The sequence below is a fragment of the Macrotis lagotis genome, chromosome 3 (genome assembly GCF_037893015.1).
Source record: "Macrotis lagotis isolate mMagLag1 chromosome 3, bilby.v1.9.chrom.fasta, whole genome shotgun sequence".
NCBI lineage: Eukaryota > Metazoa > Chordata > Mammalia > Peramelemorphia > Peramelidae > Macrotis > Macrotis lagotis.
Window position 1 is genome coordinate 302424622 of NC_133660.1, and position 72089 is coordinate 302496710.

The 72089-nt window shown below is 32.9% G+C and overlaps 4 protein-coding genes and 1 pseudogene across 4 annotated transcripts; all 5 read right to left on the bottom strand.

Annotated features, from left to right (window-relative positions):
• Positions 1-9909: 9909 nt before the first annotated feature.
• Positions 9910-10833, bottom strand: LOC141517026 (olfactory receptor 4C11-like). The gene has a single exon (XM_074227964.1). The coding sequence runs from the start codon at positions 10831-10833 to the stop codon at positions 9910-9912; it is 924 nt and encodes a 307-aa protein (XP_074084065.1).
• Positions 10834-26661: 15828 nt separating this feature from the next.
• Positions 26662-32114, bottom strand: LOC141519662 (olfactory receptor 4C15-like). The gene is made up of 3 exons (XM_074231838.1): positions 32103-32114; positions 29974-30899; positions 26662-26698 (listed from the first exon to the last, which is right to left on the bottom strand). The coding sequence occupies exons 1-3, from the start codon at positions 32112-32114 to the stop codon at positions 26662-26664; spliced, it is 975 nt and encodes a 324-aa protein (XP_074087939.1).
• Positions 32115-42776: 10662 nt separating this feature from the next.
• Positions 42777-48748, bottom strand: LOC141519663 (olfactory receptor 4C15-like; annotated as a pseudogene).
• A 6242-nt stretch (positions 48749-54990) lies between these two features.
• On the bottom strand, positions 54991-55935 carry LOC141517027 (olfactory receptor 4C15-like). Its single transcript, XM_074227965.1, has one exon. The coding sequence runs from the start codon at positions 55921-55923 to the stop codon at positions 54991-54993; it is 933 nt and encodes a 310-aa protein (XP_074084066.1). The 5' UTR covers positions 55924-55935.
• A 13274-nt stretch (positions 55936-69209) lies between these two features.
• LOC141517028 (olfactory receptor 4C11-like) lies at positions 69210-70133 on the bottom strand. Its single transcript, XM_074227966.1, has one exon. It carries the CDS (start codon positions 70131-70133, stop codon positions 69210-69212), a length of 924 nt encoding a protein of 307 aa, XP_074084067.1.
• Positions 70134-72089: the final 1956 nt, after the last annotated feature.

Below are 72089 nucleotides of genomic sequence, written 5' to 3' on the forward strand. Positions count from 1 at the left end.
TTAGTGTGTATAATGTTCTTCTGGTTCGGTTCAACTATGGATTCGTGCAAGCCTTTCCAGACTTTTCTGAAATCCTGAACGTCATGATTTCTTATAGAACAATAGTGTTCCATCACATCCATATACCACAATTTATTCAATCATTCCTTAATTGATGACATCGCCTCAATTTCCAATTTTTTCCACTACAAAAAGAGCTGCTATGAATATGTTTGCACATGTGGGATTTTATCTTTTTTTCATGGTCTCAGGGATACAGATCCATTAGTGATATTGCTGTGTCCCAAGGGAATGCACATTTTTATTGCCCTTTGAGTATAATTCCAAATATTTCTCCAGAAAGTTCAGAACTGCACCAACAATGCATTAGTGTTCCTCATTTCGCACATATTCACCAATGTTGATCATTATACATTCTAGTCATATTGACTTATCTGAGAGATGTGAAGCATTACCTCAGAGATGCTTTATTTTGCATTTCTCTAATCAGTAATGATTTAGAGCAATTTTTCATATACTATGGATTTCTTTGATTTCTTTGTCTGAGAATTACCTTTTTATATCCCTTGATCATTTATCATTTGGGGAAGGACTTGTTTTTTTTATAAAATTGTATCAATTCTCTCTATATTTTAAAAATGAGTCCTTTTTCAGAAACACTAATTGCAAAAAAATTTGTATCTCAATTTAATACATTCCTTTTAATCTCGGTTGCCAGTTATTTTGTTTGTACCCAAACTTTTAAATTTAATGTAATTCAAATGATGCTGTTTGTTTTGTGAAATGTTCTCCATCTCATCTTTGGTCGTAAAACTGTCCCTCTTTCCAAATATCTGACAAGTAGATCAATTGTTGTTCTCCTCATTGGCTTGTAATGTTAGCATTCATGTCTCAATTCTGTACACATTTTGAACTTGGTATAGCTTGTGAGTTGTTGGTCTGTTCCTAGTTTCTACCATACTATCATCCAGTTTTCCCAGCAGTTTTTATTGAAGAGAAAGTTCTTATCCCCAAAGCTGAAAATCCTATAGTTATTTACTGCTGTTTCTTTTGAACCTTATCTGTTCCCCTTGCCCACCACTCTATTTCTTAGGCAGTACCAAAAAGTTTTGGATGACGGATGCTTTATAATCTAATTTTAGATGTGATATTGATAGGACACTTTTCATTGAGTTTTTTCATTTATTCCCTTTATATACTTGACTTTTTGTTCCTGCATATGAATTTACTTATTTTTTCCTGGCTCACTAAAATAATTTTTAGAAGTTTTATTGTTATGTCAATGAATAAGTTAGTTAATTTAGGTGGGAATGTCATTTTTTATTATATTAACTCTTGTATCCCAAGAGCAATTAAGATTTGCCTAATCATTTACATCTGATTTTATTATTAAGAAAAGTGTTTTATAATTGTTTCATATAGTTCTTGAGTCTGCCTTAATAGATAGATCTACCCATAATTTATGTTGTCTACAGCTACTTGAAGTAGAAGTTCTTTTTGTTTCTTGCTGCTGTGTCTTGTGAATAATATATGGCAAACTTTTTTTATTCAATCGTGTTAAATTTGCTAAATGGTTCAGGTAGTTTTTTCAGTGATTTTCTAGGATTCTCTAGGTATACAGTCTTATCACCTACAGTGACTGCGAGATTTGCTTCTTCATTCCTGATTCTAATTACTTCAATTTCTTCTTATTCTCTATTTCCTAAAGTTAACATTTCAAGTACAATATTGAATAATAGTGATGATAAGAGACATCCTTGTTTCACCCCTGATCTTATTAGGAATGCTTCTAGCTTATCCCCATTATTTATTATAACTTGTTGATGGTTTCAGATAGATAGTGCTTATTAATTTAAAGAACAATTCATTTATGCTTATGTTCTTCAGTGTTTTTAGTAAGATTGGGTGCTCTTTTTTCTCAAAAACATTTTCAAGATCTAAAATGATATGATTTCTGTTAGGTTTTATTTTATGGATACAGTCAATTATGCTGATAGTTTTCTTAATATTGAACCAAATCTTCATTCCTAGTATAAATCCTGTTTGATCACAGTGTATCCTGCTAGATTGTTTTATTAATATTTTATTTAAAATTTTAAAATTTAAATTAATTAGAGAAATTGGTATATACTATTCTCTCTCTGTTTTGACTCTTCTTGGGTTAGGTATCAACACTATATTTGAGTCATAAAAGGAATTTGACAGTTTTTCACTAAAATTTTTCAAATTGTTTATATAGAATTGGAACCAATTGTTTTTTGAATTTTTGATAGAACTCATTTGTGAATCAGTCTGGTCTTGAACATTTGTTCCTAGGAAGTTCATTGAATTTTTTTTCAGAGATTGGGTTATTTAATTTCCTCTTCTTTTATCCTGGGAAATTTATAATTTTTAAATATTCATTCATTTTAAATAGATTCTCAAATTTATTTGCATACATGACAAAATACTTCCAAATTATTACTTTAATTTCATCTTCATTGCTGGTGAATTCATCCCTTTCATTATTGATAGTAGCAATTTGCTTTCCTTCTTTTTTTAATGAAATTAATAGTTTATTCTATTTTTTCATAAAACATTATTGATTTCATTTATTAGTTCAATAGTTTTCTTTTTTTGATTGTAGTTTTTTCACTTTTAATTTTCATAATTTCTAATTTGGTATTTAATTGGAAATTTTTGATTTGTCCTTTCACTTTTTTAGTTACATGCTCAGTTCATTAATCTCCTATTTCTTTATTTTCTCTATGTAAGCATTTGGAGATATAATATGTCCACCAATAACTGCTTTGACTATATCCAATAAATTTTGGTATGTTGTTTTGTTATTGTCATTGTCTTGAAATCATTACTTTGTTCTATGAATTGTTTGATTCAATCACTCTTTAAAATAAGGTAAATCAATTTCCAATTAGGTTAAACCTATCTTTTCATGGCCCATTATTGCATGTGATTTTTATTGACCTGAAAAGGTTGCATTCAATATTTCTGCCTTTCAGCATTTGATTGTTAGGTTTTTATGCACTACTGCATTATCAATTTTTGTGTAGGTTCCATGTGCCACAGAAAAGAAAGGTGTCTTCCTTTTTATCCTCATTCAGTTTTCTCCAGAGATCCATTATATCAGTTTTTTTAATATTTTATTCATCTCCTTATTTTCCAACTTTTTTATTTTATGGTTAGATTTATCTAATTCTGAGAGAAGGAGGCTGAGGTCCCCTGCCTGTAAAGTTTTCCTATCTGTGTCTCCCTATATCTCATTCTGCTTCTACTCTAAGAATTTGGATGCTCTATCACTTGGTGCGAAGTGAATTGAAACTACATCATTGTCTATGGTACCTTTTAGGGGGATATAGTATCCTTCCATATCTCTTTTAATGAGATTTTTTTCAGCTGCTTTGTCTGAGAAAATAATTACTACCCATGCTTTATTTCACTTCAGCTGAAGAGTAATATATTCTTCTCCAATCTTTTACCTTTAGACTGTCTGTATTTCTTTGCTTCAAATGTGTTTCTTAGAAGCAACATATTAACGAATTCTGTTTTTAAATGCACTCTGCTTCCTGCTTCTGTTTTATGAGAGATTTAATCTCATTCCCATTCAGTGTCATAATTAGTAACTCCATACAATCTCCCCTCCATTTGTACTTTTCCTCTTCTTTTACCTTATCCTTCTTCCCTAGAGTTTTCCTTCAGATTACCACTTCCCTCAATGTGTCTGTTCCCTTCTATACATCCCCCTCCCTTCCCCTTCTTCCTTACCTCCCTTCTATCAGTCCCTCCTTCCCTCTTTCCCCTACAATACTTAAAGGAAAAATAAATTTCTTTTTTTTGAGTGATAATTTTGTTCATTTATTTTATATTATTATTATTATAATCTTCTTGTGAGAGTAAAAATAACCCCTCCCCCCAAAAGATAGAGAAACCTCCAGAATACTGAGAGATAAAAAAGGGTTTTTCATTCTGTTTTCAGAATCCAAAGGCCCTGTCTCTGGGATAAGTTGCCTTCTTTATGATATGTCCAGCAGAGAAGTTGCTTCAATATTTTTCCTGCAGTTGCTATTACTAGTTTATTTTCCTCCACTCTCTTCCTCCCCCACTCTCTTTATTGTATTCTATCTCTCTCCTTTCACCCTGTCCCTGCTCAGAAGTGTGGTGTATCTGAAAAATAAATTCCTTAAATCAACTAAGTGTGTGTGTGTTAATCCCTTTTTGAGCCAAATCTAATGAGAGTAAAATTCAGATGGGTCTCACCTCCTCCCTTCTTCTCCTCAACTCCAATAGGTGCTTTGAACCTCTTCTGCCCATTTCTTTAATGTACCCTTCTTTTAGTGAAATATATAAATTTATTTTCATCATTCCATCAATGTCATTGCCATATCATGAATGCCCATACCTTCAGCCTAAATATATTCCATATAACAGAGTTAGCCTTGCTCCCAGTTTGGGATGTAATCAGTTTAATTTTATTAGATAATATTTTCCCTTCTCCCATATTTATCTGTTCATGTATCTCTTGAGTCTCCAAATTCCAGAACTATCAGATAAAAAAAGGTAATACTGCAAACAGCCAAAAAGAAACAATTTGGATACCAAGAAACTACAATAAGGATTACTCAGACCCTGGCTACATCAACATTAAGGGATTGATGGACCTGGAATATGATATTATGAAGAGCAAGGAATCATGGAATGCTGTCAAGAATTCACTATCCAGCAAAAGTGAACCTTCTCATCCAGGGGAATAGATGGATATTTAATGGAATAGAAGACTTCCAACTTTTACTGATGAAAGGACCAAAACTAAATATAAAATTTGGACTTCAAACAGAAGACTCAAGAAAGATACATAGACTAGGGGGAAAAGGAAAAAAAATGCTATCCAATAAGATGAAACTGCCTATATCCCCACCTGGGAGAAAGATTCTCATAATTCTTGTGATTTGCAACTCTATTAGAGAGAAAATATAGTTAGCCAGAAGTAATGAATACTGATGACTTGTCTGTGACTCTGATAGAATGACTTAAAAACAGTATCTCCTCAAAAAGGGAGGTCAATAAAGAGACGAGTGGGTGGAGAAAATTGAATGGGGCTAAATCACATTACAAGAAGAGGTACAAAGTATTTACTGGAATAGGGGGAGGAAGGGAGAAGATGAGAGCCCCCCTGAATCTTACTTTCATCAGATATGACTCAAAGAAGGATTAACATACACATACACATATACAGTTAAGTTAAGAAACTTATTTTACTTCTCAAGTATTAAAAGGGAAATGGTGGAAGGGGGAGGGAAAGAAATCAACAGAAGAAAGGAAAGGAAGAAGGAGGCAAAGAGAAAGGTGAAAGAAAGGGTAGGGGTTTGGATATAAAGGGGCAAACATACTGAAAGAGATGGTATTTAGAAACAAAATACTTGGGAATAGGAATAAAGTGAAGAAAAGGGAAAATACAGAGGAAAGATTGGATGGAGGGCAATAAAGAATTAATAATTATAACATTAAATGTGAATTTACTGGACCCTCCCTTAAAACATAAATGAATAGCAGACTGGATTCTATTTGTTTCTCTGTTATGTAGCATATGGACTGTCATCTATTTTATTTTAAATGAATTTGTAATTTTTTTCATCTACAATATGCTGTTTACAAGAAACTCAGTTTAAACAGGGAGACACATACAGAGAAAAGGAAAAAGGTTGGAATAGAATATATTTTGCTTCAGCTGAAGTGAAAAAAGGAAGGGTCTCATCAAAAGAGAGAAGGAAGGAAACTATATACTCCTACAAGGTTCCATAGACAATGAAAGAATTTCAATACTAAAAAGGTATGCACCAAGTGCATCCAAATTCTTAAAGGATATGCTGAGTGATTTACAGGAAGACATAGACAGCAAAATTCTACTGGTGGGAGACTTCAACCACCCTCTCTCAAATTTAGATAAATCTAACCATAAAATTAAAAAGAAGGATGGTAAAGAGGTAAATAGAATGTTAGAAAACCTAAACATATTAGACCTTTGGAGAAAATTGAATGGTGATGGAAAGGAACATATTTTTTTTTTCTGCAGTACATGGCACTTACACAAAAATTGATCATGTACTAGGGCATAAAACCTTATAATCAAAGGGAGAAAGGCAGAAATAATGAATACTTCATTCTCAAATCATAATGCAATAAAGTCTTGTGCAATAATATGCTTTGGAGAGGTAGACCTAAAGCTAATTGAAAACTAAATAGCCTTATTTTATAGAATGAGTGGATCAAAAAACAAATAATAGGGAGAATTAATGATTTCATCTTAGACAATGACAGGAAAATAACATACCAAAACTTATGGGATACAGTCACGGCAGTAATTAGGGTATATATTATATTTTCAAATGCTTACATGAATGAAATAAAGAGGAAATCAATGAACTAAGCATGCAATTAAAAATTACAGAAAACAAATTAAAAACCAAATTAGAAATTCTAAAAATTAAAGGAGTAATTTAAACTCCTTTCTACTCCCTTCTAAGAAATTTTCTATGCTCAGAGATCAATTCATATTTTCCTCTGAAGCTTCACATAGAGCACTCCTTCTATCCTCCTTTTCTGAGTGGATATCCTTGTCTCAAAGTTAGCATTCAGTAGTCTTTTGTTGTATTTGTACATGGCAATGGGGTTGTTTGACTTGCCCAAGATCACAACACTAAGTATTAAATGTCTGAGTTTAGATTTGAACTCAAGTCCTCCTGAATCCAGGGCCAATGCTTAACCCATTGAAGCACTAGCGGCAGCTAGACTCTCTTTTGTGCCGTCCTTTCTGCCTTTAGTGCCCTTTTCCTAGGGTCTTGCATTGTGGAAGGGTTTGGTTCAAAGATCTTTAGCATTGAGATTCGCAGAGACCTTGCTCCCCAGAGTTCGGAACTCCCAGGTGATCCTCAGTGGATCCCCCAAATAAGGAATTAGAAGTTTTCTCTGTATTATTTGTTATGAAGGTGTCAGTGGCCCACTCCCCAGGCTTGGGGCTGGATTTGGTTTGTGCTCACACAGTCTGCACTAGACTGTCAGGGCTAGAAAATCAGAAGCTCTCTTTGGATAGTCAGTGATGGGGAGTTCTGCCTCCTACACTTGGTCCTTGACACAAGGTCATTTCTGTGTTTGTACTAAAGAAAGTCAGACCCTCCCAGAAGAACAATACGAGTTGACCTAGAAACAGCAGGCTTATGGCTCGGGCCTTCCAGACCAAAGGTGCTGGCTTAATGGTCATCTGAGCAGCCACTCTAGAGCTTTCCCCATCTGCCCTTTTCACACACCACACAAAGTGGTTTCCAAACCAGTTCTCAGGTTAGGCTCCTCATCCTACTGTTTCTTTGCTAGGTCTCTGTTCTCTTCCTTGGCCACCCCATGTCAGACATTTCTGGGAGATGTTCCCCCTCTCTTCTTCTACGTGTTCTGTGGATCTTAAAATCTGTTAAGAGGCTTGTTTCATGTCAGTTCTGAGGCAAAGCCAGGAAAAGCATCAAACAGTACTTGGTTTCTCTCCACCGTTTTGGCCAGAAGTGGTCCTTCCAATCCTAGAAGACCCACTCAAAATTCCATCATGCGACAGTCATGTACCTCCTTTCCTTCCATAATCATTTCTGTGGTGATTTTCTCCATGAGAATGGCAGAAGGCATTTTGAGGGCAGAGAGACTTTTACATTCTTCTATTTGTTTCTCTGGTATGTAGCATATTGATTGTCATCCATTTTATTTTAAATGAATTGGTAATTTCTTTCATCTACATTGCATGATAGTTTTCAACATTTTTTTTTATGTTTTTGTATTTTACATTTTCTTCCTCCCACCTGTCCCTTCCAGTCTCCCCTTGATAACAAGTAATTTTATTATACATTTTACAGGTATATTATGTTAAACATATTTTCATATTATTCATGTTGTGAATGAAGAATCATAATAAGGGGAACAAAAACATGAGATAAAAAACATGAAATAAAAACAAATTGAAAAAATGTAGTGTTTTCCATCATAAGTCCTTTAGAATTGTGTTTAATCATTATACTGCTGAGGACACCAAGTTCATCATAGGTCATCATCACATTACGTTGCTGTAATGTATACTGCATTCTCCTGGTTCTGCTTCATTCTTCTAGTTGCTCAGCAAGCAAGTCTTTCCTGAACTTTCTGAAGTCAAGGCTACTCATAATTTCTAATATTACAATAGTGTTCCACCACATTTATATACTATGGTACTAATTGATGGACCTCCATTCTATTTCAAATTCTTTGCAACTACAAAAAAAGCTGCTATGAACATTTTTGAACATGTAGGTCTGTTACTCAGACCTAGTTGGGGTATTGTTGCATCAAAGGGTAGGCACAATTTTATTATCCTTTGGGCACAGTTCTAATAGCTCCCCAGAATGGTTGGATCAGTTCAGAACCATACCAATAATATATTTCTGTTCCAGTTTTCCCCAATCTCTTTCAACATTGATCACTTTCCTTCTTTCAGCGTGGGTGCCTTAGAGTAGATTTGATTTGAATATCTCTTATCAAAAATGATTTTGAATTGATTTCATATTACTAAATGTAACTTTAATTTCTTCATCTGAAAACTGTACTGTCATATTCTTTTTTTTTTTTTTTTACTTTTTTGCAAGGCAATGGCTTAAGTTGCTTGCCACACAGCTAGGTAATTATTAAATGTCTGAGGTCAGATTTCAGCTCAGGTACTTCTCACTCCAGGGCCGGTGCTCTATCCACTGTGCAACCTAGCTGACCTATGGCATACATTCTTTCTTTTAGGTTGTTGCAAGGCAAACGGGGTTAAGTGGCTTGCCCAAGTCCATACAGCTAGGTAATTATTAAGTGTCTGAGACAATATTTGAACTCAGGTACTCCTGACTCCAGGGCAGGTGCTTTATCCACTATGCCACCTAGCCACCCCTTCATACATTCTTATAATGTTCTTTCTTTCTATCTGTGTGTCTGGTTGTCTCTATTTATTAATTCATCTATATGTTTCTCATGTCACTTTTGAGTTGAACACCACTCCTGCTATGAAATACAATTGGTCTAAACTGTTTTGGATCTTTAGATTGGATTACAGAAAATACATTCAACTAAATCATGTCTCTGGCAGCTAGACAAATGATTCTGGAATTTCTTCAAACATCACATAGACAATTATCATTGCCACAGACAAGAAGCTTGGTGAATTTGCCCTCAGTCTCACAGTTAGGTACATGAAGTTTTCTCATTTAATATATAAAAATATGTATATATATATATATATATATATATATATATATATGTATGTATAAACTATATATTATGTTCTAAAATAAGATTCAAGGGTCCCAGCCATAATTAAAATGTTAACAATTCATAGTGTTGTCATTATTATTCTTTTGGGGGTTGAACACATTAGAATGCTTTATCATGCTATATTTAACTGAGTATTTCTATTCTCCTAAAGTCAGAGATCAGAGACAATTCCAAGAAGATAAAAAACCCTTCTTCACATTGGTCCCTGTCACGTTTTTTTTAGGTTTTTGCAAGGCAAATGGGGTTAAGTGGCTTGCCCAAGGCCACACAGCTAGGCAATTATTAAGTGTCTCTGAGACCAGATTTGAACCCAGGTACTCCTTACTCCATGGCCAGTGTTTATCCACTACGCCACCTAGCCATGCCCCTGTCACTTTTAAAGGTGAAAAAGGTATTATTTTGTAAAACACCTGTCATGTTTCAAGAACTGTGCTAAGTACTTGACATATATTATCTGAATTGATCCTTTCAATAAACCTGTGAATGGTATTTTTATTTTTCTCATTTTACAGTTAAGGAAACTGAGGCAGACAAATCTAAAGTGACATGCTAGTTACTTGTGTATGTATGATATGGGCTGGGGTACTATGTAAGCTATTTGCCATGTGAACTTACTCTGTAACTCCATAGCTTCCCCATAGCAGTTTTTACTTCTGCATTCCTCAATGTATAGATCAAGGGGTTGAGCAAAGGAGTTCCAATAGTATAAAACACAGACACCATCTTATCCACAGGGAATGTGATTGGAGGTCGAGTATATATAAAGATACAAGGGACATAAAATATAATGACCACAATTATGTGGGAGGTACAAGTGGATAAGGCTTTACGCCTCCCTTCTGCACTATGATTTCTTAAAGAATAAAGGATTATAGTATAGGAGGTCATTAGAATTGCAAAGGTCACCATGCATACAGCCCCACTACTAAAAATAACCAATATGCTTATGACATATGTATCAGTGCAGGCCAATTTCAACAAAGGCTCCAAGTCACAACAATAGTGATCAATCACATTTGGACCACAGAATGGTAACCTCAATACAAGGAAGACCTGGGTGTTTGCATGTAGAAAAGACACCACACAGGCCGATATTACTAAAATTTCACACACCTTTGGGTTCATGATGACTGTGTAGTGCAAAGGTTTACAGATGGCCACATAACGATCACAAGCCATGAGGATAAGGATCAAGACTTCCATGCATCCAAAGAAATGTATTGCAAAGACTTGCATCATGCACTCATCAAAAGAAACAGTCTGTTTGTTAGACAGGTTGTCAACAATCAATTTGGGTGCTGTGGCACTAGAGAAACAGAAGTCTGCAAAAGATAAATAGGTCAGAAAGAAATACATGGGGGAACCAAGTGTGGGACTGATTTTGATGGTTAAAATGATGAGCAGGTTTCCAAACATAGTTGCTGTATAGAAAAGCAAGAAAATCACAAATACTATCTTCTTTTTCACTGGATCTTGTGTCAGTCCAAGAAGAATGAATTCAGTCACGTTGTTTTTCATTTCTTTGACTTCAATGAAAATGAGAATGTTATAAATGAGAAGTAATCATTGCATAAATGGAAGAAAGTAGCAGAAGGAAAGCAGACAAAAGGACTCTATGTTGCACATTGTCTATTCTCAAGTATTTCAATGTACCTATTGTATTTGTATCCTAAAAAATATTTCTGGGAATAATACTAAGAATACACACACTTCTCAGAATCTTTTACAATTCACCCTTCACTTCTCTTATTCTTGTTTATGAAACAATAAGTTTTATTTTATAAAAAGACAGATAATGACCCACTCATTGTTGAAGATAATGCTTGATGAAAATTGAAATTCTCCTTGATTATTTCCTATTTCCCTTCTAGAGCCAATCTTATATTTGTGTTATTTGCAGTATTTCACAGGTTTAATTATGAAGGTTGCCCTTTCACCAAATTTATATTCATCTCTCTCTCTCTCTCTCTCTCTCTCTCTCTCTCTCTCTCTCTCTCTCTCGATCTAACATCTACATATCTGCATATTTATGTAGGGGAGCTAGGTGGTAGAGTCCATAGTTCTCAGACCTTGGATTAAGGAAGACAAGATTTAGAATTCATCCTCTGACCCTTGACACTTACTGGCTGTGTGACCTTGTGCAAGTCACTTAACCCTGATTGCCTCACGTCCAGGGCCACCTCTAGTTATCCTAATTCATATCTGGCCACTGGACCCAGTGGGCTCTGAAGGAGAAATTAGGACTGGTGACTTAGCACAGCTCTCCTCATTCAAATCCAATTCATGTGATTTTCATGACACTATCTCCCCTGATGTCATGGTCTTATTTGGGAATGAAGGACAAATATAGATAGATAGATAGATGATAGATAGATGGATAGATAGTTATCTCTTCATATTTTGTAGTCATCATTTATTCTTCTGATCTATGGAATAAATTGGGAAAGTCCCTCTTTCTATATAACAGTTCACTGCTTCAATATGTTGTTATGTCCACCTCAACTCTTTAAATTTTAATGAAAGTAATTCCTCATCATTTAAATCATAAAATAGAACATGGAATGCAGTATGCACACATCTTTCATTATCAGTCTATGGACATCTTATAGCTTTTTAATATTCTTTCTATAATAAAGTCTAATTTGATTGAATAGACTCCAGATATGGTTCAACATGGTGAACACAGTGTGATTATTAAAATCCCTATAATTCAGCAAATGTTTCAGTGTGCCTATGGACATACATGTATGTGTAGCAAATTCTGTAAAAGTATACATCCATGAATTTGTGTATAGGGCTATATTCGCAGTTTAACTCATTTGTAATATGTGACCATAGTCATTTAATTATCTTTCACTGTAATGACCATACCAAAATAGGAAATAAGAATAGTTTCATGAGAATTGATTTTACTAAAATTCATTGTTTCTTGTTTATTAATACTTGTTCTGAGAATGATCCTAAATCATCCTTCTACAAAAAAATTTGTAAATATACTCCATGAAATCAAGTCAATTTCATTGGTTTAATTTCAATAGACTATTTCTTTACCTTTTAAAAGAAATTATGCTTTATTTCATCTTAAAGGCAAGAAAATAATGTTTTCTCTTTATTAAGAAGGAAAATTAATCAGTTTCATAAATCTGTATATGGAACTGACTGTTCAGAATATCTCATTCAATTTCTTTAGTTTATAGGTGAATATATTAAATATCAAGAAAATTTAGATGACTTTTTCACTGTTTTTAGGTAGTAAGTGAAAGAATCGAGATTCATTCTTTAGTTTCTCACTCTAAATTTGACTATTTTAGCAATTTGCTATTCTGTTTTGCAAATAAATCACCAATTTCAGTTCATAAGTGGCAAATTAACAGACAGCTTTTCAGTGAAGAATTCAGAGCAATTTATTGTCTTATGAGAAAATGCTCTAAATAATTGTTGATTAGAAGAATGCAAATTAAAACGAATGAGATGTAATTTTTTACATACCAGTTTGCCTAAAATGAATGAAAGAGAAAGTAACAAATATTAGATGGAAAGTGGAAAAATTAAAATATTAGTTCATCTTTTGTGGATTTGTGAACTGATTCAAATATTTTGAAGAAAAAATATGAAATAATGCCCAAATAATTATTAAAATATTTTACTGATTGATCCTTCAATACTTACATGATATATTTCCAAAGATGATTAAGGTAAAGAAAATGGATTTTTTTCTAAAATGTTTGCAGCAGCTCTCTTAATTGGTGGAAAAAATTTAGAAATTGCAGTATGCTCGATTGTTAAATGGCTGAAAAATTTGAGTTATTTAATTGAGATGGACTGTTACATTGCTATAAGAAATGATGAACTTCATTGGTCTTAAAAACAAAACATAGATAAGAGTGCATGAAATAAGGAATAGGAAAAGGAGCAGAATAACGAGAATAATGTGTAAAATAAGATCAATATTCTTTTATGAATGACTTTAGGAGAATCAGTCGTTTTATTCTATTATAAATGCACAAATTAACCATGAAGAACATATAGAAGTGATATCTGCCTATAGATAAGGATTAAAAAATTAAAATAATATTGTAAAGTTATTTATATATGCATGTATACAGATAGACACATATGTGTGTGTGTGCGTGTGCTTTTATCTGTGTATGTATGGCAGTTGGGGAGGGGAGGGAAGAAAGAAAAATAGATGAGAATTTAAAAGGACTAGCAAGTTTTACATAATAGAATTGTTTCAAGAGCAATTATTTTTTATTATACTGTGATATGATGTGCCTATCTTACTTCAATCATTTAAAAAGTACATTTAAATAATATTATGCCATTTAATGAATTGAGAATGATTACATCATTTACCGTTTCTAAAAAAATGATAATACTCACACTGATCAGATGTATTGGCTATCACTGATATTGAAGATGTTGGGTAAACACTGTTATTAAGGAGACGATATCAATATTTTATGACATCAAATTACAGGAAGAACTCGGTGGTGCTAGATAGAACGGTGATTGAATACCAGGCTTGATGTCAGTTAGAGTCATCTTCTTGAGTTCAAATCTTATCTCAGACACTGAATTTCTGTGTTACCCTAGTCATGTCCTTTAATTCTGTTTCCATCAGTTTTTCATCTGTAAAAATAACCTGGAAAAGGAATGACAAACCACTCCATTTTCTCTGCCAAGAAAATTTTTCATATTGTCACTGAGTCAAACATAAATAAATCAAAAAATGAAAACAACAAATACAAATCAGAAATTCCACATTTTTCCTCCATTTCCAAATGAGTTTGTGATACTTAATGGCAAATAAGACCAAAAATTGAAATTACAAAGTTTCACTCTTTTTCTATCCTTACTCGTTTAGATGATGTATGTGTTTTTGAGTATAAATATTATAAAATTACAGACAAAATATACATACTATGAGAAGAAAAAGGTAAGGAATGTTATTAGGAAAGGAAAAATTGTGGTGCCCATCATTAAAATACTTTCTGAAAGTAAAGTAAAAGTGACCTAGTCAGGAGAAATGTAGATACATGCTAAATATCTTGTATAACATAAACATGATATGACTCCCTAAAGTTTTTGTGCTTTTTTCCCCCAAGTGAAACCAACAATTTAGCCCAAACAACCTTGAATTTTTATCCAGAGAAACAATCTCATGATTACTATGATGACATATCTGCAGAAAGTAGCATCAGGCTCTGATTTTTCCTTACATAAATGATTGAGATAAGGTTCAATTTAAAGTGATTGTTCCTGTGCCTAAATTCTATTGAACCAAAACTTTGCAGTTCAAGATAGTCACACTTCTAAATTAGCACCCCAACACTAGGCTTCAAACACGTTCCATCTGCTGCATTGCATAGGATCAGTGATTTTCACACACTTAAATCATAAATGACTTAAATTCCTTGCAATACCTTTCTGACAGGAGAAAACTGGACTATTTTCATTGCTTTACTGATTCCCATGCTTCCCAAGGTTTTGTCATATAATGCAAATCTTACTTCATTCAAGCTAATGTATGATGTGCTGTCATGGAACTTTTTTAATACTATGTTGTATTGGGTATGAATTATACACTTCAAACTTGGTAAATAAAAAAACCACAATAATTAATATAATAATAATAATAATGATAATAATATAAATAATTTTTAAAATGAGAGCAAAAAAGGTATAAGAGAAGAAAAAGAACAAGAACGTGAAGAAGGAGGAAGGGGGAGGAGGAGGAAAATCAGAGTGTTTGTGAATGGGGTAATTTGTTACATTGGCAAACTGTCTTTCTGTCCATTTCTTTCTCCATTTTCTCTTTCTCCATGTTGTACTTCAATTATCAAACTATGAAGATCTTTTTAAAAAAGAAAATAAAAATCAGACCATTTAAATAATTTGTGTCTATTTTCAGAATCATGATTTTAACTGCATTGTAATAAAATGCTGAAAACTGCAAAGAATGTTAATGATATTGAATAATAGCTAATAAAACACTGAAAAATATTTATAAATGAGTGGTTAATAAAAAAGGAATCAGAGGAAAATCTTATCCAAGTAATAGGATACAAAAAGTTGGGGAGAGTCATAAAATGTCAGATCATATTGAAAAATTCATAATATATTTTAAACAGAGAACCATTCCTTCATATAATTCATTTGGTTATATTCAGGGTATCCTTCTTCCTGAAAGAAGGGAAACCTAAGTGTCACTTGATGCCTAATTTGAATTAAGTTTAGTTTCCTCCTTTCAGTAAATCAAAAATTATCTGTCTCATTAGGAAAAATAGTTTTGTTTTTTTTTTTTCTAGAATAAACAAATGGGAAAGTTTAAGAGGTTCATTGCTTTATCAGTAAAATAATCAGAAACATTTTACCTTCTAGTTCTCAAAATTTTACCGGGATAAAGGGGGCAGCATGAGTTGAAGTATCTACTTATTCATGAGTTCCATTACTCCGTCAAATGTTCTGCTCTCTGGCCAAAAGGCGAATATTACTCTATAACATTCAGATTTTTATAACAATATAATGAAAGTTTATGAACCCAGAAGACTATATCTGAGTCTCCAGGGTATTAATGTAACTTATCAGAAGTTCACCTCATGCTTGTCAAATCAATAGCAATATCTGTGGTCTATTAGTGTGAGTTGGCCCCAGAACCTGGCCATGACTCATTTGGGAATAAGAGAATGGAACCTTTCATTTATTTTTCTTTCTTTTCTTAAGAGTGGAAAATCATTTGACATCATTGTTACATAGAGAAAAGGAAAATAAATAGAATGGTGGAAAGCTGCCAATGCCAGAGTCTTTTCTCCAAGTAACATTATAGGAGTTCCAAGATAAGTTTAATTATTCTTCACTGAAACAATCTATTAATTTTTTTAAAAAAATAGAGAATAATGAAGAATACTTCAAATTAGTCTTTAAAAATTTCCATCAGCCAGAGTGTTAACTTTCAGAGCAATTACTTCTATTCTCTAGATATGAAATAGGAATACACAAATTCATGCTGTGAAAATAAAGAAAGGGATGAATTTTTATGTGCTGTGATTTTATCTATCTGTTCCTAAGTATGCTTATGTAATGATTATTAGAGGAAAAAATAATATTTTTAAGTCACAGAGTTGATAGCATTCATATCTAATTCCATGAACTGAAAGAATAGCCTCTTGGTCTCAAAGTCTTACCAAATAAGAAAATTGACTACACAGGCAAATCACATTTATTTATTTATTTATTTGCACATTACTAAATATTCTTGTTGTAAGAATAAACATAATCCCCCCTCTCCTCGCAAAAATTGAAAAAAACTTCACGAGAAATAAAAGAAAGATAGAGAAAAAAATGTACTTCTCTCTGTGTTCAGATACCATCAGCTCTGTCTCTGGGGTGGATCCTACTCTTCATCTTAAGTCCATCAGAGAAGTTACTTACATATTTTTCTACAGTTGCTGTTGCTGATTGTAATTCCCTCCATCCATTCCTCTCCCTACCATTCATTAAATTTTCTCTCTCCTTTCACTCTGTCCCTCTTCACAAATGTGCAGTTGGGCAGCTGAGTGATGTGGTGGACAGAGCACCTGCCAAGAGGCCTCACATCTATATCCAACCCCGGGGCCCCAGCAACCACCCACTCCCTTGGTCTCAGACAGGTCACCTAATCCCACCACATAACAAAACGAAAAAATAAAATGTGTTATATCTGAACATCCTCTCGCATGATCTATCTTCTTATCTGTCACCTACATTCTGCCTACCCTACCACTGTGCCCTTTCTCTCCTTTTTCTTCTACATTTCTATACCCTATTAAGTATGTATATTGTTACCTCTCAGTGTCATTTCTTTTGTTATTAATTGTTTTTAATTTTTGATTAATGTATTTACACATTACTAAGATATTCTTAAGAATAAAAACCTCACGAGATATAAAGTAACAGAAAAAGAAAAAAATTTGTTTCAGTCTGTGTTCTGACACCATCAGCTCTGTATTGGGTGGATCACTTTCATTATCATAAGTCCATCATAGAAGTTACTTACATATTTTTCCACAGTTGCTGTTCCTGACTGCAATTCCCTCCATCCATTCCTCCCCACTGCCATCTATTATTTTTCCTCTCTCCTTTCACTCTGTCCCTCTTCAAAAATATGCCATAGGGCAGCAAAATGGAGCAGTGGACTGAGTACTGACCCTGGGATCAGGAGGCCCCAAGCCTATATCCTACCCCAGAGACAGGAAACATCCAGCCCTGTGGCCCGGACAGAAGACCCAATCCCAGCATCTTGCAGGTTTATCTGACTCTCCTCTTCTGTGATCAACCCTCTCCTCTATCACCCATATCTCCCCCCTCACCTTGCCCTGTCCCTCTTTTCTCCTTTTCCTTCTACACATCTAAACTTTATTGAATGTGTATGCTGTTTCCTCTCTGAGCCATTTCTGATGAGAATTTCCCCTCACCTCCGCCCTTCCATACTATTTCAAAAGCTACATGAAATATAATTTGTATGAAATATCGTAGCCTATTCCTCCTATTCCTTTCTCTTACTCCCGTTACATTTCCCTTTTACCCATTGACTCCGTTTTTACAATATATATTCAAAATCAGTTCTCTGCTATGCCTCATTTATAAAACCTCCTTCTACCTGCTCTATTAAATGAGGAGGTTCATATGAGTATTATCAGTATCTTTCCATGCAGGAATATATGCAGTTTATCAACATTAAGTCCCTTATAATTTACCCTTTTCCACTCTTTCTATGCTTCACCTGAGTCCTGGACTTGAAGGTCAAACTTTCTGTTCAGCAATTGTCATTTCAACAGGAACATTTGAAAATCCCCTGTTTCAAGCCAATTGCCAATTGTCAAATGGTAAAAGGATATGCAAAGGCAAGTTACAGTTGAGGAAATCAAAGTGATCCATAGTCATATGAAAAAATGCTTTAAATCACTATTTATTATAGAAATGCAAATTAAAGCATCTCTGGGACACTTATGCATTGCTGGTGGAGCTGTGAACTCATCCAACATTTTATGCAAAGCAATTTGAAATTATGCCCAAAAGGCAACAAAAATATACCCTTTTATCTAGCAATACCACTACTGGATCTATACCCTGAAGAGATTATGAAAAAGGGTTAAAACATCACTTGTACAAAGATTATTCATAGCAGTCCTGTTTGTTACAGCAGACAATTGGAAATTAAGTGAATGCCTTTCAATTGGGGAATGGCTTAACAAACTGTGGCATATGTATGTCATAGAATGCTATGGTTCTATTAGAAACCAGTAGGGATGGGAATTCCAGGAAGCCTGGAAGTATTTGCATGAACTTATGTGTAGCAAGATGAACGGAACCAGAAAAACATTGTCCACCTTAACAGCAACATGGGGGTGGTGATCAACCATGATATATTTGATCATTCCATCAGTGTAACAATTAGGGACAATTTGGGGCTATCTGTGATAGAGAATACCATCTGTATCAAGAGAAAGAATTGTGTAGTTTGAACAAAGACCAAAAATTATTACCTTCAATTTAGGAAATAAAAAAATGTTATCTTAATATTATTTAATTTTGATATCTCTCATACTTTATTTTTCTTCATTAAGAACATGATTTCTCTCTTATCACAGTCAACTCAGAACAATGTAGACAATAGAAACAATGTAAAGATTAACAGACTGCCTTCTGTGGGGGGGAAGGAGGGAAGCAAAAATAGGGAAAAATACAAAACTCAAAATAAGTGAAATCTTTTTTTAATTAAAAAGAAAAGGGAGTTCTGGCCAAGTTGGCAGAGAGAAGACAAGCACTGTGTTCCCCTCAAAAATTGCAGAAATTCAATTGACTAAACCCAGAAAGAGAAGCTAGGAGAAGAATATCTACCAACAAGATCTGTTTCAGGGGACCATGGGTGAACTGGGGGATGAGAACAGAGGGCCAGGTCTGGGACAGCAACCAGGGGAAAGCCAGAGGTCTGACCTGAGTCACAGAGACTTTTGTGAGTGGTGGGTGTGGAAAAACAACTTTAGCTGCTGAATCTTTGGTCAAGGGGAGAGGAGCCATGGGAGGGTGAGTTCCAGCACACTGAGTTCCAGAGCATGCTTGGAGAACATCAGCTGCGCAAGGGACCTGAGCTCCATATTTTCAGTGGAGCCCTCTTGGGTGAACAAATGGAAATGCCCCACCCCCAGCCCCTCAGGCTTAGGTGTGGGTAACAGAGTACACTCATCTGAAAGGGAGATTAACTCCCTTCCTTAGGGCTCAGTCAAGGTTAACACAGACCCTGCTGGTGAAGAACACAAAAAACTCCAAAGAAAGCAGCCAGCACATCCTACTGGGAAGCATTTGGATTTACTAAGCCAAGTGAACACAGTCTCTTGGATCTTGAAAAACCAACCTCCCCACCCCCCAAAAAAAAGATCTTAGGAAGATGAAGAAAGGCCAGCAAAAGGGGGCACATGGAGAAATATTTAGAAGGAATAGATTCAAACCCAAAGAGAGCTAATTCTCCTGAGTAGAATATAAATTGGACTCCAGCCCAGAATAACTTCCTTGAAGAAATCAGGAAGGAGTTTAAAAAGCAATAGCAAAATTTGGAAAAGAAACTCAAGAGAAAAGTAACACACTGTAAGAGAAAATTAACACCTTGCAACAAGAAAACAAATCCTAGGAAAATACAATATGAGAAATACAAAATGAAAATAATTCTCACATATTCACAATTCGGCAAATGCAAAAAATAATTCACTCAAATCCTCAATTGGGAAAATGCAAAAACAAAATGATTCTCTCAAAACTATACTTGGGTAAATGGGAAACTACTTCAAAAATAGATTCAATGAAGTAGAAAAGGAGTTTCAAAAGATAAAAGAAGAAGACTCTTCTCTAAATGAAATCAGTAGAAACTAATGACTTCATGAGACAACAAGATTCTGTTAAATGAAACCAAAAGATCAAAAAAAACCAGAAGAAAATGTAAAAAACCTCATAAGCAGAAAATAGATCAAGAAAGAACAACCTGAGAATTATAGGCTGTCCTGTAAATAATGAACGGGATAAAAGCTTGGACTGATTATTAGGATGCAGTGATGCAAAATTGCCCTGATATCATGGAACCAGAGGGCAAAATAGTTATTGAAAGAATACATCAATCCCCTCCAGAAAGAAATCCTAAAATGAAAACACCAAGGAATGTTGTAGCCAAATTCCAGAACTATCAGATATAAGAGAAAATTCAGCAAGCAGCCAAAAAGAAACAATTTAAATATCAAGGGTCCATAGTACGAATTAGGTAGGACCTCGCTTCATCAACACTGAGGGGCCAAAGGGCCTGGAATGAGATATTCTGAAGTGCAAGGGAGGTTGTAATGCAGCTAAGAATCCACTATCTGGCAAAGGTGAACCTTCCCTTCCAGCAGAAAAGATGGACATTTAAAGAAATGGGAGACTTACTATATTTCCTGATGGAAAGACCAAAGCTAACTAGAAAATGTGGACATCAAACAGGAGGTTCAAGAGACACATGAAAAGGTAAAAAAAAAAAGTAAAGCAAAAAAACCGTATTATATACTAAGATGAAACTGGCTATATCCCCACCTGGGTGAAAGAAAATAATAGCTCTCAAGTATTGTAACTCTATTAGAGAGAATATACTTAGACAGAAGTGATAGACACAAACATAATTATTTAAAAAAAACAATACCTGCTTCAAAGGGGAGCACAATAAGAAGACAGGAGGAAGGTAGAGATTGAATGGAGGTAAATTTCATTATATTAAGAGGTACACTTTGGGCGGAGCCAAGATGGTGACATGAAGGGATCAAGTCTTAGGAGCTCTCTGATAAAAACTCATAAACTACGGACTCTAAATAAACTTTCGAGAGACAGAACCCACAAAGGGACCCAGGAAGGCAGTTTTCCTACTCAAGGTAACCTGGAAAAGAGAAGAAAGGCTCTGCTCCCCGGGGTTGGAGGGGCAGCCCGGAAGAGGGGTAGCCCGCCAGAGCCAAAGAACTTCAGCCTCCCGGAGGAAGCCCCAGGGCACTGGGAGCCTCAGCTCACAGGAGCGGGGGAGTCTCCTGAGCTGCACCCCAGGGATCACCGGGCACAAAGTGGGGGAATATCAGGGGACCTCTGCCAGAGCGAGCACATGGAGCCCAGCCCTCAGGGTACACAGCCAGCAGCCTGGTCTTTCTGCAGCCTAGACCTGGACACAGAAGCAGGTGGAGCCAGTAAGCAGGAGCCCCCAGGGCATGAGCCCATTGAGCTGAGGGAGGGGAGTGAAGAGAGAGAGAGAGAGACTGCAGAGCTCTGTCCTCTGCCACTGGAACAAGACTCTGGAGCTCTGACCACATTCAGATCCTGATCCTAGTCTAGGCCCCCCTATAGAACAGCAGGGCCCCCCCCCACCTCAGCCCCGTGGCAGAGGGGGGGCGCTTATGGTCATTCACAGACCAGGAGGGAGGACAGAGCCTCACACACTGAGAACCTTGTGGGAGTGTCCCAAAAGCTCAGGAAGCACCCCCAAAAAACAGGTTTAGGCTGGGAAAATGAACAAACAAGGAAACAAGAGGAAGACCATTGAGAAACATTTTGCAAATGAGCCCAAGAAGGATCAAAATACTCAGTCTGAAGATGAGGAAGCACAAGCTCCTGCATCTAAAGACTCCAAGAAAAACAGAAATTGGGCTCAGGCTATGATAGAGCTCAAAAAAGACTTGGAAAATCAAACGAGTGAGTAAGAAGAAAAGCTGGGAAAAGAAAGAAGAGAGTTGCAGGAAAAACATGAAAATGAAGTCAGCTGCTTAGTCAAGGACATCCAAAAAAATGCTGAAGAAAATAGCATGCTAAAAACCAGCTTAGGTCAAATGGATAAAACAGTTCAAAGAGTTATGGAGGAGAAGAATGTTTTAAAAAGGAAAATTGGCCAGATGGAAAAAGAGATAAGAAAACTCTCTGAGGAGAATAAATCCTTCAGACAAAGAATAGAATTCAGGGAGATGGATGAATTTACCAGAAATCAGGAATCAATACTTCAAAACCAAAAAAATGAAAAATTAGAAGAACATGTGAAATATCTCATTGAAAAAACAACTGATATGGAAAACAGACTTAGGAAAGATAATTTGAAAATTATTGGAATATCTGAAATCATGATCAGGAAAAGAGCCTTGACATCATTTTCAAAGAATTAGTAAAGGAAAATTGCCCTGATGTTCTAGAAGCAGAGGGCAAAATAGAAATGTAGAGAATCCCCTGATCCCCCGGAGAAAGAGATCACAAAAAATCAACCCCCAGGAATATTATAGCCAAGTTCCAGAACTCCCAAGTTAAAGAGAAAATATTACAAGCAGCCAGAAGGACACAGTTCAAATATCGTGGAGCTGCAGTCAGGATCATACAGGACTTAGCAGCAGCTACATTGGAAGCTCATAGGGCTTGGAATACAATATACCGGAAGGCAAAAGAGCTTAGAATGCAGCCAGGAGTGAACTACCCAGCAAGGCTGAATGTCCTCTTCCAGGGAAAAAGATGGACTTTCAATGAACCAGGGGAATTTCAAAGGTTCCTTTTGGAATGGCCAGAGCTGAACAGAAGCTTTGATCTTCAGATACAGGACTCAGGTGAAGCATGGAGATTGGAGGAGAGGGGGGAAATATGAGGGACTGCATGTATAGAAAAATGATACTGATAATATTCATGTGAACCATCTCAGTTAATAGAGCAGGTAGAGGGAGTTTTTATAGTTGAAGCACAGGAGAAAGCTGAATTCAAAGATAAAGTATGGTATAAAAATGTAGTCAATAAGAAAAAAGGGGAAATGGAATGGGAGAAAGAAAAAGGAGAGGGGGAATAGTCCAAGCTATTTCACATAATAAGATTTTTTTTTATTACATTGAGCTATTGCAATGATATGGAAGGGGGGAGGCAAGGGGGAATGATGGAACCTTTGCTCTCATCAGAGATGGCTAGGAGAGGAAACAGCAAATATACTCAATGGGGTATAGACAACTGGAGTAAGAAGGAGGGGGGAGCAGGGGGAAGGGGTGGGGATGTAAATAAAGGAGGAGAGGATGGACCATGGGGGGACAGTGGTCAGATATAACACATTTTCTTTTTTTACTTCTTGCAAGGGGCTGGGATTGGAAGGCCTGCCCAGGACCATGGGACCAGGTGGATTCTGGGCCTAAGGGGTGGTATGGGGGCTCAGGGCTGCTTGGCCCCAGGGCCAGGGATCTGTCTGCTGCGCCACTCAGCGACCCTACAGCAGAGTCAGAGTGAAAGGAGAGAGAAAATATAGTACATGGTAGTGGAGAAATAAGAAAGGAGGGAGTTGCGATCAGCAATGACAATGTTGGAAAAATATAGAAGTAACTTTTGTGATGGACTTATCATAAAGAATGTGATCCACTCATGACAGCGTTGATGGTGTTGGCACAAAGACTGAAACATTTTTTGTTATTATTATTTGGGGGAGGGTGCAGGACAAGTGGGGCTGGGTGGCCTGCCTGGGGCCACATAGCAGGGTGATCATTGGGTGTCTGGGGCCGGATTCAGACCCAGGTGCTCCTGGCTCAAGGGCAAATGATCTGTCTGCCACCCAGCCACCCCTACTATTATTACTATTTTATTTTATTTGGGGTCTTTTTTTTTCTTCTTTTTGGTTTCTGCAGGGCAGTGGGGATCGGGTGGCTTGCATGTCACATGGCTGGGTGATTATTGGGTTTACGATGCTGGATATGGAATCAGGTGCTCGTGGCTCTAGGGCTGATGCTTCGTCTATTGCACCACATGGCCATACCTAAAATTATTACTATTATTTTTTTAATTTTAATTTTTTTCTCTACCCTTTAATTTTTTGCCCAAGCAAGTCTATCTATATTCAATGGGGGAGGGGTATTTTGTTTACTTGTAAACAAGTATATCTTATTAATGTAAAGAAAAACATTTGTACAAAATGAGAATAAAAAATAAATTAAAAATTAAAAAAAGAGGTACAAAACACCTTTTGTAATATAGGGTAAGAATTGAGTAGGTGAGAACCACTTAAATCTTTATCTCATCAGACTTGACTTAAAGTTAACTTACACACACTCAATTGTTAAGAAACTTATATGACTTTTCAAATATTAAAATGGGAAAAGGGGAGGGGAAATAGAGGGGGAGAAAAAAAGGGAAGTAGTAGAAGAAAGGGAAGGAAGAAGGGAAAAGGGAAAGGGGAAAATGGGAGGGGGTTCATATAGGAGGATAAACACAATAACAGTGTTAGTATTGAAAAGCAAAACACTAGGGAATATGAATATAGGGAAAATACAAACAGAGAGAAGATAGCTAAATGGCAATAAAGAGTTAGTAATTATAACTTTGAATGTAAATGATATGAACACTCTTTTAAGTTATAAGAGAATAGTAGAGTGCATTAAAATCTAGAATCCTGCAATATACTGCTTACAGGAAACTCATTTGGAGCAGAGAGATAAATATGGAGCAAAATATACTTTGCTTCAGCTGAAACCAAATAAGTAGGGGCAGCAGACAAAAGAGCTGCAAAAACAGGTAGTGTTAAAAGAGATAAGAAAGGAAACGATATCCTCCTAAAAGGTACCATATACAATAAAGTAATTTCAATACTAAATACATATGCACCCAGTGGTATAACATCCAAATTCTTAAAGGAGAAGTTGAAAGAGCTACAGGAAGACACAGACAGCAAGTGGGAGACCTCAAAGTACTTCTCTCAGATTTAGATAAATCTAATCATAAAATACACAAGAAAGAAGTTAAGGAGTTAAATAGTTTGTTAGAAAACATATATATATATATATATACACTTATGGAGGAAATTCAATGGAGATAGAAAGATTATTATTTTTCTGCACTACATGGCACTCACGCAAAAATTGATGATGTACTAGGGCATAAAAACCTAATGCTCAATTACAGAAAAGCAAAAATAGTTAATACATCTTTCTCAGATCATAATGAAATAAAAATCATATGCAATAATGGTCCAGGGAGATATAGACCCCAAACTAATTTAAAACTAAATAACCTCGTTTTAAAAAAATGAGAGGACAAACAACGAACTATAAAAAGAATTAATTGTTCCATCAATTAAGGTGGGACTCAGGGGATATACTATATCTTTAAATGCTTACATGAATGAATTAGAGAAAGAAGAAATCAATGAAATAAATATGCAACTAAACAGAGAAAGAACAAATTAAAAAGGTCCAATTAAACATCAAATTAAAAAAATTTTAAATTAAAGGAGAAATTAATAAAATTGAAATCAAGAAAACTACTGACTAAATAAATAAAACCAAGGTTTTTTTTTAAAACCAACCTCTTATCAATTTGATTAAATAAAAGAAAGAAGTAAACCAAATTGCTAGTATCATAAATGAAAAAGGTGAACTTACCAGCAACAAAGAGGAAATTAAAATAATGATTGGATAATTATTTTGTAGAACTCTATGCCAATAAATTTGACAATCCAAGTTAAATGGATGAATATTTACAAAAAATTATAAGTTGCCCACATTACATGAAGAGGAAATTAAAACCTAAATAGCCCTATCTCAGAAAAAGAAATTCAACAAGCTATTATTGAACACCCTAAGAAAAAATCTCCAAGGCCCGATGGATTCACAAGTGAATTCTTTCAAACATTTAAGGAACAATTGGTTCCAATTTTATATAAACTATTTGTAAAAAATAGTTGAAGACAGAACTCTGACTAACTCTTTCTATGACAACAATATGATTCTGGTAGTTAAAAGTTAAAAGAGAGAAAGAAAGTTATAGACCTATCTCCCTGCTGAATATAGATGCAAATATCTTCATTAAAATCTTAGAAAAATGATTACAAGTTATCGCTTGGAAAATACATTATGACCAAAAAATCTTTATCCCAGGAATGCAGGGTATTAATATGAGGAAAACAGCAAATATAATTAATTATATCAATAACAAAGCTATCAGAAATCATGATTATAGCAATAGATGCTGAAAAAAGATTTTGAAAAAATGCAACACCCATTCCTAATAAAATACTAGAGAGTGTAGGGAGAAATGGATTGTTCCTCAGAATAATAAGTACTATCTATCTGAAACCATCAACATGCTTTATATGCAAGGAGGATAGGTTACAGGCATTCCCAATAAGATCAGGGCTGAAACAAGTATGCCCATTAGCACCACTACTATGCAATATCTTATTAGAAATGTTAGTTTCAACAATTAGAGAAGAAAAGGAAATTGAAAGAATTAAAATTGGGAAGGAGGAGACAAGACTCTTATTCTTTACAGATGACATAATGGCATAACTAGAGAATACCAAAAAAATCATCTAAAACTACCAGAAATAATTAGCAACTTTAGCAAATTCTCAGAATATAAAAATAAACCCTCATAAATCCTCAACATTTATATATATATATATATATATATATATATATATATATATATATATATATATATATATATATATATATGTATATATATATATATACATATATATATATATATATATATATATATATATATATATATATGACTAGCAAGATGTGGTGGAAAAAGTTAGAAAGAAAATCCCATTCAAAATAACCTCAGATAATATAAAAATATCTAGGAGTCTATCTACCAAGGCAGACTTAAAATTTTTGAATGCAATTATAAAACACTTCTCACACAAATCACAAATAAAATCAGATTTACATTACTGGGCAATCATCAACTGATCAACTGCTCATGGGTAGGCTAAGATAATATAATAAAAGTGACAATTCTACCAAAAACTAAGCTGCCTTTTTAGTGCCCTACCAATTAAAGTTCCAAAATATTCCTTTAATGAATTAGAAAAAGTTGTAAGTAAAATTATGTAGAGAAATAAAAAGTCAAGAATTTCCAGGGATTCAATGAAAAAAGTCTAAAGGATGGTGCTTAGGCTTACCAGATATAAAATTATATTATAAAATATCAGTCATCAAAACTGCCTGGTACTGGCTAAGAAATAGAGTGGTGGAGAAGTGGAATAGACTAGGTTCATTAGCAGGAAGTGATTATAGTAATCTGTTGTTTGAGTCCAGCTATTAGGGTAAAACTCTGATTTCAATAAATCTTTTGGGAAAATTGGAAGTTACTATGGAAGAAAATTAGATTAGACCCACACCTCACACCTTCTGCCAAGATGAGATTAAATTGTATATAGGATTTAGACATAAAAACAATATCATAAGCAAATTAGAAGGTCAAGTAGTAGTATTCCTGTCATATCTATGGAATGGGAAGCAGTTTATGACCAATGAAGAGATGCAGAACATCATTAAAAACAAAACAGATTATTTTGATTACATTAAATTAAAATGCTTTTGCACAGACAAAATCAATGTAACCAAGATCAAAGGAAATGTAATAAATGTGAAGACAATTTGTACAACTAGTATTTCTGACAAAAGACTCATTTCCAAAATATATATTGAACTGAGTTAAATATTTTAAAAAATTCTTTCCCCAATTGACCAATGGTCAAAGTATATACAAATGTAAATTTCAGATGAGAAAATTAAAGTGATCCACAGTAATTTGAAAATTTGCTCTAAACCATTACTTATTAGAGAAATGCAAATTAAAGCATCACTGAGTTATCTCACCTTACACCTGTCAGACTGGCCAATATGACCAGAAAGTACAATGATCAATGTTGGAAGGGATGTGGGAAATCTGGGACACTAATACATTGTTGGTGGAGCTGTGAACTCATCCAAACTTTCTGGAGATCAATTTGGAATTATGCCTAAATTATAAAAAAAATATGCCTTTTGATCCAATAATACCATTACTGGCTTTATACCCTGAAGAGATTATGAAAAAGGGTCAAAACTTCATTTGTACAATGATTATTCATAGCAGCCCTGTTTGTGGTGGCAAGGAATTGCAAATTAAGTAAATGTCCTTCACTTACCAAATGGCTTAACAAACTGTGGTATATGTATTGGGAGTAATGGATATTCAGGGAAGCCTGGAACAATTTTCATGAACTGATGCTGAGGTAGATGTGCAGAACCTGAAAAATATTGTATTCCCTAACAGCAACAAAGGAGTGATGATCAGTCATGATGGACTTCATTCCATCAGTGCAACAATCCTGATCAATTTTGGACTGTCTGCAATGGAGAATAGCATCTGTATCCAGAGAAATAATTGTGGAGTTTGAATAAAAACCAGATTATTACCTTTAATTTAAAAAAACAGATATTTTATTATGTAATTTTGCTATCTCTTATACTTTATTTTCTTTCCTTAACGATATGATTTTTCTATCATCAGATTCAACTTAGATCAATGTATGCAGTGGAATCAATATAGACTAACAGACTGCCTTCCGAGGGGAGTGGGAGGAAGGATGCAAAATTAGGGGAAAATTGCAAAACTCAATAAATAAAATCTTTCTAAAAAAATGTTGTAATCCTTCTGATAATCTGATAAAAGTTGGAAATGTAAAAGGAACCAAAACAGAGCCCAGGAGAAAGTTACATAATTACAAGGTTCTGAATCCAGGCAAGGCACTTTTCTCCTTTTGCATAGTTCCCATCTCTATCAAATGAACTGGAACAAAGTGACTAAGCACTTTATTATCTTAGCCAAGAAAAATCCATAAGAATTCTTAAAAATACATAAAACTCATGAAAAGTTCAATCCAAATGCAAAATGATTTAACAAATACAAAAATAGCAAAAAAAGGCAAAACAATAAATCAATGTTTATTTTCAATGATCATACAGTTCAATGAGAGAGGACAAACAAACTAGAATCTATGAAAAATTTTATATACAAGGTTTTTAAAAGTAACAATTAAAAGAGCAAATGAAATAGATTTAAAACTGGTTGGGAAAGTTGGATTGCAGAAGAGGGGATTTTATTTAAAACTTAAAACAAACCAGGAAAAACAGCTTCCAGAAATGAGGAGAAGAGCCTTCTAAATGTCAGGGATTATAGAGAAAAATGCATGGGATCAGAAGATGATTTTTTTCATTGATGTAATACACAAGTCAGTGTAACTTGATCAGAGTAGATTAAGGTAAGTAAGGTATATGAATATTAGAAATAGAGGAAGGCACTAGGTATCTATATCCATTTTATATATATATATATATATATATATATATATATATATATAATACACATATATATGTATATTTATATATATATGGCTATCAGTGTATATAAAATGTATATATATAATGTGTGTCACATATATATATATATATATGTATACATATATCACCATGCAAACCTTGAAATCCTTGAATGAATCCCTTAACACCTTTTCCTTATTCCTTCACAAATCTTTTGACATATCAACAGGTTATTTTTAGATTCACAAATAACATATACATACATATATATATATATATATATATATATGTGTGTGTGTGTGTGTGTGTGTGTGTGTGTGTGTGTGTATGTATATAAGTATATTTGTACATAGATTTACATGTAGTCACATTTATAATGGTGTTCACTCAATGATTAAATGTGCATTCATTGTGAGGCTGGTATCAAACTATAAAATAAAATATTTTTCAGAATAGTTCATTGTTAAATATTAATTTAATTTCAAATTACTTATTCTTAATAAAAATTAGCTTACTAATACACAATTGCCTCATGGCATTTTTTACCTCCATATTCCTAAGGGTATAGATGAAAGGATTTAAAAAGGGTGTCACCATACTATAAAATATTTCTACCATCTTATCAAAGGAGAAAGTGGTGGGAGGCCTTGCATACTCAAATATGCATGGGACAAATAATATAAATACAACTGTGATATGGGAGCTGCAAGTATAGAGGGCTTTCCTTCGTGCTTCTGTGTTGTATGTTCTCAAGGTGTACAGGATGACCCCATAAGATACAAGTAAAAGGGAAAAAATTAAAATACAAATGAAGCCACTATTGGCTATGACCATAAATCCAAGGTCATGTGTATCAGTGCAGGCCAGTTCCAGCAAAGGGTTCAAGTCACACAAGAAGTGATTGATTACATTGGGGCCACAGAATGGTAATGGTAAGATGAAAGACATTTGGATCATAGAATGTAGGAATCCTCCTGCCCAGGCCAGTCCTGTAAGAAAAAAACAGAGTTGCCTGTTCATAATGGTCACATAGTGCAAAGGTTTGCAGATGGCCACATATCGGTCATAAGCCATGACTGTGAGGACAATCATCTCAGCAGCAGCAAAAAAATGTTCTGCAAAAAGCTGAGCCATGCACCCTTCAAAGGAGATGGTTTTCTTCTCATATAAAGAGTCTACTATGACTTTGGGAACAATGACTGATGAGAAACATGCATCCAAGAAAGACAAAAAGGCCAGGAAGTAGTACATGGGGGAAGCAAAGAGTGAAGGGCTGCTAGTAATGGTCACCACAATAAATAGGTTTCCCACAAGAGTGGCAATGTATAACAACAAAAATACAATGAATAGGATTTTCTGAGTAGCTTCATAATTTATTAGGTTTGGATTTTGTGTAAGTCCCAAGTAAAATTTTATTTCTTTCTTTTCCTTCTGAGAATAGTCTTTCTTAAAATTAATTATTATATTCTCTGATCAATTCATTTTCTACTTTTCTTGAGAATTGACTATGCATTACATTTTAATTTAAAAAAAATAAAAGAGGTATTAGTTTGTCTTTTTTGTTATATTCCTCCATAAAAGTATTAATTAAAAGGATGCTATTATTCTATCTATTTAATGACCATGGTTTATGGTTGAAAGGGCACTGGAACACTGGAACAGAGTTCTATGCCTAGTTCATTGCCTAACACAGATTTTTTAAACTTGAAGTAATTTTTAGCAATTTGTAAAATATTTTTTACTACTTTTATATAAAATATCAATAATTACATGTGACCTACTAATCTTGTAAGACTCATGGACAGCTACTGATATGTCTGAAAGAAGAAAATGTTGCCTACATATGCATAGGAAATTAAATGAATAGAAGAAGAAATAACTATTACATCTAGGTAAACAATTCAGAAATTTCAAAGCACTCTGGTTAGTCTTCTCTAATACTTGCTTCTTCTTTGTACCTTCCTTGATGAAATAACCTCAGGGCTCATTGCCTTGTTCTGCTGACTAATAATATTAAATCCCTTAGATCGCTATTAAAGCTTTTTCCAGAATGCCTCTTCAGTCTATTCTAGTACCTGATGCCCAATGTCTTGGCTTCAAATTACCAATCTACAGTGTATTCTAGAATGATAAAGCCAGGCATAGAGGCATTAATGGGTACTGTGACTTAAAGTAGATTACAGTGCTTACTCTATGGATTGAGTTTTTGACTTGGAGTCAGGAAGACATGGTTTCAAATTCCATCTCAGACAATTTTTCTCTATGTGACTGTGATAAAGTCAATGTCTTAGTTTACAAAGCTATATAATGTAGATAATAATAGCAGCTAGCTCCCAGAGTTATTCTGAAGTTCCAAAAAAGGTGACATGAAGACTACTTGAAAGGCACTAAAACATTTATCATTGTAATTGTTGCATATTTTTACTAGAAAATATAATAACGGGGAAAATGTGGTAACTGAATATTGACAAAAAATCACTATTCAAATAAAATCTCTGTCACAACCTACTGATGACCTGAAAATCAAAAGGAAACGTAAAATTTAGAAACATTTTTAACGAATGAGAATTTATTGGTACTACACAGCTTATTATGCCAGCATGCCTTTTTCCCTGATTGGTCAGAAGTGATACTAGAACTGACACTTACCTTTGTCAACATAAATGTTATGTTCTCAGATCATAAGGGAAAAAACATTTGTCCAATACCTACTCTACTCTGACTGACCTATATTCTGTTCCAAAGTGAACAGTTAAAAGCCAAGACCTTAATTAGTCACACAATTATGTTTAGAAAACGAATCATGGTTCAGAAGCAAAGAGAAGTGACCCAGACACCAGGGAAATAAGACATCGCCTTCTCTGAGATGGCGGATGCTTTTAATTAATTTCATTTTGGTCAGTGAATCTTCCCAAGCCAATTAGAGTCAGTCTACCCTGTTACAATACTTTGGAAGAATAAGCAGTTATATAGGAAATTATTACTTTCATAGGAAATAAAAAAGGACAAAAATTTCAAATCTAGAGAAGAGTGATAAAGAATTTCTTACGAACAGAATTTAAATTGGCCTCATTCTTAAAGAGATCTAAGGTGTCTAAAGATTCACTCAAACCATAAGCATTATTTAGCACCTATATTTGGCAAGCACTATACTGCCTATTTTTAATTGCTTAAATTTCACTTCCTGTCACTGGTACAACTAATATCTCTCATTTAATACTAAATAATGAGAGTGATAATGGATATCCTTGTTCTAACATTGATATTGGGAAAATTTCCAATTTATCCCATTTGGAAATAATCTTTGCTCTTAGTTATAGATTGATTGCACATTTAATTTTTAGAATGACTATTGATTTCCCTCCTTTTTAGTGTTCTTTTTTTTCTTAAGCAGAGTCTGTGTGTTACATGTTTAATGAAAGGATTCTGCTATATCTATTCATATAAATGTTGTGGAATTTTTGTTGTACTTTTGTTGATATCTTCCATTATACTTACAAGTTTTTTTTTAAATTCAAACCTTCCCTGCAATGATTTTATCTCTTCTATTCAAAATTTATGATCAACTAATTCATTACATATTTTCCTTATAATTTTGCATCAATATTCATTGGGGCAATTGAGTAATAGTTTTTTTTTCCATTTTTGCTACTTACGGTATTGGTCTAAAATTTTTATCTCATAGAAGAAATTTGGTGGTACTCCTTTTTAGCTTATTGTTTTATTTCTTTGTATATAATTATAATAAAACTTTATCTTTTAGTATAATTCTCTTATATATCCATTCAGACTTCCATACAATGTTTTTTGTTAAATAGATCATTCATGATGTGTACATTTTTCTAAGGTACAATGAACATTGATAATATTTGTATGTGTATATTATATATATATATATATATATATATATATATATGTATGTATCCATATCCATTTAACTCAATTGTCAGCTTTCTAGCATATATATGTGTAAACTAAGTTCTAATAATTGTTCTGATTTTATCTTCTTTGGTGGGATGCTTAACTTTTTCATTAATGATAGTAATAATTGTTTTTCTTTCTTATTTCTATACAAGTAAATGATTTAATTCATGGTAAATTTACTTTATTACATTTTCACCACAAAAGTATCTCTGAGCTTTATGAATAGAGGATTTATTTTTTCTCTCTATTTTCTGTCCATTTTTCTATCTTCTAAAGATGTTTGAGGCATCATGGAGTCATTAGTCATACTTGAAAAAATTCTGATTTGCAAAAAAATGGTTTCTTCAATGAACTCCTATATCTCTTTTTCCATTGCTCCAATTTTCCTTTAAAAGCAGTTATTTTCTCCAGTATTTTTGACCCTCATATACCAAGGAGTTTTCTCTTTTCATGATTTTCTACAATTTTCTTCATATCTTATGATAATGTTAATTCTGTCTAGCTTTTTAAATTTTTTGTGAGAAATACCAGGAATTATTTTTGCCTTTATGTCTAATGAGCATTTTTCTTTGTGACTTTGTTCATGAAACTTTTCATTTTGTTCTCTTCTGTTTTTATGTCTTGCTCATATGTATCATCATGATAACTTTCTAAAGTCATGCAAAATTTGTTGCTTGATCATTTAACCATCTTGTTTGCTGACATTTAGTTTCTGTTATATTTTGCCTTTTTTTTTCTTAGAGTAGTTTGGGGGAGAGCACTGCTGTGTGTGTCACATATTTTTACAATGTTATTTGCAAATCTAGTTCTTAGGGGTTGGAATTTTTCAGTGTTTTTAAGATGGCGAAATTTTTGAAGATGCGGTCACTGTTCTCTTGTAACTGGAAGTCCTACCAGCTCTTTACTTCTCCTGATCCTTTAGCCCTAAAAGTATTACTGATCATCAGGGTCTGTTACCCATTAGGACATCAAGTATTCCTTTTGCCATGGAATGTGTATTCAGAATGATAATAGGCAATGTTATTGCCAAAAATCATCTAATATTGACTCAGTATTTGCAGAAGGATTCTCTGGCATATTGCCATAACCAATTATGAGTTGCCATTATTTTTTATATTTTTATAAAGATTAAATTTTTTATAAAGATTTTATTTATATTGAGCTTTAAAATTTTTCCACTAATCTTGCTTCCCACCGCCCTCCCCCAACAAATGGCATTTTGTTAGTCTTTACATTGTTTCCATGGTATACATTGATTGAAGTTGAATATGATGAGAGAGAAATGATATCCTTAAGGCAGAAAAATAAAGTGTAAGAGATAGCAAAATTACATACATACATTGGTTGCAAACATATTTAATATTGAAAATATTTTATTTTCTATGGTACCTTTTAGGATGATATAGAGTCCTTTTCTGGGTTTTGTTGATTAAGTTTCTGTTAAGAGATTTCTTTCATGTTATTTTGGAGGGGACACAGGGAATACTTAACACAGTGACTGTCTTCTCTCTGCCATCTTGGCCTGGAAGGCCTTAGTTGCCTTTATTATCTCAGGTATGAGAACTCTTGAGGTTGCTACTATTCTTGCTTTTCATTCCTACCATTGGTCTTTCCACTATGTCTACTGGACTATCCCTGACCCAGTGTCATCATCTCTTCCATGACTTACTAAATTATCTAGGGATATCCAGTCTTTTGTTGGATTTGTCACATTAGAATTTAATTTGTGGTTTAGTTTGAAGTTTCATGGAAAGCTGGAAGAGAGCACATTACATCTTTCTTTTCTTGACCATTTTGATTCAACTCAATAATTTCCATTACCACTTTTTCCTAATACTTTAAGACACATAAGAAGTTTAATAGAATATTGATTGAATGTTCTTTATTTTTTTCATTAAAAGTTTTCAATTTCATATAAATGATATAATTGAAATATCAATAAATGCTTATGTACATCAGTCTTTAGAAAGTAACAATGTATGATCAGATATACTTTCAGAGAATAATTATGTGATTATAACATGAAATAATATTTGTAAAATAGTTTTAAAAATCTTACATCACTTTTTAAAAAGGAAGATACCATTATTGCATTAGAAATGTCAATATTAATGATAATAAAAATAAACTATTTGAAAAAAGGAACAATTTAACCTTTTTCTGATGCAGCTCCTTAGAGATTTCAATAACCATTGATCAATGTTCCTGACCATTGAAAAATTATAAACTTACAAAAAAATATTTGCATAAAAGTCTTCGTTTATAATGTCATTTTTTAGTTGAACATCACTCCTCCCATGAAAAAAAAAATGGGTCTAAACTGTTTTCGATCTTTAGGGTGAGTGCAGAAAATCCATTCAACTAAATTCTGCTACTGGCAGGAGCTATACAAATGAATCTATAACTACTTCAAACATCACATGGAAAATTATCATAGTTAGAAACAAGAAATGTATGTTGAATTTTCCATAGGCCTAATCGTTATGTTGATATACCATTCTCATTTAACATATAGATGTACCAACATGCCATATCTGGGCAGCAGCTTTAATTCAAAACTGTAACCATTCTTAGTGTTGTCATTATTTTGTTTTTTAGGGCTGAACACATCAGAAGCTTAGTCATTCTGTATTTAACTGACTACACCTTATTCTTCTAATGTCAGGGGTCAAGGCCAAGTGGATTTAAAAAAATCCTTCTTCATATTGATCCATGGTATCTTAAAAGGTGAAAAATGACATTTTATTTTATAAAACACCTGTCAAATTTTGAGCAATGTTCTAAGCATTTTACAAATGTTATCTGAATTGATCCTTACAATAAACATGTGAGAGAGGTGTTATTATTTTTTCTCTTTTTACAGTAAGGGAAACTGAGGAAGACTACTGTAATATAACATAATAGTGACTTCTGTGATTATGGGATAGGGGACGTCTATGTCCCCTCACTCATATCCAGTTTGTGTGCTTCTCATGGCATTACCTCTCTTGATGTCATGGCCTTCTTTGAGAAAAAAGGACACACATATGCATAGAAAGATAGATAGATAGAGAGAGAGAGAGAGATAGTTGGATATCTTTTCATAACTCAAAGCTATCATTCTTACCTGTGATCTAAGAATTAATTGGAAGAAAATTCCCTCTTTTACTAAAACAGTTCTTCACTGCTTCAAGTTATCATGTCCTCCTTAAATCATTCAGTTTTAACGAGATGAATTACTAATTATTTAAATCATTTGATGTAATATAAAATGCAGTATACTGACCCCTTTCCTTGCAAGTCTATGGAGGTCTTACAGCTCTTTAATATTCTTTTCATAATATAGATTATTGGATTGAATAGTACATGCCAGATGTGGTCCAACAGGGTCAAAATACAGTGTGATAATCAAAATCTTCATTTTGGAATCTACAGCTCCTATAATTCAACAAATATTTCAATATGTATGTGAGTATCAAAGGATTGTAAATGTATACATACATGAATATTTATATAGTGATTTAGTCACACTTGAATTCATTTGTCCTATATCATCATTGTCATTTCATTCACTTATCACTGTAAAGACAATATCAGAATAATATTTGTTTCAAGTGAATTGATTTTACTGCAATTCTTTGTTTCTTGTTTATTAATATTTGCTGTGAGAATGCTCATAAGCCATTCTTACACACAATATTTTGTATATATTCCATGAATTCAAATTAACCTATATTGGATAAATTTCAAGAAACTATATTTCTCCACTTTGAGAAAAGTATTGTTTATTTCATCAAAAAGGCAAGAAATTGAGATGAATAATTTCTACTCACAATGAGTTTACATTTTCTTAAGAGGATATTAAAACTATAGAGTGCATGTATATCTGAAACTAACTATACAGAATATCGCATTCAAATTCCTCATTTTATTGTTGAAGAAACTGAGTATAAAGAAATTTTAGATGACCTTTTCAAAATCTCTTTGGAAGTAAATGAAAGAACCAAGATTCATATTTTAGGCCTCTTAATCTAAATTCAGTCATTCTAGCAACTTGCTATTCTATCTTTCAGATAAAATAATTAGCTAATGCAATTCACAAATGGTCCAAGGATACGAACTGGTATTTTAGCAGTGAAAAATACAAAGTAATTTATTGATATTTGAAAAATGTTCTTATTAAGTATGGATTAGAGAAATTCAAATCAAAACAACCTTGAGATATCATTTTATACACACCAGATTGGCTGAAATGAATGAAGGAGAATGTATAAGTATTGTATGGAAAGTGTCAGAATTAGGAAACTTAATTCATATTTTATGAAATTTTGAACGATCTAAACATTTTGAAGAGAAATGTGGAATTATGCCCATATAATTATGGAACTATTATCTCTCTTAATCCAGTAATATGTACTTGATATATTTCCAAAGATAATTAAGGAAAATTTAAAGGACCTGTATTTTCTAAAATGTTTATCACAGCTCTCTTAATGGTGACAAAAAATTGAAAACTGCACCATTCTCATTTGGTAAATAGTCAAAAAAAGTTGAGTTATATAATTGTGAAGGAATGCTTCTTTATGCTAAAGGAAATGATTAATTCATTGACCTTAAAAACAAAACATGGAAAGACTTGCCTTATATAAGGAAGAAGAATAAAGGAGAATCAAGAGAATAGTGCATAAATTTTTTATCATTCACTTTTATGAATGTCTTTAAGAGACTCAGTCCTTGTGACAAAAATAAATACTGAAATTACTTAGAAAACATATAAAATTTATATCTGCCAATACAGAAAGATAAATAAAATAAAGGCAGGTATAATATATACATATATATTTATATATGTAGGTATATACCTACATATAGATCTTTATGTGTGTAATTGTATCATCCTTCTGGAAGGTGAGGAAGAAAAGGGAAAAAAATTACATGTTTACATTATTATACATTTAAAATGACTAATAAGTTTTGCATAATGGACTTTTTTCAAGTGAAATTGGCTATTTTATTATCCTCTGATATTATGTTTATTTTATTCCAAATATTTAACAAGCACATTTAAGAAAGATATCTAGCATATAATTAATTGAGAATGAAAATATTGTCTATCAATTGTCGGCATGATTATAATTATACTGATCAAGATACATTGACTATCCCTGAGCATGTGGATGCTGGGTAAAAAAATGTTAATGACAAGAGAAGAAATCACCATTGTTTGATACCAAGTTATAGAAACAGTAAGATGGTGCTAGATAGAATGGTGATAGAATACCAGACATGAAACCAGTTAGAGTCATCTTCTTGAACTCAAATCTGGTCTCAGACACATAATCTCAGTGTAAACCTGATCAAATTCTTTATTCCTATTTGCATCACTTTCTCATTTTAAAAAAATGACTTTAAAAGGTGGTGTCAAAGTAGTTCTTCATTTTTGACAAATATGGTCAAGAATAGTCCCACATATATGAAAAAATGACAACAAATAGAAATCACAAGTTCTATACTTTCCTCCCTTTTCCAAATAAGTTTGTGATACTTCTTAGAAAATAAGTTCAAAAGTTAATAATTGAAAAGTTCACTAATTTCTATTCTTAATTCATTAGATAATATATATGTATATACAAATATATACTTATATATTACAGAGTATAAATGCTAAAAATTCGTAGAAAAAACATATATAATGTGAGAAGAAAAAGAAAGGGAATGTTGTAAGAATAGAAAATATTTTGGTGGCCTTCTCTAAAATACCCTTTGAAAGAAAATGAAAAGTGATCTAGTGAGGAGAAATTTTGAAATATGCTAAAGTTCTTGTATCATAAACATTTTATAGTTCCTTAAAGGTTTTTGTGTTTTTTTTTTCCCCAAGTAAATCCATCAATTTCACCCAAGAAATTTTTTTTTTTGTCCAGGAAATTTTGTCCAAAGAAACAATTCTGTGATTTCTATGATGACATATTTGCACAAAGAAACATCAGACTCTGATTTTCTTAGCATAAATGACTGAGACAAGGTTCAGTTTGAAGTGATTGCTTCTGTGTCTAAATTTTATCCCACCAAAACTTTGCGGTTCAAGATTGTCACCCTTCTAAGATTAGAAGCTCATCACTTAGCTTCAAACACTTTCCTTCTGCTACAGTGCATAGGATCAGTTGTTTCCACATACTTGAATTGTCCTAACTTAACTAACTTGCCAGACCTTTCTGTCAGGAGAAAATTAAATTGTTGTCCATGCTTTCCTGATTCCCATGCTTCCCAGAGTTTGGCGTTATATTGCAAATCATATTCTTCCCAGAACAATGAACAGTTTACCAGCATGGAATTATGCAGTTCCGTGTTGTATTATATGTGAATTACATAACCCAAACTTGGTAAAATAAAAGCAACAACAATGATGTAAACACTGACAAAAATGTTTAATATAATGAGAACACAAAGGAGGAAAAAAAGAAAAAGAACAAGAAGAAGAAGAGGGGCAACTAGAGCACTGGCTCTGCAGTCAGAAAGATCTGAGTTCAAATCCAGCCTCAGACACTTAATAATTGCAAAGTTGTATGGCCATGGGCAAATCATTTCATCCCATTTACTTAAATAAATAATTTTTTAAAAGAAGATATAAGAATGTGGAGGTGGAGGAGGAAGAAAATCATTAAATGGAGTGATTGAGAAGGGGATAATTAGTTGCACTGGTGAACAATATCTTGGAGTCATTTTCTTTCTCCTTTTTCTCTTTCTCTATGGTGTATTTCAATGATAAAAGTATGAAGATTTTTAAAAAATGTATTTTCATATTGCTGATATTTTTTTAAGTTTTTACAAGGCAATGGGGTTAAGTGGCTTGCCCAGGGCCACAAGGCTAGGTAATTATTAAATGTCTGAGGTCGGATTTGACCTGAGGTACTGCTCACTCCAAGGCCAGTGCTCTATCCACTGTGCCACCAAGCCACCCCTGATATTTTCTTGAGTGAGATATTTCTCAATCTACACTTAATGACTTGGACATTTGTTCCTTCTTCGAGGAAAATAAAATAAGTTTATAATTAGCCTCATATTCCCATGGATTATGAGTCTCAATGCTCAGTTAGTGAGAAGAGTAAAAAGAAATAAGGTGAAAGAGTATAAAATCTTTTAAAGGATTTGAAGTTATTTTCATAATCATGATTTTAGTTGCATTTAAAATATTGCTGAAAATTGCAAAGAAATCTAAAGATATTGAATCATAGCTGATAAAACATTGAAAAACTTAACTGACTCAGAGAAATCTGAATAAATTAATAGGGTATAAATAAAATAAGGCAGATCATTTGAAAACTTCAAAATGTAAATTAAACTGAAAACCATTCCTTCAGATAATTCATATGGTTAGTTTCTGGGTTTCTTTTGCCCTGGTGGGTGAGTTGATTATTTATTTGAATTTGTTTAGTTCCTCCTTTCAGTAAATAAAAATGTATCTAGCTCACTATGATAAATAGTTTTGTATTTTTTTCCTGAAACCCCAAAAGGGAAACTTAAAAAGATTCCTACCTTTGTCAGTAAAAGAAAGAGGAATATTTTACCTTCTAGTTCTCAAATTTTTAAAAGGACAAAGGGATAGTTTCAAGTGAAGTATCAACTTATTCAGTGGTTCTAACATTCCTTCTTACGCTCTGCTCTTTGCTCAAAATGACCAACATTATGCTATAGCATTCAGATTTTTTATACCAATGGAATCAAATTTCATGAACCCAGAAGGTTATCTCTGAATCTCTATAGAAATAATAAAACTTATCAGATGTGCATCTGATGTTTGTGAAAACAGGAATATCTCTGGGAAATTAGTATGAATTGACCCCAACACATAATTATGACTCACTTGGGAATAGGAGAATGGAATCTTTCTTTTCTTTTTCTTTCTTTTCTTAAGAGTGGAAAATCATTTTACATCATTTTTGCATGGGTCAAAGGAAAACAAAATACATGATGGTAGAAAGATGGCAGTGCCAGAGCCTTTTATCAGAGTAATTTTGAAAGGCTTTCAATATAAAATTAATTATCCCTCACTGAAACAATCTAATAATTTTAAAAAGTGAGTAAAATTAGAGAATGACTTCTAATGACCCCATTAAAGTTTTCTTCGTTGAAACCTTAGTATAATCTTTCAAAGGAATTACTTCCATTGTCTTGATATGAAACAAGAATATACAATTTCATGTTTTCAAAACTTCATCAGTCAATTAATTTTTCATGTGCTGTGGTTTCATCTATCTATTCCTAAACTGAGCTGTGGTAATGATTATTTAGATTTAAAAGAGTATCTTTAAGTCAATCATAGAGTTAATAGCATCCTCTTCTAAGTCCATGAAATGAAAGAATGGTCTCTTTGTCTCCACATAAAAATGTTTCAATCTCTCTGATACTGAGCTAAAACCTGTAGACCTAGAAAGAAGCAAAACAGCCCCTGCCTTTGACCAAGCAATAGGTAGGTTGTGCAGGGGAAAGAGGGACAACCTCCTAGCAGGAATGTCTCTCCATCATGAGTTCATGTTGACCTCAGATAGTTATTAAGGGTCTGTCCCGGGCCAAGGCAGTTACCTCAGTTCTCATCACTATAAAATGACCGGCAGGACAATGGCAAAACATTTTAGTAACTCAGCCCCATAACAGGGCAGTGAAAAGTTAGACACAACTGAAAAATAAAACAACGAAGTCAAAAAGAGCAAAAACAAAAACAAAAAACTAAACAAAATTTAAGAAATACTGTCCTTAATGATCTTTCATTGCAATGGGGTAGGGCAACAATAAGCAAGATAAAATGTATGAAAAAGGTATATAAAAGATTTTAATAAGCAGCAAAATGGGAAAAGAAATAGAATTAAATTAGCTTGCAAAAAATAGATTGGAAAAGATGGGAGTTTGAGTTTGGATGATAAAGAAGACAAGGAAAAATAGCAGTTAGAAATGAGAAGAGCTTTCCTTCTAAATGTGGGGAAAAGTCAGAGCAAAAGCCTAGAATCAAAAGATAGAAACTTTTGTTGATGGAATACCCAAGACAGAGAACTTTGATTAGACAAGATTAGGGTAAGCAAGATATTAGAACAACAGACATAGCAGTAGGGACTAGGAATCTATAGTAATAGATACAGATATATATATATATATATATATATATATATGCAAATTTATATATATGCAAATTTGCATGTATCCATATCTATTACCTAAATATGTATATATATATATATATATATATATATATATCCATTCATTTATCAATAGATATAGCTATGAATCCTGAAAGAGAATTTTCCTTATTACGTCACCAATCTTAATTATCACCAAAATATTTCAAGATACAAACATAACACACACATTTGAATATTCTTCAGCATTTTCAGTGATAAATAACCATTTTATTTTAATTTATTTATTTTTTTATAAAAATGGCTTAGTAATACAAAATTGTCTCATGGCATTTTTTACCTCCATATTCCTAAAAGTATAGATGAAGGGGTTTAAAAAGGATGTCAAAATAGTATAAAGTATTTCTACCATTTTATCAAAGGAGAAAGTGATGGGAGGCCTCACATACTCAAATATGCATGGGACAAATAACATAACCACAACTGTGATATGGGAGGTACAAGTGGAGAGGGCTTTCCTTCGTGCTTCTGTGCTGTATGTCCTCAAGGTGTACAGGATGACTCCATAAGAAACAAGTAATAGGGAAAAAAATTAAAGTACAAATCAGCCCACTATTAGTTATTACCATGAATCCAAGGTCATGTGTATCGGTACATGCCAGTTCCAGCAAAGGATTCAAGTCACACATGAAGTGATTGATTACATTGGGACCACAGAATGGTAATGGTAATATGAAGGATATTTGGATCACAGAGTGCAGGAATCCTCCTGCCCAGGCCAGTCCTGCAAGAAAAAAGCATAGTTGTCTGCTCATAATAGTCACATAGTGCAAGGGTTTGCAGATGGCCACGTACCGGTCATAAGCCATGACTGCGAGGACAATCATCTCAGAGGCAGCAAAAAAATGTGATGCAAAAACCTGAGTCATGCAACCTTCAAAGGATATTATTTTCTTCTCATATAAAGAGTCTACTATGACTTTGGGAACAACGGCTGATGAGAAACATGCATCCAAGAAAGACAGAATGACCAGGAAGAAGTACATGGGGGAAGCAAAGAGTGAAGGGCTGCTACTAATGACCACCACAATAAATAGGTTTCCCACAAGGGTGGCAAGGTATAACAATAAAAATACAATGAATAGGATTTTCTGAGCAGCTGGATTTTGTGTGAGGCCCAAGATCATAATTTATTAGGTTTGAAAAGAGCATGATAATATTTAATATTAATATTCAGTATTACTGTTTTATATATGTTTAAGAAATGATGGTAAAATTTTATTTCTTTCTTTTCCTTCTGAGAATAGTCTTTCTTAAAATTAATTATTATATTCTCTGATCAATTCATTTTCTACTTTTCTTGAGAATTGACTATGCATTACATTTTAATTTAAAAAAATAAAAGAGGAATTAGTTTGTCTTTTTTGTTATATTCCTCCATAAAAGTATTAATTAAAAGGATGCTATTACTCTATCTATTTACTGACCATGGTTTATGGTTGAAAGGGCACTGGAACACTGGAACAGAGTTCTATGCCTAGCTCATTGCCTAACACAGATTTTTTAAACTTGAAGTAATTTTTAGCAATTTGTAAAATATTTTTTACTACTTTTATATAAAATATCAATAATTACATGTGACCTACTAATCTTGTAAGACTCATGGACAGCTACTGATATGTCTGAAAGAAGAAAATGTTGCCTACATATGCATAGGAAATTAAATGAATAGAAGAAGAAATAACTATTACATCTAGGTAAACAATTCAGAAATTTCAAAGCACTCTGGTTAGTCTTCTCTAATACTTGCTTCTTCTTTGTACCTTCCTTGATGAAATAACCTCAGGGCTCATTGCCTTGTTCTGCTGACTAATAATATTAAATCCCTTAGATCGCTATTAAAACTTTTTTCCAGAATGCCTCTTCAGTCTATTCTAGTACCTGATGCCCAATGTCTTGGCTTCAAATTATCAATCTACAGTGTATTCTAGAATGATAAAGCCAGGCATAGAGGCATTAATGGGTACTGTGACTTAAAGTAGATTACAGTGCTTACTCTGTGGATTGAGTTTTTGACTTGGAGTCAGGAAGACATGGTTTCAAATTCCATCTCAGACAATTTTTCTCTATGTGACTGTGATAAAGTCAATGTCTTAGTTTACAAAGCTATATAATGTAGATAATAATAGCAGTTAGCTCCCAGAGTTATTCTGAAGTTCCAAAAAAGGTGACATGAAGACTACTTGAAAGGCACTAAAACATTCATCATTGTAATTGTTGCATATTTTTACTAGAAAATATAATAACGGGGAAAATGTGGTAACTGAGTATTGACAAAAAATCACTATTCAAATAAAATCTCTGTCACAACCTACTGATGACCTCAAAATCAAAAGGAAACATAAAATTTAGAAACATTTTTAACGAATGAGAATTTATTGGTACTACACAGCTTATTATGCCAGCATGCCTTTTTCCCTGATTGGTCAGAAGTGATACTAGAACTGACACTTACCTTTGTCAACATAAATGTTATGTTCTCAGATCATAAGGGAAAGAACATTTGTCCAATACCTACTCTACTCTGACTGACCTATATTCTGTTCCAAAGTGAACAGTTAAAAGCCAAGACCTTAATTAGTCACACAATTATGTTTAGAAAACGAATCATGGTTCAGAAGCAAAGAGAAGTGACCCAGACACCAGGGAAATAAGACATCACCTTCTCTGAGATGTAGGATGCTTTTAATTAATTTCATTTTGGTCAGTGAATCTTCCCAAGCCAATTAGAGTCAGTCTACCCTGTTACAATACTTTTGGAAGAATAAGCAGTTATATAGGAAATTATTACTTTCATAAGAAATAAATAAGGACAAAAATTTCAAATCTAGAAAAGAGTGATAAAGAATTTCTTATGAACAGAATTTAAATTGGCCTCATTCTTAAAGAGATCTAAGGTGTCTAAAGATTCACTCAAACCATAAGCATTATTTAGCACCTATATTTGGCAAGCACTATACTGCCTATTTTTAATTGCTTAAATTTCACTTCCTGTCACTGGTACAACTAATATCTCTCATTTAATACTAAATAATGAGAGTGATAATGGATATCCTTGTTCTAACATTGATATTGGGAAGATTTCCAGTTTATCCCATTTGGAAATAATCTTTGCTCTTAGTTATAGATTGATTGCACATTTAATTTTTAGAATGACTATTGATTTCCCTCCTTTTTAGTGTTCTTTTTTTTCTTAAGCAGAGTCTGTGTGTTACATGTTTAATGAAAGGATTCTTCTATATCTATTCATATAAATGTTGTGGAATTTTTGTTGTACTTTTGTTGATATCTTCCATTATACTTACAAGTTTTTTTTTAAATTCAAACCTTCCCTGCAATGATTTTTATCTCTTCTATTCAAAATTTATGATCAACTAATTCATTACATATTTTCCTTATAATTTTGCATCAATATTCATTGGGGCAATTGAGTAATAGTTTTTTTTTCCATTTTTGCTACTTATAATATTGGTCTAAAATTTTTATCTCATAGAAGAAATTTGGTGGTACTCCTTTTTAGCTTATTGTTTTATTTCTTTGTATATAATTATAATAAAACTTTATCTTTTAGTATAATTCTCTTATATATCCATTCAGACTTCCATACAATGTTTTTTGTTAAATAGATCATTCATGATGTGTACATTTTTCTAAGATACAATGAACATTGATAATATATGTATGTGTATATTTTATATATATATATATATATATATATATATATATATGTATGTATCCATATCCATTTAACTCAATTGTCAGCTTTCTAGCATATATATGTGTAAACTAAGTTCTAATAATTGTTCTGATTTTATCTTCTTTGGTGGGATGTTTAACTTTTTTCATTAATGATAGTAATAATTGTTTTTCTTTCTTATTTCTATACAAGTAAATAATTTAATTCATAGTAAATTTACTTTATTACATTTTCACCACAAAAGTATCTCTGAGCTTTATGAATAGAGGATTTATTTTTTCTCTCTATTTTCTGTCCATTTTTCTATTTTCTAAAGATGTTTGAGGCATCATGGAGTCATTAGTCATACTTGAAAAAATTCTGATTTGCAAAAAATGGTTTCTTCAATGAACTTTTATATCTCTTTTTCCATTGCTCCAATTTTCCTTTAAAAGCAGTTATTTTCTCCAGTATTTTTGACCCTCATATACCAAGGAGTTTTCTCTTTTCATGATTTTCTACAATTTTCTTCATATCTTATGATAATGTTAATTCTGTCTAGCTTTTTAAATTTTTTGTGAGAAATACCAGGAATTATTTTTGCCTTTATGTCTAATGAGCATTTTTCTTTGTGACTTTGTTCATGAAACTTTTCATTTTGTTCTCTTCTGTTTTTATGTCTTGCTCGTATGTATCATCATGATAACTTTCTAAAGTCATGCAAAATTTGTTGCTTGATCATTTAACCATCTTGTTTGCTGACATTTAGTTTCTGTTATATTTTGCCTTTTTTTTTCTTAGAGTAGTTTGGGGGAGAGCACTGCTGTGTGTGTCACATATTTTTACAATGTTATTTGCAAATCTAGTTCTTAGGGGTTGGAATTTTTCAGTGTTTTTAAGATGGCGAAATTTTTGAAGATGCGGTCACTGTTCTCTTGTAACTGGAAGTCCTACCAGCTCTTTACTTCTCCTGATCCTTTAGCCCTAAAAGTATTACTGATCATCAGGGTCTGTTACCCATTAGGACATCAAGTATTCCTTTTGCCATGGAATGTGTATTCAGAATGATAATAGGCAATGTTATTGCCAAAAATCATCTAATATTGACTCAGTATTTGCAGAAGGATTCTCTGGCATATCGCCATAACCAATTATGAGTTGCCATTATTTTTTATATTTTTATAAAGATTAAATTTTTTATAAAGATTTTATTTATATTGAGCTTTAAAATGTTTCCACTAATCTTGCTTCCCACCGCCCTCCCCCAACAAATGGCATTTTGTTAGTCTTTACATTGTTTCCATGGTATACATTGATTGAAGTTGAATATGATGAGAGAGAAATGATATCCTTAAGGCAGAAAAATAAAGTGTAAGAGATAGCAAAATTACATACATACATTGGTTGCAAACATATTTAATATTGAAAATATTTTATTTTCTATGGTACCTTTTAGGATGATATAGAGTCCTTTTCTGGGTTTTGTTGATTAAGTTTCTGTTAAGAGATTTCTTTCATGTTATTTTGGAGGGGACACAGGGAATACTTAACACAGTGACTGTCTTCTCTCTGCCATCTTGGCCTGGAAGGCCTTAGTTGCCTTTATTATCTCAGGTATGAGAACTCTTGGGGTTGCTACTATTCTTTCTTTTCATTCATACCATTGGTCTTGCCACTATGTCTACTGGACTATCCCTGACCCAGTATCATCATCTCTTCCATGACTTACTAAATTATCTAGGGATATCCAGTCTTTTGTTGGATTTGTCACATTAGAATTTAATTTGTGGTTTAGTTTGAAGTTTCATGGAAAGCTGGAAGAGAGCACATTACATCTTTCTTTTCTTGACCATTTTGATTCAACTCAATAATTTCCATTACCACTTTTTCCTAATACTTTAAGACACATAAGAAGTTTAATAGAATATTGATTGAATGTTCTTTATTTTTTTCATTAAAAGTTTTCAATTTCATATAAATGATATAATTGAAATATCAATAAATGCTTATGTACATCAGTCTTTAGAAAGTAACAATGTATGATCAGATATACTTTCAGAGAATAATTATGTGATTATAACATGAAATAATATTTGTAAAATGTTTTAAAAATCTTACATCACTTTTTAAAAAGGAAGATACCATTATTGCATTAGAAATGTCAATATTAATGATAATAAAAATAAACTATTTGAAAAAAGGAACAATTTAACCTTTTTCTGATGCAGCTCCTTAGAGATTTCAATAACCATTGATCAATGTTCCTGACCATTGAAAAATTATAAACTTACAAAAAATATTTGCATAAAAGTCTTCATTTATAATGTCATTTTTTTAGTTGAACATCTCTCCTCCCATGAAAAAAAAATGGGTCTAAACTGTTTTCGATCTTTAGGGTGAGTGCAGAAAATCCATTCAACTAAATCCTGCTACTGGCAGGAGCTATACAAATGAATCTATAACTACTTCAAACATCACACGGAAAATTATCACAGTTAGAAACAAGAAATGTATGTTGAATTTTCCATCGGCCTAATCGTTATGTCGATATACCATTCTCATTTAACATATAGATGTACCAACATGCCATATCTGGGTACCAGCTTTAATTCAAAACTGTAACCATTCTTAGTGTTGCCATTATTTTGTTTTTTGGGCCTGAACACATCAGAAGCTTAGTCATTCTGTATTTAACTGACTACACCTTATTCTTCTAATGTCAGGGGTCAAGGCCAAGTGGATTTAAAAAAATCCTTCTTCATATTGATCCATGGTATCTTAAAAGGTGAAAAAAGACATTTATTTTATAAAACACCTGTCAAATTTCGAGCAATGTTCTAAGCATTTTACAAATATTATCTGAATTGATCCTTACAATAAACATGTGAGAGAGGTGTTATTATTTTTCTCTTTTTACAGTATGGGAAACTGAGGAAGACTACTGTAATATAACATAATAGTGACTTCTGTGATTATGGGATAGGGGACGTCTATGTCCCCTCACTCATATCCAGTTTGTGTGCTTCTCATGGCATTACCTCTCTGATGTCATGGCCTTCTTTGAGAAAAAAGGACACACATATGCATAGAAAGATAGATAGATAGAGAGAGAGAGAGAGAGAGATAGTTGGATATCTTTTCATAACTCAAAGCTATCATTCTTACCTGTGATCTAAGAATTAATTGGAAGAAAATTCCCTCTTTTACTAAAACAGTTCTTCACTGCTTCAAGTTATCATGTCCTCCTTAAATCATTCAGTTTTAACGAGATGAATTACTAATTATTTAAATCATTTGATGTAATATAAAATGCAGTATACTGACCCCTTTCCTTGGAAGTCTATGGAGGTCTTACAGCTCTTTAATATTCTTTTCATAATATAGCTTATTGGATTGAATAGTATATGCCAGATGTGGTCCAACAGGGTCAAAATACAGTGTGATAATCAAAATCTTCATTTTGGAATCTACCGCTCCTATAATTCAACAAATATTTCAATATGTATATATGTATGTGAGTATCAAAAGATTGTAAATGTATACAAACATGAATATGTATATAGTGATTTAGTCACACTTGAATTCATTTGTCCTATATCATCATTGTCATTTCATTCACTTATCACTGTAAAGACAATATCAGAATAATATTTGTTTCAAGTGAATTGATTTTACTGCAATTCTTTGTTTCTTGTTTATTAATATTTGCTGTGAGAATGCTCATAAGCCATTCTTACACACAATATTTTGTATATATTCCATGAATTCAAATTAACCTATATTGGATAAATTTCAAAAAACTATATTTCTCCACTTTGAGAAAAGTATTGTTTATTTCATCAAAAAGGCAAGAAATTGAGATGAATAATTTCTACTCACAATGAGTTTACATTTTCTTAAGAGGATATTAAAACAATTGAGTGCATCTATATCTGAAACTAACCATACAGAATATCTCATTCAAATTCCTCATTTTATTCTTGAAGAAACTGTGTATAAAGAAATTTTAGATGATCTTTTCAAGATCACTTAGGAAGTAAGTGAAAGCACCAAGATTCATATTTTTGGCCTTTTAATCTAAATTCCGTCATTTTAGCAACTGGTTATTCTTTCTTTCAAATAAAATAATTAGCTAATGCAATTCACAAATGGTCAAATGATATGAACAGGCATTTGAATCAGTGAAGAATTCAAAGTAATTTATTGACATTTGAAAGAATATTCTTAATAAATATGAATTAGAGCAATTCAAATTAAAACAACCTTGAGATATCATTTTATACACACCAGATTGGCTGAAATGAATGAAGGAGAATGTATAAATATTGGATGGAAAGTGTCAGAATTAGGAAACTTAATTCATATTTTATGAAATTTTGAACGATCTAAACATTTTGAAGAGAAATGTGGAATTATGCCCATATAATTATGGAACTATTATCTCCCTTAATCCAGTAATATGTACTTGATATATTTCCAAAGATAATTAAGGAAAATTTAAAGGACCTGTATTTTCTAAAATGTTTATAGCAGCTCTCTTAATGGTGACAAAAAATTGAAAATTGAAGCATGGTCATTTGGTAACTAGTCAAAAAAAAGTTGAGATATAATTGTGAAGAAATGTTACTTTATGCTATAGGAAATGATTAATTCATTGACCTTAAAAACAAAACATGGAAAGACTTGCCTTATATAAGGAAGAAGAATAAAGGAGAATCAAGAGAATAGTGCATAAATTTTTTATCATTCACTTTTATGAATGTCTTTAAGAGACTCAGTCCTTGTGACAAAAATAAATACTGAAATTACTTAGAAAACATATAAAATTTATATCTGCCAATACAGAAAGATAAATAAAATAAAGGCAGGTATAATATATATATATATTTATATATGTAGGTATATACCTACATATAGATCTTTATGTGTGTAATGGTATCATCCTTCTGGAAGGTGAGGAAGAAAAGGGAAAAAAATTACATGTTTGCATTATTATACATTTAAAATGACTAATAAGTTTTGCATAATGGACTTGTTTCAAGTGAAATTAGCTTTTTTATTATCCTCTGATATTATGCTTATTTTATTCCAAATATTTAACAAGCACATTTAAGAAAGATATCTAGCATATAATTAATTGAGAATGAAAATATTGTCTATCAATTGTCGGCATGATTATAATTATACTGATCAAGATACATTGACTATCCCTGAGCATGTGGATGCTGGGTAAAAAAATGTTAATGACAAGAGAAGAAATCACCATTGTTTGATACCAAGTTATAGAAACAGTAAGATGGTGCTAGATAGAATGGTGATAGAATACCAGACATGAAACCAGTTAGAGTCATCTTCTTGAACTCAAATCTGGTCTCAGACACATAATCTCAGTGTAACCCTGATCAAATTCTTTATTCCTATTTGCATCACTTTCTCATTTTAAAAAAATGACTTTAAAAGGTGGTGTCAAAGTAGTTCTTCATTTTTGACAAATATGGTCAAGAATAGTCCCACATATATGAAAAAATGACAACAAATAGAAATCACAAGTTCTATACTTTCCTCCCTTTTCCAAATACGTTTGTGATACTTCTTAGCGAAAATATCAAAAGTTAATATTTTAAAATTTCACTAATATCTATTCTTAATTCATTAGATAATATATATGTATATACAAATATATACTTATATATTACAGAGTATAAATGCTAAAAATTCGTAGAAAAAACATATATAATGTGAGAAGAAAAAGAAAGGGAATGTTGTAAGAATAGAAAATATTTTGGTGGCCTTCTCTAAAATACCCTTTGAAAGAAAATGAAAAGTGATCTAGTGAGGAGAAATTTAGAAATATGCTAAAGTTCTTGTATCATAAACATTTTATAGTTCTTTAAAGGTTTTTGTGTTTTTTTTTTTCCCCAAGTAAATCCATCAATTTCACCCAGGAAATTTTTTTTTTTGTCCAGGAAATTTTGTCCAAAGAAACAATTCTGTGATTTCTATGATGACATATTTGCACAAAGAAACATCAGACTCTGATTTTCTTAGCATAAATGACTGAGACAAGGTTCAGTTTGAAGTGATTGCTTCTGTGTCTAAATTTTATCTCACCAAAACTTTGCTGTTCAAGATTGTCACCCTTCTAAGATTAGAAGCTCATCACTTAGCTTCAAACACTTTCCTTCTGCTACAGTGCATAGGATCAGTTGTTTCCACATACTTGAATTGTCCTAACTTAACTAACTTGCCAGACCTTTCTGTCAGGAGAAAATTAAATTGTTGTCCATGCTTTCCTGATTCCCATGCTTCCCAGAGTTTGGCGTTATATTGCAAATCATATTCTTCACAGACCAATGAACAGTTTACCAGCATGGAATTATGCAGTTCCATGTTGTATTATATGTGAATTCCATAACCCAAACTTGGTAAAATAAAAGCAACAACAATGATGTAAACACTGACAAAAATATTTAATATAATGAGAACACAAAGGAGGAAAAAAAGAAAAAGAACAAGAAGAAGAAGAGGGGCAACTAGAGCACTGGCTCTGCAGTCAGAAAGATCTGAGTTCAAATCCAGCCTCAGACACTTAATAATTGCAAAGTTGTATGGCCATGGGCAAATCATTTCATCCCATTTACTTAAATAAATAATTTTTTTAAAGAAGATATAAGAATGTGGAGGTGGAGGAGGAAGAAAATCATTAAACAGAGTGATTGAGAATGGGATAATTTGTTGCACTGGTGAACAATATCTTGGAGTCATTTTCTTTCTCCTTTTTCTCTTTCTCTATGGTGTATTTCAATGATAAAAGTATGAAGATTTTTAAAAAATGTATTTTCATATTGCTGATATTTTTTTTAAGTTTTTTACAAGGCAATGGGGTTAAATGGCTTGCCCAGGGCCACAAGGCTAGGTAATTATTAAATGTCTGAGGTCGGATATGACCTGAGGTACTGCTCACTCCAAGGCCAGTGCTCTATCCACTGTGCCACCAAGCCACCCCTGATATTTTCTTGATTGAGATATTTCTCAATCTACACTTAATGACTTGGACATTTGTTCCTTCTTCGAGGAAAATAAAATAAGTTTATAATTAGCCTCATATTCTCATGGATTATGAGTCTCAATGCTCAGTTAGTGAGAAGAGTAAAAAGAAATAAGGTGAAAGAGTATAAAATCTTTTAAAGGATTTGAAGTTATTTTCATAATCATGATTTTAGTTGCATTTAAAATATTGCTGAAAATTGCAAAGAAATCTAAAGATATTGAATCATAGCTGATAAAACATTGAAAAACTTAACTGACTCAGAGAAATCTGAATAAATTAATAGGGTATAAAAAGTTGGGGGGTCATAAAATAAGGCAGATCATTTGAAAACTTCAAAATGTAAATTAAACTGAAAACCATTCCTTCAGATAATTCATATGGTTAGTTTCTGGGTTTCTTTTGCCCTGAAAAAAGGGGACTTTGGGGATGAGTTGATTATTTATTTGAATTTGTTGAGTTCCTCCTTTCAGTAAATATAAAATGTATCTAGCTCACTATGATAAATAGTTTTGTATTTTTTCCTGAAACCCCAAAAGGGAAAATTAAAAAGAATCCTACCTTTGTCAGTAAAAGAAGCAGGAATATTTTCCTTCTAGTTTTCAAAATTTTAAAAGGACAAAGGGATAGCTTGAAGTGAAGTATCAACTTATTCAGTGGTTCTAACATTCCTTCTTACGCTCTGCTCTTTACTCAAAATGACCAACATTATGCTATAGCATTCAGATTTTTTATTTCAATGGAATCAAGTTTTATGAACCCAGAAGGTTATCTCTGAATCTCTATAGAAATAATAAAACTTATCAGATGTGCATCTGATGTTTGTGAAAACAGGAATATCTCTGGGAAATTAGTATGAATTGACCCCAACACATAATTATGACTCACTTGGGAATAGGAGAATGGAATCTTTCTTTTCTTTTTCTTTCCTTTCTTAAGAGTGGAAAATCATTTTACATCATTTTTGCATGGGTGAAAGGAAAACAAAATACATGATGGCAGAAAGAACTGAAAAATAAAACAACGAAGTCAAAAAGAGCAAAAACGAAAACAAAAAACTAAACAAAATTTAAGAAATACTGTCCTTAATGATCTTTCATTGCAATGGGGTAGGGCAACAATAAGCAAGATAAAATGTATGAAAAAGGTATATAAAAGATTTTAATAAGCAGCAAAATGGGAAAAAGAAATAGAATTAAATTAGCTTGCAAAAAATAGATTGGAAAAGATGGGAGTTTGAGTTTGGATGATAAAGAAGACAAGGAAAAATAGCAGTTAGAAATGAGAAGAGCTTTCCTTCTAAATGTGGGGAAAAGTCAGAGCAAAAGCCTAGAATCAAAAGATAGAAACTTTTGTTGATGGAATACCCAAGACAATGAACTTTGATTAGACAAGATTAGGGTAAGCAAGATATTAGAACAACAGACATAGCAGTAGGGACTAGGAATCTACAGTAATAGATATGGATATATATATATATATATATATATATATATATATATGCAAATTTGCATGTATCCATATCTATTACCTAAAATATATATATATATATATATATATCCATTCATCAATAGATATAGCTATGAATCCTGAAAGAGAATTTTCCTTATTACATCACCAATCTTAATTATCACCAAAATATTTCAAGATACAAACATAACACACACATTTGAATATTCTTCAGCATTTTCAGTGATAAATAACCATTTTATTTTAATTTATTTATTTTTTTATAAAAAATGGCTTAGTAACACAAAATTGTCTCATGGCATTTTTTACCTCCATATTCCTAAAAGTATAGATGAAGGGGTTTAAAAAGGATGTCAAAATAGTATAAAGTATTTCTACCATTTTATCAAAGGAGAAAGTGATGGGAGGCCTCGCATACTCAAATATGCATGGGACAAATAACATAACCACAACTGTGATATGGGAGGTACAAGTGGAGAGGGCTTTCCTTCGTGCTTCTGTGCTGTATGTCCTCAAGGTGTACAGGATGATGCCATAAGAAATAAGTAATAGGGAAAAAATTAAAGTACAAATCAGCCCACTATTAGTTATTACCATGAAACCAAGGTTATGTGTATTGGTACATGCCAGTTCCAGCAAAGGGTTCAAGTCACACATGAAGTGATTGATTACATTGGGACCACAGAATGGTAATGGTAAGATGAAGGACATTTGGATCACAGAGTGCAGGAATCCTCCTGCCCAGGCCAGTCCTGTAAGAAAAAAGCATAGTTTTCTGCTCATAATAGTCACATAGTGCAAGGGTTTGCAGATGGCCACGTACCGGTCATAAGCCATGACTGTGAGGACAATCATCTCAGCAGCAGCAAAAAAATGTTCTGCAAAAACCTGAGTCATGCAACCTTCAAAGGAGATTATTTTCTTCTCATATAAAGAGTCTACTATGACTTTGGGAACAATGACTGATGAGAAACATGCATCCAAGAAAGACAGAATGACCAGGAAGAAGTACATGGGGGAAGCAAAGAGTGAAGGGCTGCTACTAATGACTACCACAATAAATAGGTTTCCCACAACAGTGGCAAGGTATAACAACAAAAAAACAATGAATAGGATTTTCTGAGCAGCTGGATTTTGTGTAAGTCCCAAGAAAATAAACTCAGTCACTTGGCTTTGATTTTCCATAATTTTTACACAGAGGTTCGTCTCTTCTTTACCATGTATGATCTGAAACCAAGAGATAAGAAAGCATCTTTACAATGTAGATTGTAATACAAGCAAAATAAAGCAATGATTAAATACTTTATCCTTCAATATCTTTCTAAATAAAAATAAGAGTCAATAGATATAAATAAATACTCTGTTATTGCAGGTAAAGAGGTATTAAGGACTTCCAAAATAATTGAATTGCAAAGGTTCAGATAAATAAACATATCTGCTATTGTGGAAGGATTTTCTTTTACGTTCACACAAAGAAAGAAGCTTTCCACAAAATAATAGGTAAATAAAAGAAAAATTTAATGAATATCATGTACAAGTATGACTCTTCTGAAAGATCCAAGGGGATTGTTCATGTGACTTCAAGGATCATATTTCTAAATCTTCTCAATCATTTTGATGATTGCAGGATTTAAATGCAACTAGTGTTATCACAGGTTTATCAAGGAACTCAAGAATATGGTAGAATAATTGTAAAACAAGAATGTTAACAAAATACTATCAATATTTTATTTGCACAATATAAAAATAATAGGTTATATCAGATGTAAATTAAATATATCTAGGCAACACATGAAGTACAGATTGTTAGCTGTTACATTACACTTGCTAATAAAAGAACACACTAATAAAAGAACAATATGAGCAAGAAAATATTTTAGTCATTATTTTATAACCATAACAATAGTTTAACAATATTTTCAGTCTAAACATAGTAGGATATGAGAAAAGGATAATAGATAACCAAGGTGCACTTAATTAAATTTCCAATTTGAGACCCAAAATGCTGGTTTGAGAGTCTATATTATGTTCAAGAATACAATAATAGTAATAAGGACAGTTACCATTTATTTAGTCTTTAAAATTTTCAAGATATTTAACATATTTCAGAACATCCCCACAACAATATTGAATCATAGGGATTGTTAATATCATCATTTTACAATTAAAGAATCTGATTTAAGAGAACAGTGAGTTTCTCAGCATTTAGGATCTTCCTCATTTTCTCTTAAATGTAGAATATTTGACAATACTTTTGCATAAATATATAAACATTAACAATAAATAACTAATTAAAGGGAGAGTGCTGTGGTTTCAGTTATTAAATGAAGAAAAATAAATCTCACAATAGTTATGAATTGTTAGACTATCAAAGAACTGCCTCAGTGATGAATTTTGGAAAAGTTGAGGGAAAAGGCAGGGAAACTGCAAGATCTTAGAATCATTGAAATTTGGCAGTTTCAGCAAAAAGATACTCATAATATTAACATTGCTCTCCATATTCTTTATATTTCTTTCTCTTTCTGTCTTTATCTGTTACTGTCTGTATTTATCTGTCTTTTCACTCTCTCACAATTTTTTCTTATCTTGATATTGTTTTATTTTCCCCAATTATATATCAAGAAAAATTTTTCATTAAATTTTAAAAGATTTTAATTCCAACTTTTACTTTCCCTTCCCTTCCACCCATCCCTCTCCCATCACCTCTTCTGAAAATGATAGGGAGCTTGCCATAGAATTTTTCAATTGAATTATCATGCAAATCATATGGTCTTATTACTATCACTAGTAGAAGTAGAAACTGCCCAAAGGAGAAAAAAAACAAAACATCAGTAAAAATAAATTACTTTATTAATTTTTTGTTGATATTTTTTTGGGGTGTGGCTCGACAATGGGGTTCAGTGACTTGTCCAAGGTCACACAGCTGGGAAATTTTAGAATTTGATGCTTTTTTTCTAACTTCCAGCTCTTTGCTTTCTCCAGTTTCTCATAAAAAATCCCAGAAATGGAAGTTATTTTCCTCATCTTATGTATTTGTATTTATTTCAGAAAACATTTGGTTTGAAAAGAGGATGGTCATATTTAATATTAATGTTCAGTATTACTATTTAATATTTAAATTTAAGAGATGATGGCAATATTTTCTTGCTTTCTTTTCCTTTTGAGAATCGTCTTTGTCAAAATTAATTATTTTAATCTCTGATCAATTTATTTTCTACGTTTTAGAGAATTGACTATGCATTACATTTTAATTTTAAAAAATAAGAAAAATTATTTTATTTGCCTTTTTTGTTATATTCCTCCATAGAAGTATTAATTAAAAAGATGCTATTACTCTACCTGTTTAATGACCGTGGTTGATGGTAGAAATGGCACTGGAACAGTGGAACCAGAGCTCTATGCCTAGCTCATTGCCTAACACAGATAGATTTTTTTTAACTTGAAGTAATTTTAACAATTTTTAAAATACCTTTTACTACTCTCATATAAAATGTCAATAATTACATGTGATCTAATCTTGTAAGACTCATGGACAGCTACTGAAATGTCTGAAAGAAGAGAATGTTGCCTACATATGGAGAGGAAATTAAATGAATAGAGGAAGAAATAATTATTACTTCTAGGTAAACAATTCAGAAATTTTAAAGCACTCTGGTTAGTCTTCTCTAATACTTCCTTCTACTTTGGCCCTTCTTTGATGAAATAACCTCAGGATTCATTGCCTCCTTTTGCTGCCTACTAATATTAAATCTCTTAGAATGATATTAAAAGTTCTTCCAGAAAGCATCAACAGTCTATTGTAGTGACTGATGCCCAATATCTTGGCTTCAAATTATCAAGAAATCTAGAGTGTTTTCTAAAATGATAAAGCAACCCATAGAGGCATTAATGGATACTGGGACTTAGAGGAGATTATGCTGCTTACTCTGTGGATTGAGTTTTTGACTTGGAGTCAGGAAGACATGGTTTCAAATTCCATCTCAGACAATTTTTATATTTGTGGCTGTGATAAAGTCCTTGTCTTAGTTTGCACAGCAATATAATGTAGATAGTAATAGCAACTAGCTCCCACAGTTATTCTGAAGTTCAAAAAAGGTGACATGAAAACTACTTGCTAGTCACTAAAACACATTTAATGTAATCATTACATAGCATTACTAGAAAAAACTATAATGATGATGATGTGGTAACTGAGTATTGACAAAAATCACTATTCAAATGAAATCTCTGTCACAACCGACCTGTGACCTCAAAATCAAAAGGAAACTTAAAAATTAGAAATATTTTTAATGAATGAGAAATTATTGATACTACCCAGCTTATTATACCAGCGTGCTTTTTTTTCCTCATGGGTTAGAAGTGATACTAGAAGTGACACTTACCTTTGTCAACAAAAATGTTATGTTCTCAGATTTTCATAAAGGAAGGAACATTTTCCCCATTCCTGCTCTACTCTGACTGACCTATATTCAGTTCCAAAGTGAACAGTTAAAAGCCAAGAACTTAATTAGTCACACAATTATGTTTAGTAATTGAATCGTGGTTCAGAAGCATAGCGAAGTGACCCAGACACCAGGGAAATAAGACATCGCCTTCTCTAAGATGTTCGATGCTTTTAATTAATTTGACTTTGGTCAGTGAAGCTTCCCAAGTAAGTTAGTGTCAGTCTGCCCTGTTACAATACTTTGGAAGAATAAGCAGTTATATATGAAACTATTACTTTCATAGGAAATAACAGAGGACAAAAATTTCATATCTACAGAGTAATGATAAAGAATTTCTTATGAACAGAATTTTAAATGACCTCTTTCATATAGAGATCTAAGGTGCCTTAAGTGTCAAACAAACCATAACCATTATTTTGCACCTATATTTGTCAGGCACTATACTGCCTATATCTAATTGCTTAAATTTCACTTCTTGTCACTGCTACAACTGATATCTCTCATTCAATAATAAATAATATGAGTGATAATGGACATCCTTGCGCTAATATTTATATCAGGAAGATTTCCAGTTTATCCCATTTGCAAATAATCTTTGCATTTGGTTATAGATTGATTGCACATTTAATTTTTAGAATGAGTATTGATTTCCCTCTTTTCTGTGTTTTTTTTCCTTAACCAGACTGTGTATTACACCTTTTATAAAAGGATTCTACTATATCTATTCATATAAAAGTTGTTGATATCTTCCACTAAACTTACATTTTTTAACTCAAACTTTCCCTGCATTGATTTTATCTCTAGTCAAAATTTATGATGAATTAATTTATTACAAATTTTACTTAAAATTTTGCATCAATATTCATTAGGAATATTGAGTAACAGTTTTTCTTCCATTTGTGCTCTTTATGATTTGAATCTAAAATATTTATTTCATAGAAGAAATTTGGTGGCACTCCTTTTCTACTTATTTCTTTTATTTGTTTGTATATAATTATAATGAAATTTTATCATTTATTTTAATTCTCTTGTATATCCATTCAGACTTCAGTAGAATTTTTTTGTTAAATAGATCATTCATGACATGTATATTTTTCTAAGATACAATTAACAAGATTAATATGTGTATGTGCATATTATAAATGTGTGTAAATATATATACATATATATATATATATATATCCATATAACTTAAGTTTCAGTTTTCTGGCTCATAAATGTGTAAATTTATTTCTAATACTTGTTTTGATTTTAACTTCATTAGTGGGATGTTTAACTTCTTCATTTCTGATTCTGATAATTGGTTTTCTTTCTTATTTCTATACAAGGAAATAATTAAATTCATGGTAAATTTACTTTATTGCATTTTCTACACAAAAGTATCTGAGTTTTATCAATAGAGGATTTGTTTTTTCTCTCTATTTTCAGTCCTTTTCATATTTTTTCTAAAGTTGTTTGAGACACCATGGTGTCATTAGTCATGCTTAAAAAATTCTAATTTGCAAAAAATTGGTTTCTTCAATGAACTCCTATATGTCATTTTGCATTAGTGCAATTATGCTTTATAAGCATTTATTTTTCTCGAGTATTTTTGTCCCTCTTCCACCAAGGAGTTTTCTATTTTCATAATTTTTCTACAATTTTCTTCATATCTTATGATAATGTTAATTCTGGCCAGCTTTTTAAATTTTTGTGAAAAATAACAGTAAATCTTTTTGAGTTTGTGTCTAATGAGTATTTTTCTTTGTCACTTTTCATGGAAATTTTCATTTTGTTGTCTTCTATTTTTATGATTTACACTTGCTTGATCCTTTCACCTTCTTGTTTCTGACATTTAATTTATGTAATATTTTGCCTTTGTTCTTATAGTGGTTTGGGGAAGGCTACCAGAGCAGGGCACTGTCTTGTGTGTGTCACATATATTTGCAAAGTTGTTTGCAGATCTAGGCTTGTGGTGTTGGAATTTTTCAGTGTTTCTAAGATGGTGAAATTTGTGAAGATGTGGTCACTGTTCTCTTGTTACAGGAAGAAATACTAGCTCTTTAATTCTGATCCTTTGGCCCTAAATGTAATACTGATCATCAGGGTCTGTGATCCATTAGGACATCAAGTAATCCTTCTGCCATGGAATGTGTAATCAAAATGATAAAACGCAATATTATTGTCAAAAATCATCAATTCTTGACTTAGTATTTGTAGAAGGATTTTCTGGCATCTCTCATTAACCAATTATTAGCTGCCTTAATTTTTTATAAATATTTTATTTACTTTTGAATTTTAAAAATTTTCCCCTAATCTTGCTTCCCTCCCCCCAACCCCTTGCAGAAGGCATTCTGTTAGTCTTTACATTGCTTCCATGGTATACATTGATCTAAGCTGAATGCAATGAGAGAGAAAAATGATATCCTTAAGGAAGAAAAATAAAGTATGAGAGATAGCAAAATTGCATAATAAAATAACATTTTTTTCTAAATTAATAGTAATAAATAGTGGTCCTTGTTTAATCTCCAAAATGGTGTAGTGGCCAAAATATTAGAGGAGAACTTGAAAGAGCTACAGACATCAAAATTCTACTAGTGGGAATGGCTTAGCAAACAATGGTATATGCATGTCATGGAAAACTATTGTTCTATTAGAAAGCTGGAGGAATGGGAATTTAAGAAAGCAGGGAAGGATTTTCATGAACTGATGCTGAGTGAGATGAGCAAAAACAAAGAAACACTGTACACCCTGATGGTGGTATGGCTTTGAGGATCATCCTTTTTGGACTTGCTCATTTCATCAATGCAAGAAGCAGGGACAATTTGGCACTGTCTTCAATGAAGACCAACTGTATCCAGAGAAACAATTGTGGAGTTTAATATCAAATAACTTTATTTTCTATGGTACCTTTTAGGATGATATGGAGACCTTCCTTATCTCTTTTAACACTATTTTCACAGCTTCTTTGAGACAAGTATTGCTACCCCTGCTTTTTTCACTTCAGCTGAAGCATAATATATTTTGCTCCAACCTTTTACCTTTACTCTATATGTATCTCTCTGTTTCAAATGAGTTTCTTGTAAGCAGCATGTTGTAGAATTCTGGTTCTTAATACACTCTTCTATCCACTAATGTTTTAAGGGAGAGTTCATCCCATTCACATTCAAAGTTATAATTACTGACTCTTTATTATTACTCCATGCTCTCTTCCCTCAGGTTGTATTTTTTCCCCTTTTCCCCTTTATCCATATTCCCCAGTATTTTGTTTCTGAATACCACCACCTTCAATGTGTTTGCCCTCTTATATATCAACACCATCCCCTTCCTTTCCCCTTTTCCCCTTCCTCCTTTCTTTCCTTCTGTTATTTCCCCTTTTGGTCCCCTACCTGACCTCCCTCCCCTTTTCCCCTTATAATACTTGAAAGATAAGATAAGTTTCTTAACTTAACTGAATGTGTGTAAGTTAACTTTAAGCTAAGTCTGATGAGATGAAGATTCTGGTGGTTCTCACCTCCTCCCTTCTTCTCCTTCTCTATTAAAATAGGTCTTTTGTACATATTGATGTAATGACATTTACCCCATTCAATCTCCTCCAACCTCCCATCTCCTTACTGTGCCCCTATTTAATTAGGTATTGTTTATAAATCATTCTGAGTCACAGAAAAGTCATGACTGTCCATCACTTCTGGCTGAGTATAGTCTCTCTAATAGAGTTAAGGTTCTCAAGCATTATTAGAGTCTTTCTATAAGGCAGGAATTTAGCTTGTTTCATCTTATTGGAGAGAAGTTTTTTTTTTCTTTTCCTGTGTTTCTTGACCTTTTCATGTGTCTCTTGAACCTCCTGTTTGATGTCCAAATTTTCTATTTAGCTCTGAGCTTTTCATCAGAAAATTTTGGAAGTCTCCTAGTTTATTAAATGCCCATCTTTTCCCCTGAAAAGAAGCCTCAGTTTTGCAGGATATTGAATTCTTGGCTGCATTCCAAGCACCCTTGTTCTTTGGAATATCTCATTCCAGGCCCTTCTATCCTTTAATGTTGATGCAGCCAGGTCCTGTCTATTCCTTATTGTGACTCCTTGGTATTTAGATTATTTCTTCCTGGCTGCTAGCAGGATTTTCTCTTTTATCTGATAGTTCTGGAATTTGTCCACATCATTACTTGCCATTTACATTACTTGCTGGGACCTCTTCCCAGGGCAGATCGATAAATTCTTTCAATAACTATTATGTACTCTGGCTCCATTATATCAGGGAAGTTTTCCATCACTAAATCTGTAATATTATGTCAAGTATTTTTTTCCTTTTCAATGTTTTCAGGACATACTATAATACTCAGGTTGTCTCTTCCTGATTGTTTCTTGAGGTCATTGGTTTTGTAGATGGTGTATTTTACATTTTCTTGATTTTTTCAATATTTTGGTTTTGTTTAACAGATGCTTGTTGCCTCATGAAGTCATTAGTTTCCACAGATTTCATTCTTTTTTAGAGAACAATTTTCTTTATTTACCTTTTGCAACTCTGTTTCCAATCATTCAATTTTCTTTTTGAAGCTTTCCATTTGCCCATTTGAGGATTTGAGAGAAATATTTTCCTTTTACACTAGTCCAATTCCATTGTTTTGTTTTCTTGTTGCAAAGTCTTAATTTTCTCTTGAGTTTCTATTCCCAATTTTTCCAATTGATTTTTAAGTCCTTCCTGATTTCTTCAAGGAAGTCTTTCTGTGCTGGAGACCAATTCATATTCTCCTCAGAAGTGCTGGATCTCTCTGGGTTTAAATATATTTCTTCTAAGTATTTCTCCATGAGCCCTCCTTATTCTGGCCTTTCTTCATTTTCTTAGGATATTTTGTGGGTGTGTATGGTGGGGGTGGCTGGCTTTTGAAGATCCTAGAGACTTTTTTCATGCTTAGTAATTCCAAAGGCCAGCCAGTAGGAGGTGCTTGTTGCTTTCACTGGAGTGATTGAAATTGTCTCCAAGTCATGGAGGGTGGGAGGAAGGGCAGCAGGGTCTGAGTTGACTTTCAGCAATGGACTGGAAGCCTATCTCCTTTTCAACTGAGTGGGCTCCTTAGTACAGAACTGTGCTTGAGGGGATGGGGGGGGTGGGGCAGTCATCATTTGTTCCTGGAAGAATGCTCCAAAAGTATGGAGTTCAGGTCTCCAGCAAACTGGATGATTTCCAGGCTGCAGACCTCCCCTCCCCCGGCCAAAGACTACAAGGCTAAAGTTGGTTCTTGCCTTGCCTCTCACCAAAGTCTCTGAGGCTAAAGCTGGTCCTTTGCCTCCCCCTCCCCTCACCCCATTGTTGTCTCTACACTGATCCTATTGTCTCTTCTCTAGGATCACCCAAGGTTCCCTGAGACTGACCTTGTTGATAGGTGTCCTAATCCTAGCTTCCTTTTCTGGGTTTTGTTGATTGATTTTTTGTTAAGAGATTTCTTTCATGTTATTTTTGATGAGACAGAGGGAGCACTTAACACAGTGACTGTGTTCTCTATGCCATCTTGGCTGGAAGTCCTTAGTTGCCTTTATTATCTCAAGTTTGAGAACGCTTGAGGGTGCTACTGTTCTTGCTTTTCATTCCTACCATTGGGGTTGCCACCATGTCTACTGCATTATACCTGAACCAGTGTCATTTATCATCTCTTTCTGACTTTCTAAGTTATCTAGGAATGGAAAAAATTCTCTACCAGTTTTTTTCTAGTTTTGTCACATCAGAATTTGATTTGTGGCTTAGTTTGAAGTTTCATGGAAAGCTGGAGAAAGCATAGCATCTTTCCTTTTTTTACCATTTGGATTCAACTCACAAAAATTTCAATTACCACTTTTTCAAGGATTACTTTTTTGTAATAATTTCAGACACATAAGAAGATTAATAGAATACTGATTGAAATATCCTTTGTTTTTATTTTATTAAAATTTTTCCAATTTTTTCACTCTCTTCATGTATAATTAAGATTCCAAGTTCTTAAACATGCATACTATCCTCTCCCAGATAGAAGCTATAGGAAGGAAGATATTGTCAATACTGTATTACCGTAGAGGAAATAAACACAAGAAATGACAGATGTTGTTTTATAACCTGTATTTATATTTATGTGAAGAGCAAGAAAATAAAAATTAAAAATAACTTATACACATATGCATATATGTACATATATGCATTACTTGTATATATAATACATAATATGTATCTATATACATAATACATACATATATATATATATATATATATATTTGAAATATTGATTAGATTTAAACTCTTTTGCATCCCTTTGGTATATATTATTTTTCTGTGAATTGATAATACTTGATATGCTTATGGCTTTGAAAAAATTGTATATGAAAGGAATCAGCATGTCCTAATTGTTTGAAGAGAGGAAGACCTGGATAGTATGCATAGAATGTAGGCAATGAATATTTATGAAGATGGAATATGGAGTGTAATGTTGAAGTAAAACAAGAATGCCATATTGTTTGACCTCAATGTGTGAAATATAGACAGTAATGTATAATGACAAGGTGGTCATCACACTTTCATAAACTTGGACATAGTATTTAGGAAGTCAGACTATTCTTGTGGAACTTTTCATTTTTCTTTCTAAGACTCACCTATGCAAGTGATCATCAAACATATTCTCATCATTTTATTTTATCAGTCATCAATAGAGTACAATTGCCATAAGGACAAAAGTTGTATTCTTTATTTGTACTAATGTTCCTAACCTTTTGGACAATCATAAGCACTTTACTAGTTCAAAATAATTCCTTTTCCTGTCTATTCATCTATCTATTAGTAATCTCTCACTCTATCAGTCAGCTATCTAGCTAATTTGGAAAGAGATTATACAAGTTTTTTGAAGTCAAACAGAAGTTTTATCCTTTATGATCAATTTAATGACATTTTTCTGACTTGATTTTTACAAAAAATAATCTCCATTTAAACATTTCATCCTGTTTTGCCTCTTTTATCAGGGAAAAGGGTCCAAGTATAACATTTTCTCTTTAACAGCTAGCGACATTTAGAGGGTGATTTACTACTGAGAACTAGTCTGTTCCTTGATCTACCAGGTTAGAAGTCAAGATATATCTGGTCAATCACTTTCCAATTATGTAGGTAAATATGAAATTGCTCTGCCCAAATTTATTCAAGGCCTCCATATGCTATTAGTATTTGGTCCCTTATACATGCCTAATAGCCTGATGTCATAATTCCACAATTATATTAAATATCTATTACTGAATTTTAGTCCATCACTTTTGTTAACACTATGTTCAAGGGTGAATGGAGTTCAATTCTTCCAGACAATTTTGATTAGAGTTACAAATTGAAATAACATAGTAGATGTTCCTGGTCATGGAACAGATTGTAGCAATCTCCTGTCCTCCAGGGGATGGATTCAGCTCAGGAGAGCAAAAAAAATACATTACACTCAGGTGGGGTGTTGTCAGGGCAACTGACAGAGCCAGTTTATTGAAAATATTAAACAGTTCTTATAGAATAAAAGCACCCAATTAGCATACAGAATAAAAACGATGATGTAACTTTTTATGGGCAGAAATTAACCCAGCAGGTTGTGACCTAGGTGAAGAAGTTCGGAAACAAGGCTTGTCAAATAGTGAGGCCAAGAATGATGCAGTTTGTGGTCAGATCAGAGTTCCATGGAAGCTTTCAGCTCAAGGGTCAACAGAGCTCAGGTGATTTTGACAGAATTGACCTCTTGACCCCAAACTCACTTGAGCGGCCTCTACAACAGATAATCAAATCACTAGGACTGAACCAACTACTCTGTGGGGAAGTTCATGGAGAAAAGTATAATTATGAGAAATTATAAAAAAGTGCAACAAGAAAGGAAAGGATTCATACCGTTCAAAAGAAAGGAATCATAGTCTGTAAGTTTGTTGGATCAACAAGACAGATCCCCAACAAGGTGCATATTGAATGAAAATCTAAACTCTCTGAGAGCACTTGATAATTACTCCACTTAACCTAAAAGTTGTGGAAAGAGTCTTGAAAATTCATGGACTTCAGATTAAGAATCCCAGAATACTGTTTTTGCTATTATCATATGATATATTCAGTTCTTCCATGTTGCCTCAACTGTCATGAGGAAAATTAAATTTCCTTAAATAAATTAGTTTTAAGTTATTGGTAAGTCTACTGCTTCTTCATTGCATTTTGTACTAGTCAAACTAATTCACCTGAAGTATAATGCAAATGATATCCTGAAAATAAATGAAGTGAAGTTTAATCTCTTTCTGAGAACTGTGATTTTTTAGTGAAGAATATTTGAGAGTAATTTATTAAGTGCTGACAACTTCCATCATTCTTTGGAACTATTATAAAGAAATTGCAAATTAGTAACAAGTTTCTCCATCAAATATCAAAAATATGTTGTGCTTTTTCTATTGTTGTTTTGAAGTCTTATACTGTTTTTATGCTATTCTGTTTTAAGGAGAGAGAGAGAGAGAGAGAGAGAGAGAGAGAGAGAGAGAGAGAGAGAGAGAGAGAGAGAGAGAGAGAGAACATTAGCCTCAGCCTAAGGATAGAGAACCAGAGATGGAGAATATTGTACTTCTTACCTATCAGTAAATTATACACTGAACTAATGGCCTAGCATTGAACTATCCCTGTGATTCCACAGTCTTTATTCTTAAGGTAGATATGCCTCAATTACTTATCCATTAGTACAGGCAACCTCAGTTCCTGGTGAAATATTGCTAGACCATCATTGACTCTCATGGTATGTGTCACAGCTAGTTTTTCAAGGAGTTTCCTTAACTTTTGAACACATTAGAACAGAAAAATCTGTTCAACACTAATCCTCAGTATATGTGCTGTCTGATAACTTTGCTTATCTGAGGCATTAAAAAAGAAAAATGAAAAGTTTTTACTTCACATTTCTGAACAGGATTCTACAAAATCATGTTTTAATATCTTAAATTTAAAAATTCACAAACTATGTACACCAATGTGCACTATTTTAATGATACCTAAATTACTTATGTTTCCCTTCAGATCTCTAATCAAATCTCTAATACATATATATTATATATATATATATATGTGTGTGTGTGTGTGTGTGTGTGTATGTATATATGAAATATAAATTTAAATTAAGTGTATATCAGTATTTAGGAATTAGCTAAGTTTGATCAGAAAAACTTTTGGAGGATAATTATATGATTATAGCAAGAAATAATAATAGAGAGTACTTAAAATTTTTACATTACTTTTTAAAATTGAATGTATTATTATTTCATTCAAAAAGTCAATATTTAATGATAATAAAAACAGTAGTTGAAAAAATGAAATAATTCAAATCTTATCTGATACCACTCATTAGAGACAACAAAAACCATGAATGTTCAAAACCATTGGCTTATAATAGTCTCACAAATAAATATTTGGATAAAGCAAATGTCTTATAATTTTTAATGTCAATTTTAGCTGAATTTCACAACTCCCTTGAAATAAAATGAGTTTAAAAAAGTTTGGATCTTTAGGTTGATGTGCAGAAAATCCATTCAACTAAATCATGTCACTGGCAGCTATACAAAGGTTTATGTAGCTTCTTCAAACATCACATAGAAAATTGCCATTGCAGGAGACAAGAAATATATGTTGAATTTTCCCTCAGCCCAATAGTTTGTCCATATTGCTTTCTCATTTAACAATTTAACAAATACATATACCAATATGGTATATATGGACACCAGCTAAAATTCAAAACTGTAAACTTTCATAGTATTTCACGGACCGCACCTTATTCTTCTGTCAGCAGATTTAAAAAAAAAAAAATCTTCTTCACATTGATCCATGGCATCTTAAAAGGTGAAAAAGGTTATTATATTTTCTAAAACACCTATCAAGGTTCAAGTACTAAGCACTTCACATATATTATCTGAATTGATCCTTACAATTAGCCAGTGAGAGAGCTGTTATTCTTTTTCTCATTTTACACTTAATGAAATGGAGCTAGAAAAGAGTAAAGTGACATACTAATTACCTGTGTGAGTATGGGATGGGGGGGAGGTTATGTTTGCTATTTGCCGTGTGAACTTACTCTGTTGCTCCATAGCTTCTCCATAGCAGTTTTTACTTCTGCATTCCTCAGTGTATAGATCAAGGGGTTGAGCAAAGGAGTTCCAATGGTATAAAATACTGACACCAATTTATCCAAAGGGAATATGATTGGAGGCCGAGTATATATAAAGATACAGGGGACAAAAAATATAATGACCACAATTATGTGGGAGGTACAAGTGGACAAGGCTTTACGCTTCCCTTCTGCACTATGATTTCTTAAAGAATAAAGGATTACAGTATAGGAGGTCATTAGAATTGCAAAGCTCATCATGCATATGGCCCCACTATTAGAAACAAACAATAGGTTAATAACATATGTATCAGTACAGGCCAACCTCAACAAAGGCTGCAAGTCACAAAAATAGTGATCAATCACATTTGGACCACAGAAGGGTAAACTCAGTGCAAGGAAGACCTGGGCAATTGAATGCACAAAAGATCCCATCCAAGCCAATATTACTAAAATTCCACACACTTTTGGGTTCATGATGACTGTGTAGTGCAAAGGTTTACAGATGGCCACATAACGGTCATAAGCCATGAGGTTAAGGACCAAGATTTCCATGCATCCAAAGAAATGCATTGCAAAGAGTTGGATCATGCACTCATCAAAGGAGATTGTATGTTTCTTAGACAAGTTGTCTACAATCAATTTGGGTGCTGTTGTACTAGAGAAAGCGAAGTCTGAAAAGGACAAATAGGTCAGAAAGAAATACATTGGGGAACCAAGTGTGGGACTGGTTTTGATGGTAAAAACAATGAGGAGGTTTCCTATCATTGTTGCAGTGTAGAAAACCAAGAAGATGACAAATACTATTTTCTTTTTCACTGGGTCTTGTGTCAGTCCAAGAAAAATGAATTCAGTCACATTGTTTTTCATTTCTCTGACTTCAATGAAAATGGGAAGGATATAAGTGAGAACTAATGGAAGAAAGAAGCAGAAAGAAAACAGATTGAAGGACCTTATCTTAAAGAATCATTGTCTATTCTCAAGTATTTCAAAGTGCCTATTGTACACTAAAAATATTCCAGGGAATATTACTAAGAACATACACTTTTCACAATCTATTGCTATATACCCTCCACATTTCCTAGACTTGTTAATGAAGGAATAAATTTTATGTCAGTAAAAAAAACAAATTATGACATACTCTTATTATTGAAGCTAATACTTGGTAAAAATTGACACTTTCCTTTTATTTTCTATTGACTTGCTAATGTCAGTCTTATTTTTCTGGTATTACAATATTTCACTTGTTTAAATTTAAATGCTTTCCCTCTTATCAAACCTATAACTAACTCTCTCTCCCTCTCCCTCTCCCTCTCCCTCTCCCTCTCCCTCTCCCTCTCCCTCTCTCTGTCTATCTGTCTGTCCATAGGAGTAGACCGTGCACTGGCCTTGGAATCAAAACGATCAGAGTTCAAATCCAGATTCAGACAATTAACACTAAATATGTGACCTTAAGCAAGTCACTTAAGACTTATTGCCTTGCATCTATTGTCATCTCCAGTCATCCTGATTCATATCTGGCCACTGAACTGAAATAGCTCTGGAGGAGAAAGTGAGGTTTTTGACTTTGTACAGCTCGCCATCACTCAAATCCAATTTATATGCTTGTCATGGCATCACCCCCCCCCACTTCATAGCATGGTCGACTTTGAGAACAAAGGACAAACATCAGATAACTTTCCATAGCTTATAACCTTCATTTCTACATCTGATGTACAAACTAAATGGGGGGGGGGGGTCTGCCCTCTTTTTGTAAAACAATTCTTCACTGCTTTATTATGTTATTAAGCCCCCCTGAAACCATTCCATTTTAATAAAATAGGTTGCTAATCATTTAAATCATTAATAGGAATACAAAATGCAGCGTACTGACCTTTTTCACTGGCAGTCTATGGTAGTCTTACAGCTTTTTAATATTCTTTCGATAATACAGATAATATAGCATATTGGATTGAATGGTATACTCCAGATTTGGTCCAACAAGGTCAAAATGCAGTGTGATTATGAAAATCCTCATTTTGTAAAGCACATCTCCTATAATTCAGCAAACAATTCAATATGCATATACATACATGTCTAGCAAATACTATCAATGTATACATTCTTGTATATGTGTATGGGGATATAGTCACACTTAAATTCATTTGTACTATGCCATCATTGCCATTTCATTCACCTATTACTAAAGTGACCATATCCAAAATAAAAATAATATTAATGTCATATGAATTGATTTCACTGGAATTCTTTGTCTTTTGTTTATTAAAACTTGTTTTGAGAATGATCACAGACTATCCTTTTACAAAATATTTTGTACATGCTCCATGAGTTCAAGTCAACCTCCTTGATTAAATTTCAAGAAAGCATCTGTTTCCCTTTTGAGAAAATTATTGTTTGTTTCATCAAAAAGGCAAAAAAATGATATTAATTATTTATATTTATATTGAGTTTGCTTTTATTAATAGGGAAATTAAAAGTTTCCTGAATCTATATCTGAAACTTAGCATACAGAATATCTCATTCAAATTCCTCAGTTTATACTTGAAGAAACTGAGGATAAATTTTTGATGACTTTTTCAAGGTCACTAAGGTAGTAAATGAAAGAAGCAAGACTCATATTTTTGGCCCCTTCTCTGACTTCTGTCATTTTAGCAACTTGTTATTCTGTCTTTCACATAAATTAATTAGCAAATGCAATTCATAAATGTTCAAAGGATGTGAGCAGGCAGTTTATCAGTGAAGAACACAAAGCAATTTATTTTCATTTGAAAAAAATGCTCTTTATAAATGTTGATTAGAGAAATGCAAATTAAAACAACCTTGACA

Bases quoted from the DNA above. Each gene is read 5' to 3' on its own strand.
- LOC141519662 (XM_074231838.1), bottom strand. The intron at 26,699-29,973 runs TATTAGTAAGCT...TTCTGAGAATTT, and splicing joins AATGCCATGAGGCAATTGTG to GCTAAAGTTGCTAATTATTT.
- LOC141517026 (XM_074227964.1), bottom strand. From the start codon at position 10,833: ATGAAAAACAACGTGACTGAATTCATTCTTCTTGGACTGACACAAGAT.
- LOC141517027 (XM_074227965.1), bottom strand. From the start codon at position 55,923: ATGGAAAATCAAAGCCAAGTGACTGAGTTTATTTTCTTGGGACTTACA.
- LOC141517028 (XM_074227966.1), bottom strand. From the start codon at position 70,133: ATGAAAAACAATGTGACTGAATTCATTTTTCTTGGACTGACACAAGAC.